Source organism: Arachis hypogaea, chromosome 4 (assembly GCF_003086295.3).
Source record: "Arachis hypogaea cultivar Tifrunner chromosome 4, arahy.Tifrunner.gnm2.J5K5, whole genome shotgun sequence".
Lineage (NCBI taxonomy): Eukaryota > Viridiplantae > Streptophyta > Magnoliopsida > Fabales > Fabaceae > Arachis > Arachis hypogaea.
The window spans coordinates 90,062,234-90,134,322 of record NC_092039.1 but is presented as its reverse complement, the minus strand read 5'-3'; the positions used below and the strand labels follow the sequence as shown (position 1 = coordinate 90,134,322).

The window sequence follows — 72,089 nt, the reverse complement described above, 5'->3', positions numbered from 1 at the left end:
AGGCATGAAAGATAAATGGCAAGAAAGTAAACTAATGGCTAAAAAGGTCTTGGCAAGGGTTGGTAGTCAAGGATCTCTATCCTAATCACTAACCATAATATGAGAATTGGCAAGGATTAATCTCACTAAATCATCCTTTAACTAATAGTAAAGGAAAGTCAAATGAGCTATATCAATCCAAGTCCATAAGTCTTAATTCTCTACTAATCCAATTAGTGAGAACTAGAGTCACTGGCTCCCAATCATCAATCACTTGGACATTAGTAACTCAAGAGTTCCTAAGTTACCTCTCCAAGCCAAGAGCATAAAATTCTATTCTAAAATCCAACCAAGCATTTCATCAAACACTTGGAAGGCATAAAAGGAAAGCATAGTAAAATTGCAAGAAAAGTAAATCTACACTACTCAATTGTAAGGAATTAAACAACAACAAATCAAATGAACAATAAAGAAACATTAATCATGAATTGCATTAAAGGAAAATAGAAGAACAAAAGTGCATCAACATAAAAGTAAAGAATTACAAGAATTAAATGCTAAATTAGAGAGAAGAGATGTAGAAGAAGAAGAATTACAAAAGAAAAAGTAAATCAAAGTATGAAATTAACCTAGATCTAAGAGATCCTAATCTACCTCTAACCTAATCCTAGAGAGAAGTGAGAGCTTCTCTCTCTAAAACTAACTTTCCCTCCAAAACTAATCTAAACTAAACTAATGGTAACTAGATTCTAAAGTATGTTGATTCTCCTTTAATCCCTGGCTTAAATAGCATCAGAAATGAGTTGGATTGGGCCCACAAGGCTTTAGAATTCGCTGGCCACGTATTGATTTAAGTTGATCATATGGCAGCAACGACACATGCGTGTATAGTGCGCGTACGCGTCACCATACGTGTAGCAACTATGTCAAATCTTATATCGTTTCAAAGCCCCAGATGTTAGCTTTCCAACCCAACTGGAACCGCATCATTTGGACCTTTGTAGCTCAAGTTATGGTCAATTAAGTGCGAAGAGGTCGGCTTGACAGCTTTTGCAATTCCTACATTTCTTCATGAGTTCTACATTTTTACATGCTTTTCCATCATTCCCTTGATCCAATCCTTGCCTCCTACATCTGAAATCACTTAACAAACATATCAAGGCATCTAATGGAATCAAGGTGAATTAGATTTAGCTATTTTAAGTCCTAAAAAGCATGTTTTCACTCTTAAGCACAATTAAAGGAGAAGTTATAAAACCATGCTATTTCAATGGATAAATGTGGGTAAAAGGTTATAAAATCCCCTAAATCAAGCACAAGATAAACCCTACAAATGGGGTTTATCAGTGATCATCTTATTTTGAGCTAACAATGCATCCATGTGGTTAAGCTCCATTACTCCTCTAGTGTTACTTCTTTCGGAAGCATAGAAGTAGTCATTTTCAGCAACTGTTTCAATGACATCTATGGCTTCTTCAATGGTTTTCTTCTTGTTTAGAGATCCTCCTGATGAATGATCCACAGTCTTCTTTGACTCATAGGAAAGACCTTCATAGAAGATGTGAAGTTGGACCTACTCATTGAACATCTCTGGTGGGCATCTTCTTGTTAGGTCTTTGAATCTCTCCCATGCTTCATAAAGTGTCTCACCATCTTGTTGCCTGAAAGTTTGCACCTCAGTTCTCAGCCTGTTGATCCTTTGAGGAGGATAAAATCTTGCAAAAAACTTGTTCACCACTTCTTCCCAATTTGTTAAGCTCTCATTTGAGAAGGATTCAAGCCATTTGGATGCCTTGTCCCTGAGTGAAAAAGGGAACAAGAGCAACCTATAGACATCTGGATGGACTCCATTGGACTTCACAGTGTCACAAATCCTCAGGAAGGTGGTTAAATGTTGATTAGGATCCTCTTGAGCACTTCCTCCAAAGGAACAATTGTTCTAGACAAGAGTGATGAGCTGGGGTTTTAGTTCGAAATTGTTGGCATGTATAGTGGGCTTCTGAATGCTGCTCCCATAGTTTCCTGGATTAGGATTGATATAGAAGCCTAGAACTCTCCTTTCTTGCCCAGCTCGGTTTGCATGGCCTTTTCTGGCATGATTATGAGCTTCTTCTTCATGGTTGTTCTCCAAATTCTCTTCCATGTTGGGTTCAAAATACTCTTCCTCTTCTTCCTCAGCACCAATAATTCTTTTCCCTCTTGCTTCCCTTCTTAGTCTCCAAAGGATCCTTTCAGGTTCTGAATCAAAGGATGTTGAAACTCCTTCTCTTCTCCCTGTCATACAACAGACAGATTGCATAACAGGAGATAAAATGAAGAAACTATTCTTGTTAGAGTAATTGTTAGTGTGAGTGATGCAAATTATCAAACTGTTAGTGGGTTAGTGAGCAGAATTGTAATCAACAAAGAAAGAAAGAACGAAAAATTAAAAGGGTGCAAGGGGTGAGGAAGAAATTAAAACAAACTAAAAGTAATTGACTGAATCAAATAAACAAAAAGAAAAATGCTCAATCTAGTGATCTTCAAACTTAATCACTGTTGATTCAAAATCAATCCCTGGCAACAGCGCCATAAACTTGATGCATGAAAACTTGTCTCTCAACAAATTTTCCTTCGGCAAGTATACCGAATTGTCGTAAAGTAAAACTCACAATAGAGTGAGGTCGAATCCCACAAGGATTGATTGTTCAAGCAACTTTAGTTAGAAGAATATGCTAGTTGAGCTAAACAGAATTTAGATTGAGATGCAGAAATTTAAATGACTGGAAAGTAAATAATAGAAATTAAAGTGCAGAATCTTAAATGGGAATTTGGGGTAATGAGCATGAAATTAAATGGCAGAAAGTAAAGAGAATAGGTAAGATCAAAAATGGGGTAATCATTGGGTTCAGGAGATGTTGCATTCTCCAGATCAAGTTCATTCTCATCTCTTCCTCAATCAATGCATTCATTGATCTCCTTGGCAATCTTAGGTGATTGGATCCCAATTCCTTGGCAATCCAATCTCTCTAAGCTTGAATAATTGCCCAATTCCATGATTTAATTGCTCATGGGAAGAGATGAAGTGTGGTCACTGATTATTCCACATGTATTTTCAAATCAAAGTGTTGGGAGGATTACATATCACTATATCCGTCCAGACCCCAATTTGGTCCAACATGAGAAAGTATTTCTAGTATGATCTCCTCATCCCTTTTCCAAGGCTCAAAGGAGATCCAAGTATGGAGAGTTTCTTTTCCAAGACAACTAATCAATTGAATTAAGATCGAAAGCTTTCTAGTAAGATCAAGAGAAAAGAAAGAAGAAGAAGAATGAAAACTATAATTGATCCATCAAATTACAACAGAGCTCCTTAACCCAATGAAAGGGGTTTAGTTGTTCATAGCTTTAGAAATGAAAAATGGCAGAAAAGAAGAATTCATGCTAAAAGTGCAGAAAAGTAAATCTATAGAGAGTAGTTCCCAAAAGTGCTACACTTCTCTATAGTTCAAAACTACTCCTATATATACTACTCCTCTTGATCTTCTAGTGAGTTCTTCAAGTTTTGGATGTGGGCTTTGGATCTTGAGTTGAAGCAGTTCTCATCTTTAGTGGGCCCAGCTTGCAGAAAAATATGAATTAGGCTTGGATATTTAGTGAGATTAACGTTGAGTGCCATTGTGGGTTTGAGAACGTTAGTGGCATTCACTTTTTCCACTAACGTTCCAACCTTATATACCCACGTTAACTCTAACGTTAGTGGTCTTAACGTGACCACTAACGTTGCCTTTTAAATTTTTGGCCAACATTATTGGGACTCACTTTTCCCAATAATGTTGGCTTATACCCCTTCGCGAACGTTAATGGGAATCACTTTTTCCATTAATGTTGCTTAGTGCCCTTTGTTCCTACGTTAGAGTCCATGTTAGTATAGCTAACGTGACTCTTAACGTAGGTGTGATTCACGTTCGAGAGCGTTAGTGACACTCACCTTTGTCACTAACGCTCCAAATGCCAAATTCTCTACGTTGGAACTCACGTTAACTAAGTTAACGTGGCTCTTAACGTAGTAGTGATGCCATCTTCCAACGTTAGTGACAAAATTGAGTGTCACTAACGTTGGCTCTTTGATCTCAACTCCACGTTAACTTTCACGTTAATGGTCTTAACGTGAACGTTAACGTAGGCAATGCTAGTTGGTCCAACGTTAGTGACAAAGGTGAGTGCCACTTACGTTGGCTTTTGTTTTCCTCTTCCACGTTAGAGTTCACGTTAACTAAGTTAACGTGGATCATTGCCAAGTTCTCCAACGTTAGTGGTGTTCACTTTTACCACTAATGTTGGAGTTCCCTTTTTCTTCTATGTTAACTACCACGTTAACTTAGTTAACGTGGCAAGTAACGTGAGCTTTGGATGGCTTTGCAGGCGTTATTGGTGATCACTTTTCTCATTAACGTTGCAAGCTTTACCATTCCACGTTAGTGTTCACGTTAACTATTAACGTGAATACTAACGTAGTTCTTCCTTGCTTCTTTTACCCTGAAATCAAACAATTAAAGTGCATCAAAGCTCTAGCCAAAGTCATGAGATTATGCATCATCAATTTATCATTCAATTCTAGCAAAATACTCATGAAATTATGCAAAGTTCACAAAAGTTGCTTGAATCAAGGTGTAAGTGTAATTTCATCCAAAACTTGCCTTATTCACTAAGAAAATGCATGAAACTACCCTAAAACAGTAAAGAAAAGGTCAGTGAAACTGGCCTAGATGCCCTGGCATCAATCAATGAATGCATTGATTGAGGAAGAGATGAGAATGAACTTGATCCGGAGGATTGCAATATCTCTTGATCCCAATGTTCATTTTATTTCTTACATTTACTTTTCTGGCCATTTTACTTTTCTGCACTTTATTTTGCTTTCTTTACTTTTATGCCATTTACATTTCCTTGTTACTTATCACTCCAATATGATTCGTCTAACTAGGATAATCAACTAACCATTGATTGCTTAATCCGTTAATCCCTGTGAATACTAAGATGAAGCAAAATCATGATGAAGACCTGAAAACCAGTAAAGGAATGAACCTAAGTTGCTATGCATGAAACCCCATAAACCAAGAACTTGACTTCTATAATAAGGACTTGTTTCTCTTGTTCTTTCATTCATTATTCTTATGCTTCAGTACTTGCTTAGGGACAAGCAAGCTTTAAGTTTGGTGTTGTGATGCCAGGGCATCTTGGCCAGTTTCACTGACCTTTTCTTTACTATTTTAGGGTATTTTCATGCATTTTCTTAGTAAATAAGCATGTTTTGGGTAAAAATACACTTACATCTTGATTCAAGCAAACATTGTGAACTTTACATGATTTCATGAGAATTATGCATGAATCGAATGATAAAATGGATGATGCATGATCTCATGACTTGGAACAAAGCTTTGATGCACCCTGTGTGTTTGATTTCATGACGAAGGAAGCAAAGAAGAGCCACGTTAGCCGTCACGTTAGTCTCACTAACGTGACCACTAACGTGGAATGGGAGCAAGCTTGCAGCGTTAGTGGAAAAGTCATCACCAATAATGCCTTTGAAAGCCATCATAGCCCACGTTAGTTGCCACGTTAGTTACATTAACGTGGGAACTAACGTGGAAGGAAAGAGAAGCTCCAACGTTAGTGGTAAAAGTAAACACCACTAACGTTCCAAAAGGCCACAGTTAGCCACGTTAAGAGTCACGTTAATTCAATTAACGTGAACTCTAACGTGGAATAAAAAAGAGATAGCCAACGTTAGTGACACTCACCTTTGTCATTAACGCTGGATCAGGCCAAGATTGCCTACGTTATTGGTCACGTTAAGACCACTAATGTGAATGGTAACATGGAGCAATGAATGATGGGCCAACGTTAGTGACACTAACCTTTGTCACTAACATTTGAGATGGCAAGCACAACCAAGTTAGTGGTCACGTTAATGCCATTAACGTGAGGCACTAACATGGAAAGAAGGGGCGTTTTGAAGCGTTAGTGACAAAGGTGAGTGTCATTAATGCCCTCAAACTTGGGCATGCCCACGTTAAGAGCCATGTTAGTTAAACTAACGTGGATCATTAACATGGAAAGAGGGACAAGGAGTACCGTTATTGGTAAAAGTGAGTGTCAATAACGCTTGCGAAGGGCTAAGAGGCTACGTTAGTGGTCACGTTAGTACCACTAACGTTGAAGTTAACGTGGACCAACTGGTTTGGAACGTTAGTGACAAAGTTATCGTCACTAACGCTTTCGAACCCAAGTTTACACCTAACGTTAACGCCACTAACGTCCTAACTAACGTCCTACCATGCTTGACTCACATTCTTTTTGCAAGCAAAGCTGAGCCCACTGAAGACTGTAACTGCTTCAACTAAAGATCAAGGCACCCTTCTGCATGTTTCCAGCGCAACTCTCGGGACATTTTTCACTTTTTCGCACTTACGCATGACGCGTACGCGTCATAGACGCTTGTGCATCATATGCCCCTTTTTTTAATATAAAAATATAGGAAATTAAACGTAAACATACAGAACTGGAAATTAACACTAATATAAATAAAATAAAACTAATAAAAAGGGAAGATCATACCATGGTGGGTTGTCTCCCACCTAGCACTTTTCTTTAACGTCCTTAAGTTGGACGGTCCATAAGCTCAGTCCTATTCCGTTGCTGGATCCTTCAAAAGAAAGATCTCCAGCTCCTTATTGTTCTTCATCTTCTCACCATGATATAGCTTCAACCGGTGACCATTGACTTTGAAGAAGATGGGGCTTGAAGGGTGACTCAGGTGGAAGACCCCATATGGCTCAGCCATTTCCACCCTATAGGGTCCTTCCCACCTTGATCTCAACTTGTCTGGCATTAGTCTCAACCTTGAGTTATAGAGGAGGAGTAAATCCCCATCTCTAAATTCTCTTCTCTTGATGTTCTTGTCATGCACCGCCTTCACCTTTTTCTTGTAGAGCCTTGAGTTTTCATACGCCTCCAGTCGGAGGCACTCCAATTCCTGTAATTGCATCTTCCTTTCAATTCCGGCTCCTCCAAATCCTGAGTTACATTTCTTCACAGCCCAGTAAGCTTTGTATTCCACCTCTACCGGAAGGTGACAAGACTTTTCGTAGATGAGGCAGAATGGACTCATTCCAATGGGTGTCTTGTACACAGTTCGATAAGTCTATACCGCATCTGCAAGTCTAGCACTCCAATCCTTTCGATAAGGCTTCACAATCTTCTCTAGTATGCACTTGATCTCCCTATTGGAACCTCGCCTTATCCATTGGTCTGGGGATGGTAAGTGATGAGCGGATAATTTATACGCTATTTGGCATTGTTTTTAGTATGTTTTTAGTATATTTTAATTAGTTTTTAGTATACTTTTAGTAGTTTTTAGTTAAAATTCACTTTTCTGGACTTTACTATGAGTTTTTGTGTTTTTCTGTGATTTCAGGTATTTTCTGGCTGAAATTGAGGGTCCTGAGCAAAAATCTAATTCAGAGGCTAAAAAGGACTGCAGATGCTGTTGGATTCTGACCTCCCTGCACTCGAAGTGGATTTTCTGGAGCTACAGAAGCCCAATTTGGCGTACTCTCAACGGCATTGGAAAGTAGACATCCTGGGCTTTCCAGCAATGTATAATAGTCCATACTTTGCCCGAGATTTGATGGCCCAAACCGGCATTGCAAATCAGCTTCAGAATTCCCAGCGTTTAACGCTAGAACTGGCATAAAAATTGGAGTTAAACGCCCAAACTGGCATAAAAGCTGGCGTTTAACTCCAGAAAAAGTCTCTACACATGAAAGCTTCAATGCTCAGCCCAAGCACACACTAAGTGGACCCAGAAGTGGATTTTTACGTCATTTACTCATTTCTGTATACCCTAGGTTACTAGTTCACTATTAATAGGATCTTTTGACATTGTATCAGTACCTCATGACACTTTACACGTTTCTCATTGTATCTTCTACAGCATGAGTCTCTAAACCCCATGGTTGGGGGTGAGGAGCTCTGCTGTGTCTTGATGGATTAATGCAATTACTACTGTTTTTCATTCAATCATGCTTGCTTCCATTCTAAGATATCACTTGTTCTTAAATCTGATGAATGTGATGATCCGTGACACTCATCATCATTCTCAACTATGAACGTGTGCCTGACAACCACCTCTGTTCTACTTTAGATTGAGTAGATATCTCTTGGATTCCTTAATCAGAATCTTCGTGGTATAAGCTAGAATTGATGGCGGCATTCAAGAGAATCCGGAAGGTCTAAACCTTGTCTGTGGTATTCTGAGTAGGATTCAAGGATTGAATGACTGTCACGAGCTTCAAACTCCTGAAGGCTGGGCGTTAGTGACAGACGCAAAAGAATCACTGGATTCTATTCCAACCTGATTGAGAACCGACAGATGATTAGCCGTGCCGTGACAGGGTGCGTTGAACATTTTCACTGAGAGGATGGGAGGTAGCCATTGACAACGGTGAAACCCTACATATAGCTTGCCATGGAAGGAGCCTTGCGTGCTTGAAGAAGAAGACAGTAGGAAAGCAGAGATTCAGAAGATAGAGCATCTCCAAAACCTCAACCTGTTCTCCATTACTGCAAAACAAGTACTTATTTCATGTTCTTTTACTTTTCACAATCAACTCTGATAATTATTGATATCCTGACTAAGAGTTACAAGATAACCATAGCTTGCTTCAAGCCGACAATCTCCGTGGGATCGACCCTTACTCACGTAAGGTATTACTTGGACGACCCAGTGCACTTGCTGGTTAGTTGTGCGGAATTGCAAAAGTGTGATTGCAATTTCGTGCACCAAGTTTTTGGCGCCGTTGCCGGGGATTGTTCGAGTTTGGACAACTGACAGGTTATCTTGTTGCTTAGATTAGAACTGTTTTAATTTTGTTGGTTTAGAGTCTTTTAGTTGAGTCTAGTTTTATATTTTAAGTTTGGTGCCAATTGCATGCTTTTATTTTTCTTCTAATTTTCGAATTTGCATGTCCTTAGTTCCTTTTTGATCCTTAAAAATTCTAAGTTTGGTGTCCTGTTTGTGTTTTTCCCTTAAAAATTTTCGAAAATTAGTGTTTGATTTTCTAAAAATTTTAAGTTTGGTGTCATTTTGTTGTTTTTCTCTTTCCTTTTTTTAAAAAAAAATCAAATCTCTTTCAAAATAATTTTCAATCATATCTTTTTTTTATTGCTAATTTCAAAATCTTTTTAATTAACTAATTGATCCAGTTTTCAATTTGCTTTGATCTTATTTTCTTTTAATTTTCGAAATTTTATTTTATCTTCTAATTATTTTATTTTATTTTTTTCGATCACCTTAAAAAAAAATATACTTTGCTTGTGAATTCATATCATATTCCCTTCCTCCATCATGGACCTAAGTGGAATTGAGCAATCCAGAAGGACTCTGGGGTCATATGCTAACCCCATTACAGCTGCATATGGGAGTAGCATCTGTACACCTCCCATCAAAGCAAGCAGCTTTGAGCTAAATCCTCAACTCATTATCATAGTGCAGCAAAATTGCCAGTATTCCGGTCTTCCACAGGAAGAACCTACTGAGTTTCTGGCACAGTTCTTACAAATTGCTGACACAGTACGTGATAAAGAGGTGGATCAGGATGTCTACAGACTATTACTGTTTCCATTTGCTGTAAAAGATCAAGCTAAGAGGTGGTTGAATAACCAACCTACAGCAAGCATAAAGACATGGAAACAGTTATCAGACAAATTCCTGAATCACTTTTACCCTCCAAAGAGGATGACACAGCTAAGGTTGGACATCCAAGGCTTTAAACAAGAGGATAATGAATCCCTTTATAATGCCTGGGAGAGGTATAGAGGTATGCTAAGAAAATGCCCCTCTGAAATGTTTTTAGAGTGGGTGCAGTTAGACATCTTCTACTATGGGCTTACAGAAAAAGCTCAGATGTCTTTAGACCACTCAGCTGGTGGATCTATACACATGAGGAAGACAATTGAAGAGGCTCAAGAGCTTATAGACACTGTTGCTAGAAATCAACATTTATACTCTAACAGTGAGTTATCTACAAAAGAGGAAGTCATGGCAGTAGCCACTGATCCTAATCCTCAAGAACAGATGATTGAGCTTAATCGACAATTGCACTTGATGACAAAACAATTAGCAGAATTTAAAGAGATGCTCCAAGAAACTAAAATTGCTAACAAGAACATAGAACTACAATTGAATCAGGCAAAACAGCAGATATCTAAACAGATAACAGAGGAATGCCAAGCAGTTCAACTGAGGAGTGGGAAGACATTGAATAACACTGCTCAAAGTAGCAAAAAGCCAAACAAGGAACAATTGACAGAGGATAACCAAACCACTGTTCAGAATCCCTCTGAGGACAGTAAGAGCCCAGAGAGGAGCACTTTTGGCGTTCAAACGCCAGAAAAGGGAGGAGAGCTGGCGTTAAACGCCCATTCCCTGCCCAATTCTGGCGTTCAAACGCCAGAGAAGGGAGAGAAGTTGGCGTTAAACGCCCAATCTTCACCCAATCCTGGCGTTCAGACGCTAAGGGAGGATCAGACACCTGAGAGTGCTGACAGTAATCCCTCTAAAAAGGCTTCTTCAACCACTTCTGTAAGGAATAAACCTGCAGCAACTAAGGTTGAAGAATATAAAGCCAAGATGCCTTATCCTCAGAAACTCCGCCAAGCGAAACAGGATAAGCAATTTGCCCGCTTTGCAGACTATCTAAGGACTCTTGAAATAAAGATTCCGTTTGCAGAGGCACTTGAGCAAATACCTTCTTATGCTAAGTTCATGAAAGAGATCTTAAGTCATAAGAAAGATTGGAGAGAAACTGAAAAAGTATTTCTCACTGAAGAATGCAGTGCAGTCATTCTAAAAAGCTTACCAGAAAAGCTTCAAGATCCAGGAAGCTTTATGATACCATGCACATTAGAAGGAGCTTGCACCAAGACAGCCCTATGTGATCTTGGAGCAAGTATCAATCTAATACCTGCATCCACTATCAGAAAGCTTGGGTTGACTGAAGAAGTCAAACCAACCCGGATATGCCTCCAACTTGCTGATGGCTCCATTAAATATCCATCAGGCATAATAGAGGACATGATTGTCAAGGTTGGGCCATTCACCTTTCCAACTGACTTTGTGGTGCTGGAAATGGAGGAGCACAAGAGTGCAACTCTCATTCTAGGAAGACCTTTCCTAGCAACTGGACGAACCCTCATTGATGTACAAAAAGGGGAAGTAACCCTGAGAGTCAATGAGGATGAGTTCAAGTTGAATGCTGTAAAAGCTATGCAGCATCCAGACACACTAAATGACTGCATGGGCGCTGACATTATTGACTCTTTGGTGGAAGAGATCAATATGACTGAAAGTCTAGAATTAGAGCTTGAGGACATCTTCAAGGATGCTCAGCCTGATCAAGAAGAACCAAAGGAAACAAAGGAATTTTCGAAAATTCCTCAGGAGGAGGATAAGCCTCCCAAACCTGAACTCAAGCCACTACCACCATCCCTGAAGTATGCATTTCTGGGAGAGGGTGACACTTTTCCAGTGATTATAAGCTCTGCTTTAAATCCACAGGAAGAGGAAGCACTGATTCAAGTGCTAAGGACACACAAGACAGCTCTTGGGTGGTCCATAAGTGATCTTAAGGGCATTAGCCCAGCCAGATGCATGCACAAGATCCTGTTAGAGGATAATGCCAAACCAGTGGTCCAACCACAGAGAAGGCTAAATCCAGCCATGAAGGAGGTGGTGCAGAAAGAGGTCACTAAATTACTAGAGGCTGGGATTATTTATCCTATTTCTAATAGCCCCTGGGTGAGCCCTGTCCAAGTTGTCCCCAAAAAGGGAGGCATGACAGTGGTTCATAATGAAAAAAATGAACTGGTTCCTACAAGAACAGTCACAGGGTGGCGTATGTGTATTGACTACAGAAGGCTCAATGCAGCCACCAGAAAGGATCATTTTCCTTTACCATTCATAGACCAAATGCTAGAAAGACTAGCTGGTCATGATTATTACTGCTTTTTGGATGGCTATTCAGGTTACAACCAAATTACAGTAGATCCTCAGGACCAAGAGAAAATAGCATTTACTTGCCCTTCTGGCGTGTTTGCCTACAGGAGGATGCCTTTTGGTCTGTGTAATGCTCCTGCAACCTTTCAGAGATGCATGTTATCCATCTTCTCTGATATGGTGGAGAAATTCCTGGAAGTCTTCATGGATGACTTCTCAGTATATGGAGACTCATTCAGCTCCTGTCTTGACCACCTAGCACTTGTCCTGAAAAGGTGCCAAGAGACTAACCTAGTTTTAAACTGGGAGAAATGTCACTTTATGGTGACTGAGGGAATTGTCCTTGGGCACAAAATTTCAAGCAGGGGAATAGAGGTGGATAAGGCAAAGGTAGAGGTAATTGAAAAATTACCACCACCTGCCAATGTTAAGGCAATCAGAAGCTTTCTGGGGCATGCAGGATTCTATAGAAGGTTTATAAAGGATTTTTCGAAAATTGCAAAACCTTTGAGCAACCTGCTAGCTGCGGACACACCATTTGTGTTTGACACACAGTGTCTGCAGGCATTTGAGACCCTGAAAGCCAAGCTGGTCACAGCACCAGTCATTTCTGCATCAGACTGGACATTGCCATTTGAACTAATGTGTGATGCCAGTGACCATGCCATTGGTGCAGTGTTGGGACAGAGGCATAACAAGCTTCTGCACGTCATTTATTATGCCAGCCGTGTTCTAAATGATGCACAGAAGAATTACACAACCACAGAAAAAGAGTTACTTGCAGTGGTCTATGCCATTGACAAGTTTAGATCCTATCTAGTGGGATCCAAAGTGATTGTGTACACTGACCATGCTGCTCTTAAATACTTACTCACAAAGCAGGATTCAAAACCCAGGCTTATAAGATGGGTGTTGCTTCTGCAAGAGTTTGATATAGAAATAAGAGACAGAAAAGGGACAGAGAACCAAGTAGCTGATCATCTATCCCGAATAGAACCAGTAGCTGGGGCGTCCCTCCCTTCTACTGAGATCTCTGAGACTTTCCCAGATGAGCAACTCTTTGCCATTCAGGAAGCTCCATGGTTTGCATATATTGCAAACTATAAAGCTGTGAGGTTCATACCCCAGGCGTACAGCAGAGTGCAAAGAAAGAAATTAATTTCAGATGCCAAGTACTACCTATGGGATGAGCCGTATCTCTTTAAGAGATGTGCAGACGGAATGATCCGCAGATGTGTACCTAGAGAAGAAGCACAAAGGATCCTATGGCACTGCCATGGATCACAGTATGGAGGACATTTTGGAAGTGAGCGAACAGCCACTAAAGTCCTCCAATGTGGCTTCTACTGGCCTACTCTCTATAGAGATGCCCGAGAGTTTGTGCGTAACTGTGACAGTTGCCAAAGAGCTGGTAACTTGCCTCACGGATATGCCATGCCTCAACAAGGGATATTAGAGATTGAATTGTTTGATGTATGGGGGATTGACTTCATGGGTCCATTCCCACCATCATACTCAAACACTTACATTCTGGTGGCAGTGGACTATGTATCTAAGTGGGTAGAAGCAATTGCTACACCCACTAATGATACCAAGACCGTGCTGAAATTCCTCCAGAAACACATCTTCAGCAGGTTTGGTGTTCCCAAAGTACTAATCAGTGACGGGGGCACTCATTTCTGCAATAAACAGCTATACTCTGCTATGGTCAGATATGGAATTAGCCACAAAGTGGCAACTCCGTATCACCCACAGACAAATGGGCAAGCTGAAGTCTCTAACAGAGAGCTAAAAAGAATCCTAGAATGGACTGTGATAGCCCGAAGAAAGGATTGGGCAAAGAGTTTGGATGATGCTCTGTGGGCATACAGAACAGCATTCAAGACTCCTATAGGAACCTCTCCATACCAACTGGTGTATGGGAAAGCCTGTCATCTGCCCGTGGAACTGGAACATAAAGCTTACTGGGCAACCAGGTTCCTAAACATGGATGCTCAGTTAGCTGGTGAAAAAAGATTGCTCCAACTAAATGAGCTAGAGGAGTTCAGACTCAATGCCTTTGAAAATGCAAAAATTTATAAGGAAAAGGCAAAGAAGTGGCATGACAAGAAGTTGTCATCCAGAGTCTTTGAGCCAGGACAAAAAGTTCTGCTATTCAACTCTAGGCTCAGATTGTTCCCAGGAAAGCTTAAATCTCGTTGGAGGGGTCCGTATGTGATTACAGGAGTATCTCCATATGGATATGTTGAGCTCTAGGATGCTGAGTCTGACAAAAAGTTCATTGTTAATGGACAGAGGATCAAGCATTATCTTGAAAACAATTTTGAGCAAGAATGCTCAAAACTGAGACTTGAGTGATTCTCAGTGAAGGTCCAGCTAAAGACAGTAAAGAAGCGCTTGCTGGGAGGCAACCCAGTCATTAGCAGGTTATATGTTTTGTTTCTACAAGGGCAAGTATCAAAAATGAAGGAATTCACAGAGTTGCAGAAGGATTCAGTGCAAAAAGCAGAGAAAAAGAGCTTACTGGCGAAAAAATGCCAGTAAGGGGTACTTTGGGCGTTAAACGCCAGAATGGGCACCATTCTGGGCGTTTAACGCCAGGTGTGCAGCATCCTGGGCGTTTAGCAAAACGCCCAGTGACAAAGGGAATTCTGGCATTTAACGCCAGCCAGGGCACCTGGCTGGGCGTTAAACGCCCACAATGGCTAGCAAATGGGCGTTAAACGCCAGAATGGATGCCATTCTGGGCGTTTAACGCTAGAAAGGTGGGGGACTGAGATTTTGCTTTCCGATTAAATTTTTTTAAACTTTCTTTTTTTTGACCCATACTTTTCTACATAAACACATTTCAACCTTTCATCATTCACCTTCAAATCTTCAAAAAGCAAAATCATTCTTCAAATCTCTCTCAAATCAATCTTCAAAAAACCCACCCTTCTCTCAAATTCTCTCCATATCTTCTCAAATCTCCTTCCAATTTTTCGAAATCTCTTCCCCCCTTATAAAAACACGTTCGGCCTCCTTATTCCCCCACACCATTCGAATTTGCTCTTCTCCTCTCTCTCTCTTCTTTCCTTTCTTTTGCTTGAGGACAAGCAAACCTCTAAGTTTGGTGTGCTTTTTCGTGATCACTAAGCCAAGATTCATCAAGATCATGGCTCCTAAGGGAAAACAAACCAATTTAAGAGGAAAGAAAGAGAATAATCCAAAGAATCTTTGGAATCAAGAGAAGTTCTTAACCAAAGAACATGAAGACCATTATCACAAAATAATGGGTCTGAGGTCAGTGATCCCGGAAGTTAAATTTGATCTGAAAGAAGATGAATATCCGGGGATCCAAGAGCAAATTCGAAACAGAGGATGGGAAGTTCTAACCAATCCTGAGATAAAGGTTGGAAGAAATATGGTTCAGGAATTCTACTCAAATCTGTGGCTGACAGATAAGCAGAGAATGACTGGAACTGCTTTCCATACTTACAGAACCATGGTCAGAGGGAAAGTTATCTACTTCCATCTGGACAAAATAAGAGAAATCTTCAAATTGCCTCAACTGCAAGATGATCCTGAATCCTTTAATAGGAGAATGGTGAGAGCAGATAAAGGGTTGGATCAAGTTCTAGAGGACATATGCCTCCCTGGAACTAAGTGGATAACCAATTCAAAAGGTGTCCCAAACAAACTCAAGAGGGGAGACCTCAAACCAATTGCAAGAGGTTGGCTAGACTTTATTGGGCGTTCCATATTGCCCACTAGCAACCGTTCTGAGGTCACCATCAAGAGAGCAGTGATGATTCATTGCATTATGCTTGGAAAAGAAGTGGAGGTTCATCATCTGATTGCTTGTGAGATCTACACAATTGTAAATAAGAATTCCATTGAAGCCAAACTGGCTTACCTAAGCTTGATCTCCTTGCTCTGTAAAGAGGCTGGGGTAAAGATGGGAGTAGATGAATTCATACCCATTGAACATCCAATCACCAAGAAGTCAATGGAAGGACAAATGCAAGACAACTCTATCAAAAGGAGGGCGCAGGAGTTCCTCCCTGAATTTCCTGAAATTGGCTACTGGGCCAGCCTAGAAGCATCTATCACCAAGTTGCAAGAAACTATGGAGCAACTTAAGGAAGAACAGCAGAATCAGAACTGCATGCTCTGCAAATTGCTGAAGGAACAAGAGAAGCAGGGGCGTGAACTTCAAGAACTGAAACGCCAAAAATTCTCCCCTCAATTTGAGGGAGCATCCACTTCTCAAAATCAAGGTTGTTGAGTCCTAACTCTGTGAAAACCTCTATCATTAGGAGCCTATTTAAATTTTTGTTTTCTATTTTTTTAGTCTCATCTTATATCTATTTTTGAGTCTTGTTCTTAAAGCTATGAATGTCCTATGAATCCATCACCTCTCTTAAATGAAAAATGCTTTAATCACAAAAGAACAAGAAGTACAGGATTTCGAATTTATCCTTGAAACTAGTTGAATTAGTTTGATGTGGTGACAATACTTTTTGTTTTCCGAATGAATGCTTGAACAGTGCATATGTCTTTTGAATTTGTTGTTTTGAGAATGTTAAAATTGTAGGCTCTTGAAAGAATGAGGGAAAAAGAGAACTGTTATTGAGGATCTGAAAAATCATCAAATTGATTCTTGAAGCAAGAAAAAGCAGTGATTCAAAATCAAAAAAAAAGAGAAAAAAAAAGAAGAGAAGAAAAAGAAAGAAATAAAGTTGTGATCCAAGGCAAAAAGAGTGTGCTTAAGAACCCTGGACACCTCTAATTGGGGACTCTAGCAAAGCTGGGTCATAATCTGAAAAGGTTCACCCAAGTATGTGTCTGTGGCATGTATGTATCCGGTGGTAATACTGGATGACAGAGTGCTTTGGGCCACAGCCAAGACTCATGACATAGCTATGTTCAAGAATCATTATACTTAACTAGGAGAATCAATAACACTATTTGAGTTCTGAGTTCCTATAGATGCCAATCATTCTGAACTTCAAAGGATAAAGTGAGATGCCAAAACTGTTCGGAAGCAAAAAGCTACTAGTCCCGCTCATCTAATTGGAGCTGAGTTTTCTTGATATTTTGGAGTCTATAGTATATTCTCTTCTTTTTATCCTACTTTGATTTCAGTTGCTTGGGGACAAGCAACAATTTAAGTTTGGTGTTGTGATGAGCGGATAATTTATACGCTTTTTGGCATTGTTTTTAGTATATTTTAATTAGTTTTTAGTATACTTTTAGTAGTTTTTAGTTAAAATTCACTTTTCTGGACTTTACTATGATTTTTTGTATTTTTCTATGATTTCAGGTATTTTCTGGCTGAAATTGAGGGTCTTGAGCAAAAATCTGATTCAGAGGCTAAAAAGGACTGCAGATGCTGTTGGATTCTGACCTCCCTGCACTCGAAGTGGATTTTCTGGAGTTACAGAAGCCCAATTGGCGCACTCTTAACGGCGTTTGAAAGTAGACATCCTGGGGTTTCCAGCAATGTATAATAGTCCATACTTTGCCCGAGATTTGATGGCCCAAACGGGCGTTGCAAATTAGCTTCAGAATTCCCAGCGTTTAACGCTGGAACTGGCATAAAAATTGGAGTTAAACGCCCAAACTGGCATAAAAGCTGGCGTTTAACTCCAGAAAAAGTCTCTACACATGAAAGCTTCAATGCTCAGCCCAAGCACACACTAAGTGGACCCAGAAGTGGATTTTTACGTCATTTACTCATTTCTGTATACCCTAGGTTACTAGTTCACTATTAATAGGATCTTTTGACATTGTATCAGTACCTCATGACACTTTACATGTTTCTCATTGTATCTTCTACAGCATGAGTCTCTAAACCCCATGGTTGGGGGTGAGGAGCTCTGCTGTGTCTTGATGGATTAATGCAATTACTACTGTTTTTCATTCAATCATGCTTGCTTCCATTCTAAGATATCACTTGTTCTTAAATCTGATGAATGTGATGATCTGTGACACTCATCATCATTCTCAACTATGAACGTGTGCCTGACAACCACCTCCGTTCTACTTTAGATTGAGTAGATATCTCTTGGATTCCTTAATCAGAATCTTCATCGTATAAGCTAGAATTGATGGCGGCATTCAAGAGAATCCGGAAGGTCTAAACCTTGTCTGTGGTATTCTGAGTAGGATTCAAGGATTGAATGACTGTGACGAGCTTCAAACTCCTGAAGGCTTGGCATTAATGACAGACGCAAAAGAATCACTGGATTCTATTCCAACCTGATTGGGAACCGACAGATGATTAGCCGTGCCGTGACAGGGTGCGTTGAACATTTTCACTGAGAGGATGGGAGGTAGCCATTGACAACGGTGAAACCCTACATATAGCTTGCTATGGAAGGAGCCTTGCGTGCTTGAAGAAGAAGACAGTAGGAAAGCAGAGATTCAGAAGATAGAGCATCTCCAAAACCTCAACCTATTCTCCATTACTGCAAAACAAGTACTTATTTCATGCTCTTTTACTTTTCACAATCAACTCTGATAATTATTGATATCCTGACTAAGAGTTACAAGATAACCATAGCTTGCTTCACGCCGACAATCTCCGTGGGATCGACCCTTACTCACGTAAGGTATTACTTGGACGACCCAGTGCACTTGCTGGTTAGTTGTGCGGAATTGCAGAAGTGTGATTGCAATTTCGTGCACCAGTAAGCCATCGCCACCTTGTGAATGATTCGATGTTTCTTCAGTAAACATGTCATTCTTCTGTTACAAAGTGAGAGCCTTGATCACTCACGATTGCTCATGGTGATCCAAAGCGACAAATAATATTATTCCTAACAAAAGAAACAACAACGTTAGCATCATCAGTACGGGTAGGAATTGCTTCCACCCATTTAGAAACATAATCAACAGCTAACAAAATGTACAAGAAACCATTCGAGTTTGGAAATGGACCCATGAAGTCAATACCCCAAACATAAAAAATTTCACAAAACAATATAAGTTGTTGGGGCATCTCATCCCTCTTGGAAATATTTCCAAACCTTTGGCATTAGCGGCAAGAGTCACAGAAAATTTTAGCATCCTTAAAAAGTGTGGGCCACTAAAATTCACAGTCTAAAATTTTCTAGCAGTTCTTTGAGGGACAAAGTGTCCACCACTCTCAGAAGAGTGGCAGTCCTCCAAAATTGATTGGATTTTAGATTGTGGCACACACCTTCTAATTATTTGGTCAGCACCACATCTCCACAAATATGATCATCCCATATGTAATACTTGGACTCGCCTTTCAGCTTGTACTTTTGATGCTTAGTAAAATTAGAAGGAAAGGTATGACTAACCAAATAATTAGCTATAGGTGCATACCAAGGAACCACCTCAGATATTGCTTGCAAGCTATCTAATGGAAATACATCATTGATAGAAGTGGAGTCACTTTTAATATGTTCTAGGCGACTCAAGTGGTCCGCCACTAAATTCTCAGAACCACTTCTATCTTTGATTTCTAAGTTAAATTCTTGCAATAACAATATCCAACGGATGAACCTTGGTTTTGACTCTTTCTTAGCTAACAAATACTTTAAGGCCGCATGGTTTGAATATACTACTGTCTTAGTTCCAAGTAAATAATCTCAGACTTTATCCAGAGCAAAAACAATAGCTAACAATTATTTTTCAGTAGTAGTATAATTAGACTATGCACCATCTAGAGTTTTAGAAGCATAAGCAATAATATATGGATCTTTACCTTCGCGCTGAGGCAGCGCCGCTCCTACCGCATAGTTTGATGTGTCCCACATGATCTCGAATGGCCTACTCCAGTCAGGCCCTCTCACAATAGGAGCTTGGGTCAAGGCAATCTTCAGCTTGTCAAATGCCTCCATGCAATCTTCACTCAACTCAAACTCTACATCCTTCTGCAGCAGTCGGGACAAAGGCAGTGCAACCTTACTGAAGTCCTTGATAAAATGCCGGTAGAAACCTGTATGACCAAGAAAGGAACGGACTTTTCTCACAGAAGAGGGGTAAGGTAAACTAGAAATAACATCTACCTTTGCAGAATCAACAGATATACCAGTATTAGAAATAACATGGCCTAGAACAATACCTTATTTTACCATAAAATGACATTTTTCAAAATTAAGTACAAGGTTTGAACTAACAGATCTTTCTAATACTCTAACCAGACTATCCAAATAAAGGTCAAACGAATCACCATAGACACTAAAGTCATCCATAAAAACTTTCATACAATTCTCAAGAAGATCTGAGAAAATACTCATCATGCATCTTTGAAACGTAGCCGGTGCATTACATAAGCCAAAAGGCATTCTCTTATATGCATACGTTCCAAAGGGGCATGTAAAAGTAATTTTCTCCTGGTCTTCTGGAGCAATATGGATTTGAAAATATCCAGTATAACCATCTAGAAAACAGTAGTGGGATTTACCTGACAGGCGATAAGTATTTGATCGATGAAAGGTAACGGGTAGTGATCCTTGCGAATAGCCTGGTTCAAGCGCCTATAGTCAATGCACACTCTCCAGGAATTCTGCACTCTAGTCGCCATGAGCTTCCTATGCTCATTCTTCACTGTTGTGATGCCAGACTTCTTCGGAACCACCTAGACTGGGCTAAACCATTCACGATCCGAGATAGGATAGATGATGTCAGCTTCAAGCAATCAGGTCACTTCCTTCTTGACAACTTCCAAAATGGTGGGGTTCAACCGCCTTTGAGATTGACGGATAGGCCTTGCTCCCTCCTCTAGAAAAATCCGATGTTCACAGACTTGAGGGCTTATACCTACTATGTCCGCCAAACTCCACCTAATAGCTTTCTTATGTCTTCTAAGCACACTAAGCAAACGCTCCTCTTGTTGGGAAGTAAGTTCTTTTTCAATTATGACCGGGAGCTTCAGATTATCCTCAAGATAGGCATACTTGAGGTGAGGTGGAAGGGGCTTCAACTCCATTTTCTACTCATGGCTTGGCACTTGATCATCCAGAACCATTAGAGGTAGCAAGGTGTCTTCAACATACTTAGAGGACTTTCCCACACTTGCACCTTGCTCCATGTTCTTCGCTTCTACTGCCTCTTGGTGAACTTCAGCCACAGTCTCATCAATAATATCACACTGCAAGATGGAGTGGTCTTCCGGTTGGTGCTTCATAGCCTCTTCAAGGTTGAAGCTCACTGCTCTTCCATCAATATCAAAAGAATAGGTACCTGAGAAGGCATCCAATTTAAACCGCGAAGTCTTCGAAAATGGCTTTCCAAGCAGGATGGATGAAGGTCTTTCTGAGTCACTAGGGGGCATCTCTAGGATGTAGAAATCAATAGGAAATGTCAGCCTTTCCAGGACGTCTTCCGTAATGCCAACCACCAAGATTATGTTCTTATCTGCCAAAACAAAATGTGCTGCCGACCTTTCAAGGGTGGGAGCCTCAGAGCATCATATACAGATAATGGCATAATACTAACACATACACCTAAATCACATATACAGTCAACAATTGAACACCCCCTATAGTACAGGTAACCATGCATAGACCGGGATCACCACATTTCTCCGGTATAGCACCCATAAGAGCAGAAATTGAGCTACCGAAAGGAATAGTTTCTAAATCATGTATCTTATCCTTATTCTGTATAAATCTTTTAGAAACTTAACATATTTAGGCACTTGTCAAATAGTATCAAAAAGGGAAATAGTTACCTCAAACTTTTTGAAGATCTCACCATCTTGGGATCTAGCTCCACTTGCTTCTTAGTCCTCTTAGCAAGGTGTGAAAAAGGAATGGGAATGGCTTCTCTCACAGCATCGTCTTCCTTAGGTACTCCATTCCTTAGTTGAGCAATTTCTTCTTCAACTGCATCTTGTACCTCGTCCCCTTCTTCAACATCTTCTACCTCAACAATGTCTTCAACTTGAATATCTTCTCTTGAGCTTGGATCCTCGGGACTCCTCTCTTGCAATATAGTTCCAGACCTCAAAGTGATGGCATTGATTCTACCCTTGGGGTTGGGTAAAGGTTGAGAGGGAAGTGCACTAGAGCTTGAAGGTTGATTATTGGAGGTAGATGGTGGTTTCATTCGGGATATAAGATCTTGTAGAGTGGAAGTAAGACCGGTAAGACTAGAAGTAAGTGAATTTTGAAGCTCTTTTTGTCCTTGAAGGATAGAACGGAGTGTTTCATCTTGGTTGGAGGAAGAAGGAGGGTAGGTAATTTGAGGGGCTTGTTGTTGGTTGAATTGAGGTACATGGGCTTGCCTTTGGTGTGGTGCTCGGTATGGACAATTTTGTTGATATCAGTTCTATTGATAGTTGTTGTTATTCCACCTTTGATTTCCACCGTTGTCTCTGCCTCCTTAGTTGTAATTGTCCCTCCATCTTGGGTTAGAATTATCTCTCCATCCTTGGTTGGAATTATCTTGCCAACATTGATTGTAGTTACCACCTTGATTATAATTACCGTCTTGTTGATAGTTCCCTTGATTCTAACGGTTGTAATAGGCATTGGTGGCCGCCAAGGTGTTGTCTTCTTGGAGTTGTGGACAATCATCAGTGTAGTGAGAGTAACAAGCACAAAATCCACAAACCCTCTGAGGGACTAACTATTGACGTTGCTGCTGTGGAGGAGGAGGAGGTTGTTGTTGATTTAGCTGGAGCTGCTTGAGTATATTGTTCATCTCTCCCAGAGTCTTGGTGAGAACAACGGTCTCACTACTAGAAGAAACCTTTGCAATAGCCTTGGGATGATTAGTCCTTTGCCTTACATTGCAGGTAGATTCAGCTTGATCGGTGATCAGTTGTCATGCTTCTGTCGCCGTCTTGTACTTCGTCAGAGAGCCATTACTCACAGCATCTAATAGGGTCTTCTCTTGAGGCTTCATGCCTTGGTAGAAATAGCTAATAAACACCAACTGGTCAATCTTGTGGTGGGGACATGAGCCTAGGAGATTCCTGAAGCATTCCCAGTACTCGTAAAGGGTCTCTGATTCTCCATGAATGACACAAGAAATCTCCTTCCTCAATCTATATGTAACTTCTGCTGGAAAGAACTTGTCCAGGAACTCCCTTCTGAGCGAGTCCCAATTAGTAACAACAGCTTCCAGTTGAGTGTAGAACCATTCCTTAGCCTTTTCCTCCAGATAAAATGGGAATGCATATAGCCAGACAGCAGTCTCATTAGCGCCATGCCGCCTAGTAGTTGAGCAAGCTGTCTGAAAATCCCTAAGGTGCTTGATAGGCTCTTGAGTAGGTAAGCCATGGAACTTAGGCAGCAGATTGATCAGTGCAGTCTTCAGTTCAAAATCTGTAGTCAAATTTGGATGACGCACTCGATATGGTTGCAGTGTAAAATCTAGAGCTCCCGCTTTCTTGAGAGTGATCCGTCTAGGCTCTACCATAGTATCTGCACTTAAATCAACAGAAGAGGCGTCAATAGAATTAATAGGTGAGGAACTAGTTTCTTCCTAAGATGGCGCTTCAGATTCCACCTCAGATAAGACTAGTGAATTGGTAGAAACCCCTTTAGCACCCTTAGAGGCTAACTGACACTGAGCTCACCTAATACGTGAAATAGTTTTTTCAATCTAAGGATCAAATGCGGCTAAGCTTGGATCCAGTAACGAACGCGTCATTCAATGTAAGAAACATATAGCTCATGGTAATAAAATATATCGAGAAAATTAAATAATAAAAACTACTAATAAACAGAAAGCAGACAAATAAAATAAAATAAAAAAATACAATTATGTAAATATAAAAATATTTACACCAACTAATAAATTAGAACACTGTTGCAACTCCGCGGCAACGGCGCCAAAAATTGATGGGTGGAAAAATGCCGGTTAAGAAATTTTAATAAAAGCAACGTTGCAAGTACAGTCTTAACCGATGAAAATCCCAATATCAATTTAAAAGTGTGTGACAATTAAAATTAAATAACTGGGAGTAGAGTTCCCAGGTCATTTCCCAAAGAGTTGACACAAGGTGCAGTTAATTGGTTAGGAATTTTTTGAATAATTTTTTTGAAGTGGAGAATGGAAAAATAAATGGTGCGAACGTAAGGTAATAAAAATGACAAAAGGTTTTATATATTTGAAATAAAAGGCCTTGGCTAGGAGAAGGTTAATTGGAATTTCTATCCTTGTCATTTTTCCAAGTATAATAGTAAAAGGTTGTTGCTTCCACTTATTTATCCCTTAGCTAATAAGGGAAGGTCAAGTAAGTAATACTAATTCTGATTCACAAGTCCCAATCACTCCCAGGGAGGGATTAGAGTTAGTGAAAATTGAGTTTGCCAGCAATTCCCAATTATAGATTAATACTTGAGTATTCCAATTCAAAGGTTTCCTATTAATCAACTCCAAAGCCAAGTTGGGAGCTCTACTCCATTAACATGAATGCCATTTTCACAGACATGTCAAGGGAGTAGATAGGAGAATGGTAATTAAAATTAAATGAATAAAATTAAAATTGGTACTGATAATTATTAAAAGAAATTCAACAAGTAATGGAATTAAATATAAAAATAGTTCTTTGCATTAATAAATTCAAAACTGACAAAATACAAACATGAGTACCAATAACTAAATGGAAAACAAATGAGTAGAGTGATAGAAAGGCAAACTATAATGATGAAAACTTCAATCGAAGGTAGTAGCAACTCTCTCCAAATCCAATCCAAAAGCAAACCTAAAAATTACTAAGAACCCTAGGAGACGTAGTGTTTCTTTCTCTCTAGAACTCCCCAAAAACTAAAAAAAAAAACTAAAATTCAAAATAAAGTGAAGTGTCCTTAGTCTCAGCTACACCCTGCCTCTAGTTTGTGTTTTTAGGCTTAAAACTGGGTCCAAATCAGCCCAGAAATCGCCCCCTGCGAGTCCTGATAATGCGGCACGTGACGCTCTGTCACGCGTACGCGTCGGTCACGCGTACCCGTCGCTGGTCATTTGCGCTTGTCACGCGTACGCGTCGCTGTGAAATGCGCACGCATGCATCAGCCATGCGTGTGCGTCGCTGCTTGCTTCCGATCTCTTTAGTTTCTTATGTTCCTTCCATTTTGAGATGCATCTTCTTCATCCTTTAAGCCATTCATGCCCTGTAAACCTGAAAACACTTGACAAATACATCATGGCATCGAATGGTAATAAAGAATAATTAAAAATTAAGAATTTAAAGGCTTAGGAAACAAGTTTTCAATCATGGAACAAAATTAGGAAGATTTGTAAAACCATGCATTTTGTATGAATAAGTGTGTGAAGAATTGATAAAATCTACTCAATTTAGTACAAGATAAACCACAAAATAGTGGTTTATCAGTGGCATGCCACTCAATTTCTGCATGATGAGGCTCAATTGTTGGGATAAGAGCTTAATTGCATCTACAGTGTCCACCTCCGTGCCTCTTTTCTTCCATGAAGTCCTCTTAGAAGAGTATAAGTACTGAGTATTAGCAACCATCTCAATTAGCTCATTGGCCTTTTCAGGCATTTTCTTCATGTGCAAAGAACTACATGCAGAGTTGTCTAGAGACATTTTGGCCATGTTAGAGAGTCCTTCATAGAAAATATGCACCCTGATCCAATCCGAGAACATGTCAGGAGAACACTTCCTAAGCATCAACTTATACCTCTCCCAAGCTTCATAGAGGGACCCATTATCTCCCTGCATAAAGGTCTGAACATCTGTCCTTAGCTTAGTCAGCCTCTGAGGAGGGAAGAACTTATTCAGAAACTTGTTAACTACCTTATCCCAAGTGTCCAAGCTCTTCTTGGGCAGATTATGAAGACACTGCTTTGCTCTATCCCTCACAGCAAATGGGAAGGGCATTAGCTTATAAACTTTAGGATTCACTCCATTCGTCTTCACAATGTCACAGATCTGCAGGAAGTGGAGATGAACAAGTTTGGATCTTCTTGTGGGAGTCCATGAAATTGACAATTTTGTTGTACCAAAGTGATCAGCTGTGGCTTTAGCTTAAAATTGTTTGCTCCAATGGGAGGCACAACAATACTTTTACCATAGAAATTAGGAGAGGGAGCAGTGTATGAGCCTAGGGTCCTTCTAGGTTGCTCATTCCCATTTGAATCCATAGTGAACTTCTTCCTGTTCTTGCTCACACAAAAACAAAACTGGAAAAAGTGGGAATCTTTATGTTAGAGTGTAGAGAATTCCTAGTGAGGTATCCTGTGTAAAAGAAATAAAATAAATAACACAAGTAGTAATTCAAAAAAAATTTCAAAAAATATTTAGGAAAAATTAAACTATCAATTCGAAAATTAAACTAAGAGAAACACTAATATTTTTGAAAATTTAAAAAAAGAATAAAATTAATTAACATAAGAAATATAGTTAAAAAATTCAAAAATAAATAGGAAAATAAATTAATAAAGGTTTGAAAATTGGATAAAGGAAATCAGCTAGTGTTTTCGACAAATAAAAAAGAGAAAAAAATTAAAAGAAAAATAGAAGACAAACAAATAAAGAGACACCAAACTTAATTTCAGAAATTAAGGAAAAACAAATCAAACCTAATTCAAAAATTAAAAGAAAAATAAACTAACAAAACTAAGAAAAATACCTAATCTAAACAATTAGACAACTGGTAGTTGTCAATCACCGTCAGTCCCCAACAACGGAGCCAAAAACTTGGTGCAGATTTTAGAATGTCCACAACTGAACCGGAATGTGCATTGGGTCATCCAAGTAATACCTCGGGTGAGTGAGGGTCGATCCCACGAGGACCGAGGAACTAAGCAACAACGGTCAACTGATTGGCTTAGTTAGGCGAACAGAAAAGTTGATTGTGTGGGTTTTCAAAAGCACTAAACAATAAAACAAGAGTAAAGAAAGCAAATAGTGAGTTTGGTGTGGAGATAAATGAGAGAAATAGTTAAGGTATCAGAGATGTTTACTTTTCCAGATTAAGGTTTCTTATCAACTATTTTAATCATGCAAGATTCATTTCATGGCAAACTGTAATTACTAAACCCTAATCTCTTAGTGATTTAGTCTCCTCTAACCTTCATCAACCGCCAATCTCTTGGTCACTTGATTTCGATTAGAGGGTTAAGTGCAAAGCTAGTTATGGCCACAAATACCCTAATTCCCCAAAGCTAAATGGATTATATGTCACGTATCCAGATTAGTTCAAGTAATTAGCAATTTAGGAGGAATTTACTTTCAAGCTGTTGTTCATGTGAGAGACCTCTCGAGGATCATAAGAACTCATCTAGAATAAGGGTCAACTCTCGTTCCACCTAGATTCATAAAATTAAGAACGAAAGTAATCCTTGAAATTGAATCAGTAGATTAATTATGTAACACCCTACCATACAGAGTCTTATGCTTAAGTCATAATTCAGAGATGGCAAGGTATTACGACCTCTAAAATAAAAATTTAGTACGTATAGTAGTATGAATGATTGATTATAACTAGGAGCCTTTGTAGAAAAAGGGGTAAACAAAAACGCAACTCAAAAGCGCAACACTCCGATCGATAACGTGACGAACAAGGATAACCAACGCGAGATTATATATATACAAAGGAGTGTCAAAAACAGGAATATCAAGACTCAAGATCCGGCTGCGAAGATAACCGGTCCAAGCATAACATTATATACATATGATATAATAAGGAAAACCCCAAGGAAACCCAAAGGGACACAAATACATAAAACCTATTCTCCAAAATCTCCCATAAGAGGAGTCATCACAGTTTGTATTATTTAATGGAGATAAAAGTATCTAAGCAAAACATATAAACCAAAACATAGCCCCGAGAACAAAGGATCTTCGCAAATCTAGAAGTCTCCAGCATGCCTCAGCGAGAAACCTCACGTCCTGCATCTGAAAACCACAAAATCCGCATGGGTGAGAACCAGAGGTCCCCAGCATGGTAACAGCTTCCACATATATAATACATAATAATAGCGGAAAGCTGAAGGCAATCCTAGAACTTCCTCCAGATAATATCAAAGCTTATAAACAAGCTAAACCATAAAGGGCATCTGACTAAGGATTCTTCAGTCTAACTAACGCTTCCCTTTCCAATTCCTTCAGACCTCCCAACCACCAGCAGGAGTATAAAATAGCAAACACAGTTATATCAAGCAAAGAATATACAAATAGGATCAGTTAAGGCATTTAGACAATTAGCAAGTAATATGCAGTCAAATAGGCAATCTCAAACAATTCACATAGTATGCATATGATGAATGCCTGTCCCTAGTGGCTGATGATATCATCTTGTCGATTATAGAGCCAACCCGACAAGTCCTGGTCGCTAACCATTGGACTGTCCCTCTGTCACGCATCCCCAACTCGAGTTATACTCGTCATAAACTTGATCATAATCATGATCTATATCCATCACCCTCACTGGTGAATATTTACGGGGGCGAGCTCATCCGGGTCTTTCACAGTGCCCGGCCACACTTATGACATAGGGTCAACAGAGTATCAAGTCTCAACCTGGAGCACGTGGTGGCTAGCCACTGCTACTACCCAGGGAAACTCGTATCTCAGATAGTGGAAGTGCAAATCACAATTATCAATAATTCAGCATAAACATGCATGAATTCTCATCCATGGATCAACATCCATATCAGCCATTCCGGCTCACGGTTCAATCCAGAACCAGCTAATATTCATAGCATCACAGCTATTCCGGCTCACGGTTCAATCCAAAACCAGCTAATATTCATAGCATCACAGCTATTCCGGCTCACGGTTCAATCCAGAACCAGCCAATTCATAAACAATTATAGCCCTTCGGCCAATGGCATAACAAGCACTTCCACCACCATCCTCCACATCTCACTTAATCCTCAATGATCCTCATTGATTATTCATTTTCCCTTGCTTCACTCGCAAGTTACCACATCCACTAGCTCCTTCTCTCATAGCTAGGCATATCATAATGATTTAAGATATAAGTGGTGAGATCGGAGGCTTAGAAGTATGAAATTTGGCTTTTAAAACTCAAAAATCAACTTTGGGATGAAAACAGGTCCACGCGTACGCGCACTCCACGCGCACGCGTGAATGGCCTCAAAACTTCATCGACGCGCAAGCGTCATGCACGCTAACGCGTGAATTAAACATTTTGCCAATCGACGCATACGCGTCAACCACGCGTACGTGTGGGCGTTCTCGTGCCCCAGGCACAACACTGGCACAGTTCTGGCATGACTCTCTGGAAAATGGCTGGGCATTGGGTGCAGCACAATCGGCGCGCCCGCGCACATCACGCTCACGCGTGGATGGCATTTTCGGGAAGAACGGCGCGCACGCGCCAAGTGCGCCCACGCGCAAGGGGTCATTCTGCTAAAAATTTTCTAAGTTAAAAGCTGCAGAATTCACCAATTTAAACCCCAATCTTCCAACGGACATAACTTTCTCATTTTAAATCGTTTTTCACCCGTTCTTCAAACGGCATGGACATCCCGGATCCAATTTCATTTCTAAACAGATTTGGCACAAAACAGAGATCCGTAGTCCAAGTTATGTCCCACCAAAGTATGCCCAAAAATCATATTTTTCATAAAAACCACAAAGTGCCATTTTCAAACAAGCCATTTCCAACTCTTTTCAAAATCAATCAAAACATGCCATTTTCATCCCTTTTCTTTGAAATCAATCAAAATACATCAATTTCAACATCAAGCCTCCTCAACTCACACATTGAGACTTTACCACATATTACAAAATCACTATCTCATCATTTTAACCCACTTCACCCAAGTGGCTCAAACTCAAACATATTGACATATCATACACTCTTTCTCATGCCAATTATCAACAACACCAATTCCTCTAAATCATCATTGTACACAATCAATATCATACTCACCATAAACATGGTTCAACCCACAATTCAACCATAACCAATCATCAAGCATATATCACAACATGCATATTTCTCATACATCATACCACCAAGGCATCAATAATCATCATCACATATATGACCACATCATATATCTCAATCATTCAACAACATCAACCAGCATTCAATGCCTATCTTAGGGCCTCTAGCCTAAGTATTTCCTACCACATTACATATTAGTTACGGGAAACCGAAACCATACCTTAGCCGACTTTCCCAAGCTCCACCGGAGCACTTCCAAATCACTTATCCACAAGCTCTCAAGGCCTCAACACCTCCAAGAACAGATTTTTCACCACCAAACCCTTTCCAAGCTTTTCAAAATCACCAATCAAGCTCCAATATCCACACATACACAACCTAAGCCACAACCATCATACCCGTACACAACATCTCAAAACCCAAACATCATAAAATCACAAATCACACTAGGGTTGAGAATCTTACCACACCCAAGGTCCAAGGAGACAAGATTAACCTTCTCCTTCAAGAGAGTTGGGTCCTATAACATCAAAGAACCCAAAATCTCAACATTTCACCCATGAAACTCGAAAATAAGGGCTGGGATTTCGAACAGAAACTTGTGGCTTACCTCAAGATTGATTGTATGGGTTTTGTAGAGCTCTCCGCGGTGAACGCGTGGCCGCAAACGGGGCGGCAATCGGAGCTCTAGATCAAAAGTTATGGTGGTTTGAAGATCAACCAAGGGAGAGAACTTGAGAGAGTATTCTTCCTCCCTTTCTCTCTAATTTCAGCTTGTGTGTGTAACAAATGAGGAGAGAGAGTGCTGAAAACTAGGGTTTTGGTTAAGTTATGTTGGACCAAGGGCCCACTTTGGGTCCAATTGGCCCGGTTTGGCCCGTTCGGTCCAATCTTGGTCCGAATTCTATAAAATTGGTACCAAAATTCTCGTCTCAATCTCCTCTATCACATTTAGCCACAAAAATCACATTTTGGGCTTTCTAGAATAAATTCTCATTTATGGGTTAATTAGCCGTTAATTAACCGGGTTTTACATTCTACCTACCTAATTGGGAATTTTGCCCACAAAATTCAAATGCAATTACCTGAGAATAAATGCGGATAGTCCTTTCGCATCTCCGACTCAAGTTCCCAAGTGTGTTCCTCAACACCGCCTCGACTCCAAGCCACTTTGACTAATGAAACCTCTTTTCCACGCAACCGTTTGATACTAGTATCATCGATTCTGATTGGAGCCACTGGAAGCGTCAAATCTTCCCTTAACTGAACCGACTCAGGTTCTAACACATGGCTAGCATCAGGGGTGTACTTCCGAAGCTGCGACACGTGAAACACGTCGTGCAGGTTCGAAAGATGAGGTGGTAGAGCCATCCGATACGCCACCGGTCCAATCCTCTCCAGGATTTGAAATGGACCAATGTATCGAGAATTCAACTTCTTTGTCTTAATCGCCCTACCTACTCCCGTGGTCGGAGTAACCTTAAGGAAAACATGATCTCCTTCCTCAAATTCTAAGGGCTTTCGCCTCTGATCGGCGTAACTCTTTTGACGACTCTGCGCCGTAAGCATCCTATCACGGATTTTCTTGACTTGTTCAGTAGTCTCAGCTATCATTTCCGGCCCCAACAAGCTTTTCTCTCCAGTTTCATACCAACATAGCGGAGATTGACATTTCCTCCCATACAAGGCCTCATACGGAGCCATTCCGATGCTCGCATGATAACTATTATTGTATGCAAACTCCACTAATGGCATATACCGATCCCAACTCGCCGGTTGGTCCAAAACACAAGCTCTCAACATATCCTCTAATGTTTGGATTGTCCTCTCAGATTGACCATCTGTTTGAGGATGGTAAGCCGTGCTCAAGCTTAATCGGGTTCCAAAAGCTTTCTGAAATGCACCCCAAAACCTTGAAGTGAAACGAGGATCTCTATCAGAGATTATAGTAGCAGGTACACCATGAAGTCTCACAATCTCCTTTATGTATAACCGTGCTAGCTCCTCAAGGGTGTAAGTCATCCAAATGGGCAAAAAGTGAGCTGACTTCGTCAGTCGGTCCACAATCACCCAAATAGCATCAAAACCAGCCCTAGTCCTTGGCAATCCCGACACAAAGTCCATTGCAATACTTTCCCACTTCCATTGTGGAATCTCTAAAGGTTGCAACATCCCGGAAGGTCTTTGATGTTCAATCTTTACCTTTTGACAAGTTAAGCACTTTGAAACATATTCCGCCACATCATTCTTCATACCCGGCCACCAGAACATTGCCTTTAAATCATGGTACATCTTAGTACTTCCCGGGTGAATGGAGAATCCGCTTTTGTGTACCTCCTTTAAAATATCTTGCCTCAAAGTGCCAACATCCGGCACAATGATCCTACCCTTGAATCTCCATAACCCATCTTTTTCTTCCGACACTCTCCACCGTTTTCCTTGCTCAATAGCCGGTAATACCTTCCATAACGCTTCATCATTTTGATGAGCCTTTAGGAGTTCGGACTTAAAATCACTTGAGATCTCTAATCGGCTCAAACACAAAGTTCCGGATACTTCTCGAGCACCAATTTTCAGACTCTCGAATCCCTTGAGCAACTTCTCCTCTTGAAGCATCATCCAAGCCGCATATAACGACTTCCGACTTAACGCATCTGCCACTACATTCGCCTTTCCCGGATGGGAATGCAACTCAAAGTCGTAGTCCTTCAACAATTCTATCCACCTTCTCTGTCTCATATTAAGCTCTTTCTGATCAAAGAGGTACTTCAAGCTCTTATGATCAGAGAAAACTTGGAACTTAACCTCATAGAGATAATGCCTCCACACCTTCAAGGAAAACACAACCGCAGCGAGTTCCAAATCGTGCGTAGGGTAACTAACTTCATGAGGTCTCAACTGTCGTGAGGCATACGCCACCACATTACGATGCTGCATCAGCACGCACCCTAAACCCTTCAATGAGGCATCACAATACACCTCAAATGGCTCGTTTGGCTCAGGTAACACTAACACAGGTGCAGTAGTCAACTTTTTCTTCAATGTCTGAAAGCTCTCCTCGCATTCAGGAGTCCAGGAAAACGGAGTGTCTTTGCGGGTTAACTTTGTCATTGGCAAAGCTATCTGTGAAAAGCCCTTGATAAACCTTCGGTAATAGCCAGCTAAACCTAGAAAACTCCTTATCTCTGTTACGGTGGTTGGTTGCTTCCAATCCATCACAGCCTCCACCTTAGTTGGATCTACGGCTATTCCCTTCTTACTCACCACATGGCCCAAAAACTTCACCTCACTCTTCCAAAACTCACACTTAGACAGTTTTGCATAGAGTTTCTTCTTCTTTAGAATATGCAACATGGTCCTCAAGTGTTCCGCATGCTCTTCTTCAGTCTTGGAGTAAATTAGTATGTCATCAATGAAGACAACAACGAATTTATCCAGAAACGGACGGAAAACTCTATTCATGTAATCCATGAATACCGCAGGAGCATTCGTCAACCCAAAAGACATTACAGTGTACTCGTAATGACCATAACGAGTCCTGAAGGCGGTCTTAGGGATATCCTCATCCCTCACCCTTATCTGGTGATAACCGGATCGCAAATCGATCTTGGAGAAAACTCCAGCTCCTTGTAACTGATCCATGAGATCATCAATTCTCGGCAATGGGTACTTATTCTTTATTGTAACCTTGTTCAGCTGTCTGTAATCCACACAGAGTCGCATACTCCCATCCTTCTTCTTCACCAGTAACACTGGAGCACCCCACGGAGAGACACTTGGTCGTATAAAATTCTTTCCTAACAAATCCTCTAACTGAGACTTTAGCTCGTTCATCTCTAACGGTGACATCCTGTAAGGAGCACTTGAGATTGGCCCCGCTCCGGGCACCAATTCAATAGCAAACTCAACCTCTCGGTTAGGTGGAAACTCATCAATATCATCAGGAAACACTTCCGGAAACTCACACACAACCGGAATCTGCTCCAACCTTTGATCATCACCCGAAACACCCGCGGCTAACAACATGATACCCTGACATTCGATTCCGGAACAATTCACCATCATCGAATTCAAATAGTAATTATTCACCACAACCGGCCCTTCTGTATCTTCCGACATAAAGTACACCGACTTTGTAGAACAATCTATCAGAACATGGTTCTTAGATAACCAATCCAATCCCAAGATAAGATCAAGACCGATCATCGGCAAGCAGATTAAATTATGAACAAAATCACGCTGCTTGAACCTAAAGGAAACCTCCGGGCATCCTAGCCTAGTTACCATGGCTTCATGGGTAGCATTGTACACTCTTAGATCATAACCTAAAGTTACAATCTTCAACCCTAACTCATGGGCTTTCTCAAATGCAATGAATGAATGCGATGCTCCCGAATCAAATAAAGCATTTAAAGTTTGACCAGTCATTTCACAGTTACCTCGAATAAGTGTCTCGGATCCCTCAGCTCCTACAGCTGAAGTGGTGAACACCCGACCAGTCTGTTGTGCCTTCCCAGCACCTTGTTTCTGCCTCTCAGGACAATTTGCGGCTTTATGCCCCGCCTTTCCACAAGTGTAGCACAAACCCCATCCGGCCTTGCATGGTGCTCCCGGATGGTGACTCCCACATCTAGTACAAGCTTGATCATTCTGAGGCTGCTTCCCAAACTTCCTCCCTTGAGAGTTGTTGTTGTTGTTGGGCCTCCTAAAAGAGCTTCCCCTCTTGAAAGACGGACCTCTAGGTGCAAAACTCTTGCCTCGGTTCTGTGGGAATGATCCCTTTTGACTCCCTTTCTTAGCAGTTGCCCTTTTCACACACTCCTCAGCAACCCTACACTTGTTTACCAACTCGGAGAAGGTCCTAATCTCCATTGGTCCCACTGAACTGAAAATATCACTCCGGAGTCCTCCTTCATACTTAACACACTTCCATTCCTCATATTCCACCGGAGTCCCTTGGCACATTCGAGAGAACCTGAACAGCTCCTCAAACTTGTCAGTATACTCTGATATGGACATAGTACCCTGCTTCAGCTGCAATAACTCAAGTTCCTTAGCTGTCCTAGCAGAAGTCGGAAAGTACTTCTTATAGAACTCTTCTTGAAAAACATTCCAGGTGATATAGTCATCACCCTGCTGCAGAAGACGTCGGATACCTTGCCACCAATGGGACGCTTCACCGACAAGCATATAGGTAGCAAACTCGACACGCTGTCCTTCAGGCACCACTTGCGCTTGCAGCGCTCGCTCTATAGCCTGAAACCATGTATCAGCCTCAGTCGGACTAGTAGTCCCCTTGAACTTAGGCGGATTAACCTTCAAAAAGTTTGCCAGCGTCATCGGGCCATGAACTCCACCTCCATCATTACCATGGTTGTTCATCTGTTGACCAAGAGCCTCAGCAGTGGCTTGCATAGCAGCAGCCATATTCTCCAACGCAGTCATAAAGTTCACCGGGTCATTAGGGTTATTCTCCGGTGCACGAGCATTCGTACGACCTCTCGCACTACCTCTACCGCGTCCACGAGGCGCCATCTGGTTCCTTTACACACCAAACAATCGATATTAAGTTGATCAGTCTCAATATCGGAAGTCTACTGCTTCAAAGTCCCAAATGCATGCTCCTGAACGTTTATGCCAATTATATCAAGCAGATATACTAACAACACATAACACACACACAGAGAATGCACAGAAGCATAATCAGTCCATCCCTCAGGCTCTACAGGAACGAACTGCTCTGATACCATAATGTAACACCCTACCATACAGAGTCTTATGCTTAAGTCATAATTCAGAGATGGCAAGGTATTACGACCTCTAAAATAAAAATTTAGTACGTATAGTAGTATGAATGATTGATTATAACTAGGAGCCTTTGTAGAAAAAGGGGTAAACAAAAACGCAACTCAAAAGCGCAACACTCCGATCGATAACGTGACGAACAAGGATAACCAACGCGAGATTATATATATACAAAGGAGTGTCAAAAACAGGAATATCAAGACTCAAGATCCGGCTGCGAAGATAACCGGTCCGAGCATAACATTATATACATATGATATAATAAGGAAAACCCCAAGGAAACCCAAAGGGACACAAATACATAAAACCTATTCTCCAAAATCTCCCATAAGAGGAGTCATCACAGTTTGTATTATTTAATGGAGATAAAAGTATCTAAGCAAAACATATAAACCAAAACATAGCCCCGAGAACAAAGGATCTTCGCAAATCTAGAAGTCTCCAGCATGCCTCAGCGAGAAACCTCACGTCCTGCATCTGAAAACCACAACATCCGCATGGGTGAGAACCAGAGGTCCCCAGCATGGTAACAGCTTCCACATATATAATACATAATAATAGCTGAAAGCCGAAGGCAATCCTAGAACTTCCTCCAGATAATATCAAAGCTTATAAACAAGCTAAACCATAAAGGGCATCTGACTAAGGATTCTTCAGTCTAACTAACGCTTCCCTTTCCAATTCCTTCAGACCTCCCAACCACCAGCAGGAGTATAAAATAGCAAACACAGTTATATCAAGCAAGGAATATACAAATAGGAGCAGTTAAGGCATTTAGACAATTAGCAAGTAATATGCAGTCAAATAGGCAATCTCAAACAATTCACATAGTATGCATATGATGAATGCCTGTCCCTAGTGGCTGATGATATCATCTTGTCGGTTATAGAGCCAACCCGACAAGTCCTGGTCGCTAACCCAAGTGGCTCAAACTCAAACATATTGACATATCATACACTCTTTCTCATGCCAATTATCAACAACACCAATTCCACTAAATCATCATTGTACACAATCAATATCATACTCACCATAAACATGGTTCAACCCACAATTCAACCATAACCAATCATCAAGCATATATCACAACATGCATATTTCTCATACATCATACCACCAAGGCATCAATAATCATCATCACATATATGACCACATCATATATCTCAATCATTCAACAACATCAACCATTCAATGCCTATCTTAGGGCCTCTAGCCTAAGTATTTCCTACCACATTACATATTAGATACGGGAAACCGAAACCATACCTTAGCCGACTTTCCCAAGCTCCACCGGAGCACTTCCAAATCACTTATCCACAAGCTCTCAAGGCCTCAACACCTCCAAGAACAGATTTTTCACCACCAAACCCTTTCCAAGCTTTTCAAAATCACCAATCAAGCTCCAATATCCACACATACACAACCTAAGCCACAACCATCATACCCGTACACAACATCTCAAAATCCAAACATCATAAAATCACAAATCACACTAGGGTTGAGAATCTTACCACACCCAAGGTCCAAGGAGACAAGATTAACCTTCTCCTTCAAGAGAGTTGGGTCCTATAACATCAAAGAACCCAAAATCTCAACATTTCACCCATGAAACTCGAAAATAAGGGCTGGGATTTCGAACAGAAACTTGTGGCTTACCTCAAGATTGGTTGTATGGGTTTTGTAGAGCTCTCCGCGGTGAACGCGTGGCCGCAAACGGGGCGGCAATCGGAGCTCTAGATCAAAAGTTATGGTGGTTTGAAGATCAACCAAGGGAGAGAACTTGAGAGAGTGTTCTTCCTCCCTTTCTCTCTAATTTCAGCTTGTGTGTGTAACAAATGAGGAGAGAGAGTGCTGAAAACTAGGGTTTTGGTTAAGTTATGTTGGACCAAGGGCCCACTTTGGGTCCAATTGGCCCGGTTTGGCCCGTTCGGTCCAATCTTGGTCCGAATTCTATAAAATTGGTACCAAAATTCTTGTCTCAATCTCCTCTATCACATTTAGCCACAAAAATCACATTTTGGGCTTTCTAGAATAAATTCTCATTTATGGGTTAATTAGCCGTTAATTAACCGGGTTTTACAAATTAAAATAGAAAAGTAATATTCTCAATCCATAGAAATAAACAGACCTCCTAACCTTAACCAAAGAGGTTTAGTGGCTCATGACTTACGGAGAAAAACTAGGGTTCTAAAAATGTGCGAAAGAGAAAAGATTCTAAAGTCCCAAGATCCCCTAAAGGGTGTATCTTTTCCCTTTTATGTCTAACCTAATATGATTTGAAACTAAACTAAAATAATCAATTCTAAACCTAAAAGATTTTATTTGTAAAAATTACAAAAATATAAAATACTAATTAAAAGATAAATCTAGCTAAAGATTCTCCTTTGGGTGAGGTTGACCTGTATTACTAGCGTTTAGCGCCAGAATTGGCATTCAGCGCTAGAATTGGTAGTGTTTGGGTGCTGGTTCTGTCCTTGCTGTGGCTAAATGCCAGGCTCGGCATTTAGCGCCCTTCATTGTAGCAATTCCAGAAGAAAAGTATAAACTATTATATATCGTTGGAAAGCTCTAGAAGCTGGCTTTCCAACGCTATCAAAACCTCATCAATTGGACATGTGCAGCTCTAGTTATGTTCTTTGGAATGCAAAGAGATCGGGGTTGACAGTATCTACTTTCTTCCTTTATTTTTTGCACAAAACTCTGCCAAATTTCTCGAATTTCACCTAAAATAATAAAAACACTAAAACAAGTCAAAGTAGTATCTAAAGAGGATTTTTTCACTAAAATGTAATAAAACTTAATAAATTCTAACAAAAAATGACTAGAAAACAAGGGAAAATGGGTACAGGATGCTCACGCATCACTCGACACGTTCGGTAGCTAACCTGGACATTTTCCTGTCTACTGTTTACTCACTATATGGCATAGCCTCACAGAGTGAGTGCCCTGTACGCCTCACAATCAGAAGGAACCTCATAGAGTTAAGTGCTTTGTACGCCTCATAGACACACAGACCTGTATCTCTCGCAGGGTTAGTACCCTGTCATATCATTGTACAACCATTAATAATTTCACCATCACTTTCCTTATCTCATTGGAAAAACATCCTGTATGGTTTGGAAGAAAATACTATTATATAACATTGGAAAACTCTGAAAGTTAGCTTTTCAATGCCACTAGAACCGCATCAATTCGACCTCTGTAGCTTAAGTTATGCCTATTGGAGTGCAAGGAGGTCAGGGTTGACAACATCATCCACTTTCTTCCTTTTCTTCTACACGAACACTGTTAAATCCATCCGAATGCTACCTAAAATAAACCAAATTGCACATGACTCAAATTAGCATTCATAGTGGCTCAAAAATACTTAAATCTTGATTAAACTTAACAAATTCGAATTCAAATTCACTAGAAAAAGATAGAAAAGATGCTCACGCATCAATGAATATGATTAAATTGAAGTGTGGATGGCTGTGATAGGACATGGACTGTGTTGGAGGTGGTTGGTGTCATTTGAATGGTAAGAATTTGGATTTTGTAAAAGGAATTGGTGAAAATAGAGGTTTGAGAACTTTTGAGAAAAACTTAGTTTTGACCAAACTTTGGCATGCCATAACTTGACTTCCAGACCCCTAAACCTTTTTATGTTTGTTTCATATGAAAATTGGGTTCGTGAATTTTTCACCATTTGAAAAACAGTGTAAAATGATTTTTTACGAAAAAAGTTATGCACGTCGGAAGTTTGGGGTACGAAAGGCAACTCTGCAATACTTAAAAGCTTTTTAAGGAAAATGAAGGGGACATGTACGCGGACTTATGGCTGTGCACGTGGCCATTCACCTCTTTTCAGTGTACTCGCGTAGGCGGGCAAGTGCTGCATACGTGGCATGGGATAATGAGGCACTCGCGTACGTAGAAACACGACCGCTTACGCAGTCATTTGCCTCTGTCCAAAGTACTCACGTACGTGATCAAAGGTTACATACGCGAGTCAGGAAAAATCACACTGCTGCGTACGTGGGACATGGTTCGCATACGCGGGGCCCTATTTGTCAGTAACTTGAGTTTTATGATTTAAACATGATTTTGATCCTCTAAACCTCTAAACCTCTAAACATGAGTTTTATAATGCCTGTGAAGGGGGTTGAACTAGGAATGGGTGGTAACTTAGAAGAGAAGAAGGCTTGAGATATGATGAATTATGAATGAGAAGTGCAAAAATGTGATATATATGATGAATATGGCCATAATGAATGAATATGAATGATAATGTGGCTTATGCACTTCTTTTGTCTAAGATACGAGTTTCCCTTGGTATGATGCAGTAGCTTGCCACCACGTGCTCTAGGTCAAGACTCGATCCTCTGTTGGTCCTACGTCGCAAGATGTGGCTGGGCACTTTAATGCCCTAGAAATTCCCCCAATGAGTAGAATTTGACTATGATGGAGAAAAAGCTATGCATAGACTCTTGGGGATGTGCGCACGGGAGACTATCCAGGGTTTAGCAGCCGGACATGTCAGGTTGGCTTTATAACCGACAGATCTGACTCATCAACCATACGGTAGGTATGCATCATATGCATATGTTTATTTTATTTTTTTTGTGCATTTAACTGGGTTTGCCTTTGTGAATCAATATGCTATTTCTCACACTTGCTACTTGCAATAACTGTACTCTATTTGTGTTTGCCTTTGTCTGCTTTTATTTTTCTTTGAGGTTCTACCGTAGTTCGGAGGAAGGCGAAGAGTTGAGGGTTTTTAGTTAGAGTTTGATTAATATTTAGAACCTTAGATAACCTACCCTAATAATGGTCTTCAATTTATAAACTTTAAGATTTAAATCTGAGTGTTAGAGTTCTAGGATTGCCTCTGGCTTTTTCGGGACCTTATATGTAATATATGTGGCACCTTTACTATGCTGAGAATTCCCGGTTCTCTTTCCATACGGATATTTGTGTTTTTCAGATGCAGGTCGAGAGGCACCTTGTTAAGCGTCTGGAGTTTTTGTCACAACGTAGTGGGATATTACTTTTTGGGGTGTTTTGTGTATATGTATGTATAGACTTCTCCCATGTTATGTTTTGGTGCTATACCTCATAGAGGCTTTTGATGGAGAACTAGGGTTTATTTTGAGTTCTTTAGTCTTGGGATTATATGTATGTAAGTAAATATTCTTCGGCCAGCCTTAGGCTACGCAAGTTGAGCTTGGAGCTTGAATATTTTGTATTCTTGACTATCCACTCTTATATATATATATATATATATATATATATATATATATATGCTTTCTTCGTACGCAAGTAAACGTTATCTTGAGCGTTGCGCTTTTATGTTCACAACTTGGCTTTAACCAACCTTCAAGGCTCCTCGAATATTATATTCTTTCAATTATATTATGTATGTATGTTTTGTTTTCAAGGTCGTAATACCACACTACCTCTGTCTTATGGCTTAAGCGTAAAGCTCTGTGTGGTAGGGAGTTTGATAAGCGGATAATTTATACGCTTTTTGGCATTGTTTTTAGTATGTTTTTAGTATGTTTTAGTTAGTTTTTATTACATTTTTATTAGTTTTTAGTTAAAATTCACTTTTTTGGACTTTACTATGAGTTTGTGTATTTTTCTGTGATTTCAGGTATTTTCTGGATAAAATTGAGGGACCTGAGCAAAAATCTGATTCAGAGGCTGAAAAAGACTGCAGATGTTGTTGGATTCTGACCTCCCTGCACTCGAAGTGGATTTTCTGGAGCTACAGAAGCCCAATTGGCGCGCTCTTAACTGCGTTGAAATGTAGACATCCTGGGCTTTCCATCAATGTTTAATACTCTATACTTTGCCCGAGATTTGATGGCCCAAACAGGTGTTCCAAGTCAGCTCAAGAATTCTGGCGTAAAATGCCAGAACTGGCACAAGAATGGGAGTTAAACGCCCAAACTGGCACAAAAGCTGGCGTTTAACTCCAAGAAGAGTCTTTACATGAAAATGCTTCAATTCTCAGCCCAAGCACACACCAAGTGGTCCCGGAAGTGGATTTTTATGTCATTTACTCATCTTTGTAAACCCTAAGCTACTAGTTCTCTACAAATAGGACCTTTTGTTATTGTATTAGACATCTTGGTTCTTCTGGTTCCCTCTCTGGGGCCGAAGCCAATGATCACCATTATCACTTATGTATTTTCAATGGTGGAGTTTCTACACACCATAGATTAAGGTGTGGAGCTCTGCTGTACCTCGAGTATTAATGCAATTACTATTGTTCTTCTATTCAATTCGGCTTATTCTTGTTCTAAGATATCACTTGTTCCTTAACTTGATGAATGTGATGATCCGTGACACTCATCATCATTCTCACCTATGAACGTGTGCCTGACAACCACCTCCGTTCTACCTTAGATTGAGTGGATATCTCTTGGATCCCTTAATCGGAATATTCGTGGTATAAGCTAGAATTGATGGCGGCATTCAAGATAATCCGGAAGGTCTAAACCTTGTCTGTGGTATTCTGAGTAGGATTCGAGGATTGAATGACTGTGACAAGCTTCAAACTCGCGATTGTGGGGCGTTAGTGACAGACGCAAAAGAATCACTGGATTCTATTCCGACATGATCGAGAACCGACAGCTGAATAGCTGTGCTGTGACAGAGCGCGTTGAACATTTTCACTGAGAGGACGGGACTGTAGCCATTGACAACGGTGATGCCCAACATACAGCTTGCCATGGAAAGGAGTAAGAAGGATTGGATGAAGACAGTAGAAAAGCAGAGAGACGGAAGGGACAAAGCATCTCCATACGCTTATCTGAAATTCTCACCAATGAATTGCATAAGTATCTCTATCTTTATTTTATGCTTTATTCATAAATCATTCATAACCATTTGAATCTGCCTGACTGAGATTTACAAGATGACCATAGCTTGCTTCATACCAACAATCTCCGTGGGATCGACCCTTACTCGCGTAAGGTTTATTACTTGGACGACCCAGTGCACTTGCTGGTTAGTTGTGCGAAGTTGTGATAAAGAGTTGAGATTGCAATTGAGCGTACCATGTTGATGGCACCATTGATGATCACAATTTCTTGCACCAGAGTTACATAGAGTACTTTGGTGCTTAAGTTGGATATTGCTTTGTTCTTCTAGTTTGATAAATTTTGTAGAAAATAATAGAAAAAGAAGCAAAAAGCATAAAACAAGTTCAAAAGAAGAAAATAGAAAGTTTTGGGAACACTTTAAAGCTTAGGACATGCTTTGGAGCCTTAGGCCACCTATTAAAAGTGTGGCCCACAAAGAAAAGACCCCCTGGGAGTGCAATAAAGTGGTGTTTGGTTCGCCAGGTTGAATGGGCATGTAGAATGAAAATGCCTTTGATATGGGACTCATGCGTACGCATGCTGCATACATACGCGCGATTGAAGATTTTTTTCATAGTCATGCGTACACATGCCTCATGTGTACGCATGACCCAGTGAACAGTGGGCATTCGACACGCTAGGAAGAATAGGCGTTTGTGCCTTACACACCTTCGACACTTAAGTGAAGGCTTCTATTTGGCAATATATATGGGCGTTTAATGCTACACTTTGAGCATGTCACATGCCATATTTTACCTCCTAGGACGTTGTTTGATTGAGTGGCACTCCACACGCCGTAGCCCGGCGTTACATGCTGGGCCAAGTTTCCAAAAGACTATTTCAAAGACCCAATTTGGGCATTTTACACGCCACATCAAGGGCCTGTCACACACCAAAATAGAAGGAGCTCCAGGGACCACAAAAGAGTGACGTTTCACACACCACATGTTGGCGTTCCACATGCTGAACAAGGAAGACCTCCCAGGGAAGAGAAGATGGACGTTTTACACGCCCAAGGGTGGTGTTACACGCCAAAGGGACCAACTCCAGGAAAGCATAGCATTATGCATGCAAAACGTGGCATTTATATGCAAAGCCTGGCATACACATATGGGTGTTTCACTTGTTCCCTTTGGCCCAATTTCCATAAGCCTCGTTTGCAACACTTCAAGCCAATTTAGGATGCAAAAATTGGGACCACAAAAGATACAAAGTTGAAGAATTAATGCGGAAGATTGGATTTGATTTGTTTTATTTTTGAATTTAAGTTTGAATTTAATAGTTAGGTTTTGTTTTCTTTAGTATAAAAAGGTCCTAAAAACACTTTGAAAAAGGCATCAGGACCTTTTGCTATTTTTGATACCTTGTTTTCGTTTTCAAAGCATGAGCAACTAATCTCCTTAGATAAGTGGTGCGCGAAATTGTGAACAATACTTTTTCACAACTCTCATAATCCCCGGTCATGAGCCCCAAAAACTTGGTAGCTCAATACCATGGCATTACACAACTTCGCACAACTAACCAGCAAGTGCACTGGGTCGTCCAAGTAATAAACCTTACGCGAGTAAGGGTCGATCCCACGAAGATTGTTAGTATTGAAGCAAGCTATGGTCATCTTGTAAATCTTAGTCAGGCAAACTCAAATGGATATGGTGATGAACGAAAATAACAAAAAGGTAAAGATAGAGATACTTATGTAATTCATTGGTAGGAACTTCAGATAAGCGCATGAAGATGCCTTCCCTTCCGTCTCTCTGCTTTCCTACTGTCTTCATCCAATCCTTCTTATTCCTTTCCATGGCAAGCTTGTGTAGGGTTTCACCGTTGTCAATGGCTACCTCCCATCCTCTCAGTGAAAGCGATTGCATATGCTCTGTCACAGCATAGCGGAATTCAGCTGTCGGTTCTCGGTCAGGCCGGAATAGAATCCATCGATTCTTTTGCGTCTGTCACTAACGCCCCGCCTGCTAGGAGTTTGAAGCACGTCACAGTCATTCAATCATTGAATCCTACTCAGAATACCACAGACAAGGTTAGACCTTCCGGATTCTCTTGAATGCTGCCATCAGTTCTTGCCTATACCACGAAGACTCTGATCTCACGGAATGGTTGGCTCGTTTGTCAGGCGAGCACTCGGTTGTCAGGCGATCAACCATGCATCGTGCAATCAGGAATCCAAGAGATATTCACCCAATCGAAGGTAGAACGGAGGTGGTTGTCAGTCACACGTTCATAGGTGAGAATGATGATGAGTGTCACGGATCATCACATTCATCAAGTTGAAGAACAAGTGATATCTTAGAACAAGAACAAGCGGAATTGAATGGAAGAACAATAGTAATTGCATTAATACTCGAGGTACAGCAGAGCTCCACACCTTAATCTATGGTGTGTAGAAACTCCACCGTTGAAAATACATAAGCATAAGGTCTAGGCATGGCCGAATGGCCAGCCTCCCAATGAGGGTTCAATCATAAAAATGTATGATCAAAAAAGCTCTAGTGATCGAAAGACTCCCAATACAATAGTAAAAGGTCCTACTTATAGAAAACTAGTATCCTAAGGTTTACAGAAATGAGTAAATGACATAAAAATCCACTTCCGGGCCCACTTGGTGTGTGCTTGGGCTGAGCAATGAAGTATTTTCGTGTAGAGACTCTTCTTGGAGTTAAACGCCAGCTTTAGTGCCAGTTTGGGCGTTTAACTCCCATTTGGGTGCCAGTTCCGGCGTTTAACGCTGGAAATCTTGAAGGTGAATTTGAACGCCGGTTTGGGCCATCAAATCTTGGGCAAAGTATAGACTATCATATATTGCTGGAAAGCCCAGGATGTCTACTTTCCAACGCCGTTAAGAGCGCGCCAATTGGGCTTCTGTAGCTCCAGAAAATCCACTTCGAGTGCAGGGAGGTCAGAATCCAACAGCATCTGCAGTCCTTTTTGGTCTCTGAATCAGATTTTTGCTCAGGTCCCTCAATTTCAGCCAGAAAATACCTGAAATCACAGAAAAACACACAAACTCATAGTAAAGTCCAGAAAAGTGAATTTTAACTAAAAACTAATAAAAATATACTAAAAACTAACTATATCATACCAAAAACATACTAAAAACAATGCCAAAAAGCATACAAATTATCCGCTCATCAATAAGGTTAGGAGCTCTGTTGATTCCTATGGATTAATGTTATAGCTTTTCTATCTTGATTAATGCATTGATGTTTTCTTAAAAAAAAGTTTTCGTACTTCATTCCAAGGATTTGAATATGTTAGAAAACAATTATCTTCTAATTTGAATTCTTTTAATATCTTGGAAAAGTTGATTAATTGAATTAATCTTGAAAACTTCTTCTCATAATTCGTAAGTTTTGAATTTGGACTTCATAAGTGACATCAAATCAACCAAGTTTAGTTGTTGAGAATTGTGTGGTTTTAAAATCAGTGAACGTTCTTAACCTCTTGTCACAATTAATTAATCAAGAAATTGATAATTGATTAGGATTAGAGAAATTAAATTACCAAGAATTGGAGTTTAATTACTTATGATTTGCCATAGAAATATCATTGTTTAATGAAGGTGGAAAGTGAAAAGTGTTTTCCAGAAGTTTCAACATGTCTAAAACCTTAACTCTTTTGAATCGTATTTCTTCCTCAATTACTTATGACTTTCTTTCATTCAATTCTTTGTCTATTTATGCAATTGTCTTTCAAAACTTTATTCTTGATTGTCTGACTAGAGTGATTAATTGACCGTTGTTTGCTTAATCCGGTAATCCTCATGGGATCGACACTCACTCACCGTGAGTTATTACTTGATATGATCCGGTGCACTTGCTTGTATTTTGTGGGTTGTAAATCCGGTATTTTTGGCACCGTTGTTGGGGATTAATTATGGTTAACAAACTACCAATCAATTGATTACTTAGATTAGAAAATACCTGAAATCACAGAAAAATACACAAAATCATAGTAAAGTCCAGAAAAGTGAATTTTAACTAAAAACTAATAAAAATATACTAAAAACTAACTATATCATACCAAAAACATACTAAAAACAATGCCAAAAAGCATACAAATTATCCGCTCATCACAACACCAAACTTAAATTGTTGCTTGTCCTCAAGCAACTGAAAATCAAATAAGATAAAAAGAAGAGAATATGCAATGAATTCCAAAAACATCTATGAAGATCAGTATTAATTAGATGAGCGGGGCTTTTAGCTTTTTGCCTCTGAATAGTTTTGGCATCTCACTCTATCCTTTGAAATTCAGCAATGGTTGGCTTCTTTAGGAACTCAGAATCCAGATAGTGTTAATGATTCTCCTAGTTAAGTATGATGATTCTTGAACATAGCTACTTATTGAGTCTTGGCCGTGGCCCAAAGCACTCTGTCTTCCAGTATTACCACCGGATACCTACATGCCACAGACACATAATTGGGTGAACCTTTTCAGATTGTGACTCAGCTTTGCTAGAGTCCCCAATCAGAGATGTCCAAGGTTCTTAAGCACACTCTTATTGCCTTGGATCACAACTTTATTTCTTTCTTTCCTCTCTTTTTCGTTTTCTCTTTTTTTTTTCTTTTTTTTTCGATTTTTTTTTTCATAGCTTTTTCTTGCTTCAAGAATCATTTTTAATGATTTTTCAGATCCTCAGTAACATGTCTCCTTTTTCATCATTCTTTCAAGAGCCAACATTCATGAACCACAAATTCAAGATACATATGCACTGTTTAAGCATACATTCAGAGAACAAAAAATATTGCCACCACATCAAAATAATTAAACTGTTATAAAATTCAAAATTCATGCAATTCTTTCTTTTATCAATTAAGCACATTTTTATTTAAGAAAGGTGATGGATTCATAGGACATTCATAACTTTAAGGCATAGACACTAAGACACTAATGATCACAAGACACAAACATGTATAAACATAAGCATAAAATTCGAAAAACAGAAGAATAAAGAACAAGGAAATCAAGGAACGGGTCCACCTTAGTGATGGCGGCTCTTTCTTCCTCTTGAAGATCCTATGGAGTGCTTGAGCTCCTCAATGTCTCTTCCTTGTCTTTGTTGCTCCTCCCTCATGATTCTTTGATCTTCTCTAATTTCATGGAGGATGATGGAGTGTTCTTGATGCTCCACCCTTAGTTGTCCCATGTTGGAACTCAATTCTCCTAGGGAGGTGTTTAGTTGGTCCCAATAGTTTTGTGGAGGAAAGTGCATCCCTTGAGGAATCTCAGAGATCTCATGATGAGTGGGGTCTCTTGTGTGCTCCATCCTCTTCTTAGTGATGAGCTTGTCCTCCTCAATGGGGGTGTCTCCCTCTATGTCAACTCCAACTGAATAACAGAGGTGACAAATGAGATGAGGAAAGGCTAACCTTGCCAAGGTAGAGGACTTGTCCGCCACCTTATAGAGTTCTTGGGCTATAACCTCATGAACCTCTATTTCTTCTCCAATCATGATGCTATGGATCATGATAGCCCGGTCTATGGTAACTTCGGACCGGTTGCTAGTGGGAATGATTGAGCGTTGTATAAACTCTAACCATCCTCTAGCCACGGGCTTGAGGTCATGCCTTCTCAATTGAACCGGCTTTCCTCTTGAATCTCTCTTCCATTGGGCGCCCTCTTCACATATGACTGTGAGGACTTGGTCCAACCTTTGATCAAAGTTGACCCTTCTAGTGTAAGGATGTTCATCTCCTTGCATCATAGGCAAGTTGACTGCCAACCTTACACTTTCCGGACTGAAATCCAAGTATTTCCCCCGAACCATAGTAAGATAATTCTTTGGATCCGGGTTCACACTTTGATCATGGTTCTTGGTGATCCATGCATTGGCATAGAACTCTTGAACCATCAAGATTCCGACTTGTTGAATGGGGTTGGTAAGAACTTCCCAACCTCTTCTTCGGATCTCATGTCGGATCTCCGGATATTCACCCTTTTTGAGTGAAAAAGGGACCTCGGGGATCACCTTCTTCAAGGCCACAACTTCATAGAAGTGGTCTTGATGCACCCTTGAGATGAATCTCTCCATCTCCCATGACTCGGAGGTGGAAGCTTTTGCCTTCCCTTTCCTCTTTCTAGAGGTTTCTCCGGCCTTGGATGCCATAAATGGTTATGGAAAAACAAAAAGCAATACTTTTACCACACCAAACTTAAAATGTTTGCTCGTCCTCGAGCAAAAGAAGAAAGAAGAGAGTAGAAGAAGAAGAAATGAGGAGAAAGGGAATGGCTATGTGTTCGGCCAAAAGGGAGAAGAAGTAGTGTTTAAGGTGTGTGAAGATGAAGGAGTGAAGGAGTGTTTATATAGGAGAGGGGGAGAGAGAGGTTCGGCCATTTGAGGGTGGGATTGGGTGGGAAAGTGGTTTGAATTTGAATGGTGGGGTAGGTGGGGTTTTATGAAGGATGGATGTGAGTGGTGAAGAGAAAGATGGGATTTGATAGGTGAGGGGTTTTTGGGGAAGAGGTGTTGAGGTGATTGGTGAAGAAGAGAGAGAGTGGTAGGGTAGGTGGGGATCCTGTGGGGTCCACAGATCCTGAGGTGTCAAGGAAAAGTCATCCCTGCACCAAATGGCATTCAAAATCACGTTTTGAGCCATTTCTGGCGTTAAACGCCGGGCTGGTGCCCATTTCTGGCGTTTAACGCCAGCTTCTTGCCCTTCTCTGGCGTTTAACGCCAGTCTGGTGCCCCTTTCTGGCGTTAAACGCCCAGAATGGTGCCAGACTGTGCGTTAAACGCCCACCAGCTAACCTCACTGGCGTTTAAACGCCAGTGGGTGCGTCCTCCAGGGTGTGCTGTTTTTCTTCCTGTTTTTCATTCTGTTTTTGCTTTTTTTTTCATTGTTTTCGTGACTTCTTATGATCATCATCCGACAAAAGACATAAAATAACAAAAGGAAATAGTTAATTATAAAACATTGGGTTGCCTCCCAACAAGCGCTTCTTTAGTGTCATTAGCTTGACAGAGGACTCTCATGGAGCCTCAGAAATGCTCAGAGCCATGTTGAAACCTCCCAACACCAAACTTAGAGTTTGAATGTGGGGGTTCAACACCAAACTTAGAGTCTGGTTGTGGCCTCCCAACACCAAACTTAGAGTTTGACTGTGGGGGCTCTGTTTGGCTCTGCTTTGAGAGAAGCTCTTCATGCTTCCTCTCCATGATGACAGAGGGATATCCTTGGGCCTTAAATACCAAGGATTCTTCATTCACTTGAATGATCAACTCTCCTCTATCAACATCAATCACAGCCTTTGCTGTGGCTAGGAAAGGTCTGCCAAGGATGATGGATTCATCCATGCACTTCCCAGTCTCTAGGACTATGAAATCAGTAGGGATGTAATGGTCTTTAACCTTAACCAGAACATCCTCTACAAGTCCATGGGCTTGTTTTCTTGAATTGTCTGCCATCTCTAGTGAGATTTTTGCAGCTTGCACCTCAGAGATCCCTAACTTCTCCATTACAGAGAGAGGCATGAGGTTTACACTTGACCCCAAGTCACACAGGGCCTTCTTGAAGGTCATGGTGCCTATGGTACAAGGTATTGAAAACTTCCCAGGATCCTGTCTCTTTTGAGGCAGTTTCTGCCTAGACAAGTCATCCAGTTCTTTGGTGAGCAAAAGAGCTTCATCCTCCCAAGTCTCATTTCCAAATAACTTGTCATTTAACTTCATGATTGCTCCAAGGTATTTAGCAACTTGCTCTTCAGTGACATACTCATCCTCTTCAGAGGAAGAATACTCATCAGAGCTCATTGATGAGCGGATAATTTGTATGCTTTTTGGCATTGTTTTTAGTATGTTTTTAGCATGATTTAGTTAGTTTTTAGTATATTTTTATTAGTTTTTAGCTAAAATTCACTTTTCTGGACTTTACTATGAGTTTGTGTGTTTTTCTGTGATTTCAGGTATTTTCTGGCTGAAATTGAGGGTCCTGAGCAAAAATCTGATTCAGAGACTGAAAAAGACTGCAGATGCTGTTGGATTCTGACCTCCGTGCACTCCAATTGGCGCGCTCTCAACGGCATTGGAAAGTAGACATCCTGGGCTTTCCAGCAATATATGATAGTCCATACTTTGCCCAAGATTTGATGGCCCAAACCGGCACTCAAAGTCTCCCTCAGAAATTCCAGCGTTAAACGCCGGAACTGGCATAAAACTTGGAGTTAAACGCCTAAACTGGCATGAAAGCTGGCGTTTAACTCCAGAAAAGGTCTCTACACCAAAATGCTTCATTGCTCAACCCAAGCACACACCAAGTGGGCCCAGAAGTGGATTTTTACGTCATTTACTCATTTCTGTACACCCTAGGTTACTAGTTTACTATTAATAAGATCTTTTGACATTGTATCAGTACCTCATGACACTTTACACGTTTTCTTTGTGTATCTTCCACGGCATGAGTCTCTAAACCCCATGGTTGGGGGTGAGGACCTCTGCTGTGTCTTGATGGATTAATGCAATTACTACTGTTTCTTATTCAATCATGCTTGCTTCCATTCTAAGATAATACTTGTTCTTAATCCGGATGAATGTGATGATCCGTGACAATCATCATCATTCTCAACTATGAACGTGTGCCTGACAACCACCTCCGTTCTACCTTAGATTAAGTAGTCATCTCTTGGATTCTTTAATCGGAATCTTCGTGGTATAAGCTAGGACTGATGGCGGCATTCAAGAGAATCCGGAAGGTCTAAACCTTGTCTGTGGTATTCTGAGTAGGATTCAATGATTGAATGACTGTGACGAGCTTCAAACTCCTGAAGGCGGGGCGTTAGTGACAGACGCAAAAGAATCAATGGATTCTATTCCGGCCTGATCGAGAACCGACAGATGAATTCCGCTATGCTGTGACAAAGCATATGCAATCGTTTTCACTGAGAGGATGGGAGGTAGCCATTGACAACGGTGAAACCCTATACACAGCTTGCCATGGAAGGAGACTTGCGTGTTTGAAGAAGAAGACAGTAGGAAAGCAGAGATTCAGAAGATGGAGCATCTCCAAAACCTCAACCTATTCTCCATTACTGCAAAACAAGTAATCATTTCATGTTCTTTTGCTTTTCACAATCAATCCTGATAATTTCTGATATCCTGACTAAGATTTACAAGATAACCATAGCTTGCTTCAAGCCGACAATCTCTGTGGGATCGACCCTTGCTCACGCAAGGTATTACTTGGACGACCCAGTACACTTGCTGGTTAGTTGTGCGGAGTTGCAAAAGTGTGATTGCAATTTCGTGCACCAAGTTTTTGGCGCCGTTGCCGGGGATTGTTGAGTTTGGACAACTGACGGCTTATCTTGTTGCTTAGATTAGGACTGTTTTCTTTTTGTTGGTTTAGAGTCTTTTAGTTGAGTCTAGTTTCATATTCTAAGTTTGGTGTCTATTGCATGCTTTTGCTTTTCTTTTAATTTTCGATTTTTTTTGCATGTTCTTAGTCCCTTTTTGATTCATAAAAATTCTAAGTTTGGTGTCCTCTTTGTGTTTTTCCCTTAAAAATTTTCGAAAATTTGTGTTTGATTTTCTAAAAATTTTAAGTTTGGTGTCTTTTTGTGTTTTTCTCTTTCCTCTTTTTAAAAATCAGATCTTTTTCATAAAAATTTTTCAATCATATCTTTTTAATTGCTGTTTTCAAAATCTTTTTAATTAATTAATTGATTCAGTTTTCAATTTGCTTTGATTCTATTTTCTTTTTAATTTTTGAATTTTTATTTTTATTTTAATTTGTTTTATTTTAATTTTTTTCGTTAATTCAAAAAAAAAAAACAAAATTTATCTCTTTGCAATCATTATCATTTCCCTTTTGTCCATTATGGACTTAAGTGGGATTAATCAGTCCAAAAGGACTCTGGGGTCATATGCTAACCCCATTACAGCTGCATATGGGAGTAGCATCTGTACACCTCCCATCAAAGCAAGCAGCTTTGAATTAAATCCTCAACTCATTATCATAGTGCAGCAAAATTGCCAGTATTCCGGTCTTCCACAGGAAGAACCTACTGAGTTTCTGGCACAGTTTTTACAAATTGCTGACACAGTACATGATAAAGAGGTAGATCAGGATGTCTACAGACTATTACTGTTTCCATTTGCTGTAAAAGATCAAGCTAAAAGGTGGTTGAATAACCAACCTATAGCAAGCATAAAGACATGGAAACTGTTGTTAGACAAATTCCTGAATCATTTTTACCCTCCAAAGAGGATGACACAGCTAAGGCTGGACATCCAAGGCTTTAAACAAGAGGATAATGAATCCCTTTATAATGCCTGGGAGAGGTATAGAGGTATGCTAAGGAAATGTCCCTCTGAAATGTTTTCAGAGTGGGTACAGTTAGACATTTTCTACTATGGGCTTACGGAAAAAGCTCAGATGTCTTTAGACCACTCAGCTGGTGGATCTATACACATGAGGAAGACAATTGAAGAAGCTCAAGAGCTTATAGACACTGTTGCTAGAAACCAATATTTATACTCTAGCAATGAGTTCTCTCCAAAAGAGGAAGTCATGGCAGTAGTCAATGACCCTAGTCCTCAAGAACAGATAATTGAGCTTAATCAACAATTGCTCCTGATGACAGAACAGTTAGCAGACTTTAAAGAGATGCTCTATGAAACTAAAGTTGCTAACAAGAGCATAGAACTGCAGTTGAATCAAGCAAAACAGCAAATATCTAAACAGATAACAGAGGAATGTCAAGCAGTTCAATTGAGGAGTGGGAAGACCCTGAATAACACTGCTCAAAAGAGTAAAAAGCCAAACAAGGAACAATTGACAGAGGACAACCAAACCACTGTTCAAAATCCCTCTGAGGACAGTAAGAGCCCGGAGAGGAATGTTATTGGCGTTCAAACGCCAGAGAGGGAAGGAAAGCTGGCGTTAAACGCCCATTCCTTGCCCAGTTCTGGCGTTCAAACGCCAGAAAAGGGGGAAAAGTTGGCGTTAAACGCCCATTTTCCACCCAATCCTGGCGTTCATACGCCAAGGGATGAGCAGACACCTGAGAGTGCTGACAGTAATCCCTCTAACAAGGCTTCTTCAACCACTTCTGTAAGGAATAAACCTGCAGCATCTAAGGTTGAAGAATATAAAGCCAAGATGCCTTATCCTCAAAAACTCCGCCAAGCGGAGCAGGATAAGCAATTTGCCCGCTTTGCAGACTATCTAAGGACTCTTGAAATAAAGATTCCGTTTGCAGAGGCACTTGAGCAAATACCCTCTTATGCTAAGTTCATGAAAGAGATCTTAAGTCATAAGAAGGATTGGAGAGAAACTGAAAAAGTGTTTCTCACTGAAGAATGCAGTGCAGTCATATTAAAAAGCTTACCAGAAAAGCTTCAAGATCCAGGAAGCTTTATGATACCATGCACATTAGAAGGTGCTTGCACCAAGACAACTCTATGTGATCTTGGAGCAAGCATCAATCTAATACCTGCATCCACTATCAGAAAGCTTGGGTTGACTGGAGAAGTCAAACCAACCCGGATATGCCTCCAACTTGCTGATGGCTCCATTAAATATCCATCAGGCATAATAGAGGATATGATTGTCAAGGTTGGACCATTTGCCTTTCCAACTGACTTTGTGGTGCTGGAAATGGAGGAGCACAAGAGTGCAACTCTCATTCTAGGAAGACCTTTCCTAGCAACTGGACGAACTCTCATTGATGTACAAAAAGGGGAAGTAACCTTGAGAGTCAATGAGGATGAGTTCAAGTTGAATGCTGTAAAAGCCATGCAGCATCCAGACACACACAATGACTGCATAGGCGCTGACATTATTGACTCTCTGGTAGAAGAGATCAATATGGCTGAAAGCCTAGAATCAGAGCTTGAGGACATCTTCAAAGATGCTCAACCTGATCAAGAAGAACCAGAGGAAGTAAAGGAATTTTCGAAAATTCCTCAGGAGGAGGATAAACCTCCCAAGCCTGAACTCAAACCACTACCACCATCCCTGAAGTATGTATTTCTGGGAGAGGGTGACACTTTTCCAGTGATTATAAGCTCTGCTTTAAATTCACAGGAAGAGGAAGCACTGATTCAAGTGCTAAGGACACACAAGACAGCTCTTGGGTGGTCCATAAGTGATCTTAAGGGCATTAGCCCAGCTAGATGCATGCACAAGATCCTATTGGAGGATAATGCCAAACCAGTGGTCCAACCACAGAGGAGGCTAAATCCAGCCATGAAGGAGGTGGTGCAGAAAGAGGTCACTAAATTACTAGAGGCTGGGATTATTTATCCTATTTCTGATAGCCCCTGGGTGAGCCCTGTCCAAGTTGTCCCCAAAAAGGGAGGCATGACAGTGGTTCATAATGAAAAAAATGAACTGGTTCCTACAAGAACAGTCACAGGGTGGCGTATGTGTATTGACTATAGAAGGCTCAATACAGCCACCAGAAAGGATCATTTTCCTTTACCATTCATAGACCAAATGCTAGAGAGACTAGCTGGTCATGATTATTACTGCTTTTTGGATGGCTATTCAGGCTACAACCAAATTGCAGTAGACCCTCAGGACCAAGAGAAAACAGCATTTACTTGCCCTTCTGGCGTGTTTGCCTACAGAAGGATGCCTTTTGGTCTGTGCAATGCACCTGCAACCTTTCAGAGGTGCATGCTCTCTATCTTCTCAGATATGGTAGAGAAATTTCTGGAAGTCTTCATGGATGACTTTTCAGTATATGGAGACTCATTTAGCTCCTGTCTTAATCACCTAGCACTTGTCTTGAAAAGGTAACAAGAGACTAACCTGGTTTTAAACTGGGAGAAATGTCACTTTATGGTGACTGAAGGAATTGTACTTGGGCACAAAATTTCAAGCAGGGGAATAGAGGTGGATAAGGCAAAGGTGGAGGTAATTGAAAAATTACCACCACCTACCAATGTTAAGGCAATCAGAAGCTTTCTGGGGCATGCAGGATTCTACAGAAGGTTTATAAAGGATTTTTCAAAAATTGCAAAACCTCTGAGTAACCTGTTAGCTGCTGACACACCATTTGTGTTTGACACACAGTGTCTGCAGGCATTTGAGACCCTGAAAGCTAAGCTGGTCACAGCACCAGTCATCTCTGCACCAGATTGGACATTGCCATTTGAATTAATGTGTGATGCCAGTGACCATGCCATTGGTGCAGTGTTGGGACAGAGGCATAACAAACTTCTGCACGTCATTTATTATGCTAGCCGTGTTCTAAATGACGCACAGAAGAACTACACAACCACAGAAAAAGAGTTACTTGCAGTGGTTTATGCCATTGACAAGTTTAGATCATATTTAGTGGGATCCAAAGTGGTTGTGTACACTGACCATGCTGCTCTTAAATACTTACTCACAAAGCAGGATTCAAAACCCAGGCTTATAAGATGGGTGTTGCTTCTGCAAGAGTTTGATATAGAAATAAGAGACAGAAAAGGGACAGAGAACCAAGTAGCTGATCATCTGTCCCGAATAGAACCAGTAGCTGGGGCGTCCCTCCCTTCTACTGAGATCTCTGAGACTTTCCCAGATGAGCAACTCTTTGCCATTCAGGAAGCTCCATGGTTTGCAGATATTGCAAATTTTAAAGCTGTGAGGTTCATTCCCAAAGAGTACAGCTACGTGCAGAGAAAGAAATTAATTTCAGATGCCAAGTACTACCTTTGGGATGAACCATATCTCTTTAAGAGATGTGCTGACGGAGTGATCCGCAGATGTGTACCCAGAGAAGAAGCATAAAGGATCCTATGGCATTGCCATGGATCACAGTATGGAGGACATTTTGGAAGTGTGCGAACAGCCACTAAAGTCCTCCAATGTGGCTTCTACTGGCCTACTCTCTATAAAGATTCCCGAGAGTTTGTGCGTAACTATGACAGTTGCCAAAGAGCTGGTAACCTGCCTCATGGATATGCCATGCCTCAACAAGGGATATTAGAGATAGAATTGTTTGATGTATGGGGAATTGACTTCATGGGGCCATTCCCACCATCATACTCAAACACTTACATTCTGGTGGCAGTGGACTATGTATCTAAGTGGGTAGAAGCGATTGCTACACCCACTAATGATACCAAGACCGTACTAAAATTCCTCTAGAAAAATATTTTCAGCAGGTTTGGCGTTCCCAGAGTGTTAATCAGTGACGGGGGCACTCATTTCTGCAATAAACAGCTACACCTTGCTATGGTTAGATATGGAATTAGCCACAAAGTGGCAACTCCGTATCATCCACAGACAAATGGGCAAGCTGAGGTCTCTAACAGAGAGCTAAAAAGAATCCTGGAACGGACTGTGATAGCCCGAAGAAAGGATTGGGCAAAGAGCTTGGATGATGCTCTGTGGGCATACAGAACAGCATTCAAGACTCCTATAGGAACCTCCCCATACCAACTGGTGTATGGGAAGGCCTGTCATTTGCCTGTGGAACTGGAACATAAAGCCTACTGGGCAACCAGATTCCTAAACATGGATGCACAGTTAGCTGGTGAAAAAAGATTGCTCCAGCTAAATGAGCTAGAGGAGTTCAGACTCAATGCCTTTGAAAATGCAAAAATCTATAAGGAAAAGGCAAAGAAATGGCATGACAAGAAGTTGTCAACCAGAGTCTTTGAGCCAGGACAAAAAGTTCTGCTCTTAAACTCTAGGCTCAGACTGTTTCCAGGAAAACTCAAATCCCGGTGGAGGGGTCCGTATGTGATTACAGGAGTGTCACCATATGGATATGTTGAGCTTCAGGATATTGATTCTGACAAGAAGTTCATTGTTAATGGACAGAGAATCAAGCATTATCTTGAAGGAAATTTTGAGCAGGAATGCTCAAAACTGAGACTTGAGTAATTCTCAGTGAAGGTCCAGCTAAAGACAGTAAAGAAGCGCTTGCTGGGAGGCAACCCAGTCATTAGGAGGTTATATGATTTGTTCTTACAGAGGCAAGTATCAAAAATGAAAGGATTCACAGAGTTACAGAAGGATTCAGCTCAAAAAGCAGAGAAAAAGAACTTACTGGCGAAAAAAATGCCAGTAAGGGGCATTTTGGGCGTTAAACGCCAGAATGGGTACCATTCTGGGCGTTTAACGCCAGGAATGGTGCCATTTTGGGCGTTAAACGCCAGAATGGGCACCATTCTGGGCGTTTAACGCCAGGTGTGCAGCATTCTGGGCGTTCAGAAAAACGCCCAGTGCTAAAGGATTTCTGGCGTTTAACGCCAGGCAGAGCACCTAGCTGGGCGTTAAACGCCCAAAAGGGGTGCCAATTGGGCGTTAAACGCCAGAATGGGTACCATTCTGGGCGTTTAACGCCAGAAAGGTGGGGGGACCACAATTTTGTTTTCAACTCAGATTTTTTCAAACTTTCCTTTTCTCACCCATATTTTTCTACAAAAACACATTTCAATCTCTCATCATTCACTTTCAAATTTTCAAGAATTTTAAATCATTCTTCAAATCTTCCAAATCATTCCCAAATTTTGTTCAAAAACTCACCCTTCTTTCAATTTCTTTCCATATCTCCTCAAATCCCCTTTCAAATTTCTCTTTTTTTTGAAAATCTCTCCCCCCACTCTATAAATAAACGTTTTCCACCCCTCTTTCCACCACACCATTCGAATTTCCTCTTCCTCTCTCTCTCTTCTTTCCTTTCTTTTGCTTGAGGACAAGCAAACCTCTAAGTTTGGTGTGCTTTTCTGTGATCACTAAGCCAAGATTCATCAAGATCATGGCTCCTAAGGGAAAACAAACCAATTTAAGAGGAAAGAAAGAGAATAATCCAAAGAATCTTTGGAATCAAGAGAAGTTCTTAACCAAAGAACATGAAGACCATTATCACAAAATAATGGGTCTGAGGTCAGTGATCCCGGAAGTTAAATTTGATCTGAAAGAAGATGAATATCCGGGGATCCAAGAGCAAATTCGAAACAGAGGATGGGAAGTTCTAACCAATCCTGAAATAAAGGTTGGAAGGAACATGGTTCAGGAATTCTACTCTAATCTGTGGCTAACAGATAAGCAAAGAATGACTGGAACTGCTTACCATACCTACAGAACCATGGTTAGAGGGAAAGTTATGTACTTCCATCTGGACAAAATAAGAGAAATCTTCAAACTACCTCAACTGCAAGATGATCCTGATTCCTTCAATAGGAGGATGGTGAAAGCAGATAAAGGGTTGGATCAAGTTCTAGAGGACATATGCCTCCCTAGGACTAAGTGGATAACCAATTCAAAGGGTGTCCCAAACCAACTCAAGAGGGGAGACCTCAAACCAATTGCAAGAGGTTGGCTAGATTTTATTGGGCGTTCCATATTGCCCACTAGCAACCGATCTGAGGTCACCATCAAGAGAGCAGTGATGATTCATTGCATTATGCTTGGAAAAGAAGTGGAGGTTCATCATGTGATTGCTTGTGAGATTTACACAATTGCAAATAAGAATTCCACTGAAGCCAAATTGGCTTACCCAAGCTTGATTTCCTTGCTCTGTAAAGAGGCTGGGGTGAAGATGGGAGTAGATGAGTTCATACCCATTGAACACCCGATCACCAAGAAGTCAATGGAAGGACAAATGCAAGACAACTCTATCAAGAGGAGGGCGCAGGAATTCCTCCCTGAATTCCCAAGAATTGACTACTGGACCAGCCTAGAAGCATCTATCACCAAGTTGCAAGAGACTATGGAGCAACTGAAGGAAGAACAGCAGAATCAGAACTGCATGCTCTGCAAATTGCTGAAGGAACAAGAGAAGCAGGGGCGTGAACTCCAAGAGTTGAAACGCCAAAAGCTCTCCTCTCAAGCTGAGGGAGCATCCACTTCTCAAAATCAAGGTTGTTGAGTCCTAACTCTGTGAAAACCTCTATCATTAGGAGCCTATTTTTTTTTTTTTGCGTTTTTGTTCTTTTGTTTTGTTTTCTATTTTTTTTTTAGTCTCATCTTATATCTATCTTTGAGTCTTGTTCTTAATTCATAATTAATAAAATTGAAATTTTATGCCTTAAGGCTATGAATGTCCTATGAATCCATCACCTCTCTTAAATGAAAAATGCTTTAATCACAAAAGAACAAGAAGTACAGGATTTCGAAATTTATCCTTGAAACTAGTTGAATTAGTTTGATGTGGTGACAAATACTTTTTGTTTTCTGAATGAATGCTTGAACAGTGCATATGTCTCTTGAATTTGTTGTTTTGAGAATGTTAAAAATTGTTGGCTCTTGAAAGAATGAGGAAGAAGAGAACTGTTATTGAGTATCTAAAAATCATTAGATTGATTCTTGAAGCAAGAAAAAGCAGTGGATACAAAAAAAATTTCGAAAAAAAAAGAGAAAAAGAAGAAAAAGAAAAAGAAAGAAATAAAGTTGTGATCCAAGGCAACAAGAGTGTGCTTAAGAACCCTGGGCACCTCTAATTGGGGACTTTAGCAAAGCTGAGTCACAATCTGAAAAGGTTCACCCAATTATGTGTCTGTGGCATGTATGTATCCGGTGGTAATACTGGAAGACAGAGTGCTTTGGGCCACAGCCAAGACTCATACACTAGCTATGTTCAAGAATCATTATGCTCAACTAAGAGAATCAATAACACTATCTGAGTTCTGAATTCTTATAGATGCCAATCATTCTGAACTTCAAGGGATAGAGTGAGATGCCAAAACTGTTCGGAGGCAAAAAGCTACTAGTCCCGCTCATCTAATTGGAGCTATGTTTCCTTGATATTTTGGAGTCTATAGTATATTCTCTTCTTTTTTATCCTATTTTGATTTTCAGTTGCTTGGGGACAAGCAACAATTTAAGTTTGGTGTTGTGATGAGCGGATAATTTGTATGCTTTTTGGCATTGTTTTTAGTATGTTTTTAGCATGATTTAGTTAGTTTTTAGTATATTTTTATTAGTTTTTAGCTAAAATTCACTTTTCTGGACTTTACTATGAGTTTGTGTGTTTTTCTGTGATTTCAGGTATTTTCTGGCTGAAATTGAGGGTCCTGAGCAAAAATCTGATTCAGAGACTGAAAAGGACTGCAGATGCTGTTGGATTCTGACCTCCCTGCACTCGAAGTGGATTTTCTGGAGCTACAGAAGCCCAATTGGCGCGCTCTCAACGGCATTGGAAAGTAGACATCCTGGGCTTTCCAGCAATATATGATAGTCCATACTTTGCCCAAGATTTGATGGCCCAAACCGGCGCTCAAAGTCTCCCTCAGAAATTCCAGCGTTAAACGCCGGAACTGGCATAAAACTTGGAGTTAAACGCCCAAACTGGCATGAAAGCTAGCGTTTAACTCCAGAAAAGGTCTCTACACGAAAATGCTTCATTGCTCATTGACAACGGTGAAACCCTATACACAGCTTGCCATGGAAGGAGACTTGCGTGTTTGAAGAAGAAGACAGTAGGAAAGCAGAGATTCAGAAGATGGAGCATCTCCAAAACCTCAACCTATTCTCCATTACTGCAAAACAAGTAATCATTTCATGTTCTTTTGCTTTTCACAATCAATCCTGATAATTTCTGATATCCTGACTAAGATTTACAAGATAACCATAGCTTGCTTCAAGCCGACAATCTCTGTGGGATCGACCTTTGCTCACGCAAGGTATTACTTGGACGACCCAGTACACTTGCTGGTTAGTTGTGCGGAGTTGCAAAAGTGTGATTGCAATTTCGTGCACCACTCATGAATGGCAGAAGTAAGTCCAATGGAATCTCTATGGTCTCATTTTGAGCCTCAGATTCCCATGGTTCCTCATTGGGGAACTCATTGGAGGCCAGTGGACGTCCATTGAGGTCTTCCTCAGTGGCGTTCACTGCCTCTCCTTCCTCCCAAAATTCGGCCATGTTGATGGCCTTGCACTGTCCCTTTGGATTTTCTTCTGTATTGCTTGGGAGAGTACTAGGAGGGAGTTCAGTAATTTTCTTGCTCAGCTGACCCACTTGTGCCTCCAAGTTTCTAATGGAGGACCTTGTTTTAGTCATGAAACTTTGAGTGGTTTTGATTAGATCAGAGACCATGGTTGCTAAGTCAGAGGTATTCTGCTTAGAACTCTCTGTCTGTTGCTGAGAAGATGATGGAAAAGGCTTGCTATTGCTAAACCTGTTTCTTCCACCATTATTATTGTTGAAACCTTGTTGAGGTCTCTGTTGATCCTTCCATGAGAGATTTGGATGATTTCTCCATGAAGGGTTGTAGGTGTTTCCATAAGGTTCTCCCATGTAATTCACCTCTTCCATTGAAGGGTTCTCAGGATCATAAGCTTCTTCCTCAGATGAAGCTTCCTTAGTACTGCTTGGTGCATTTTGCATTCCAGATAGACTTTGAGAAATCATATTGACTTGTTGAGTCAATATTTTGTTCTGAGCTAATATGGCATTCAGAGTGTCAATCTCAAGAGCTCCTTTCTTCTGACTAGTCCCATTGTTCACAGGATTTCTTTCAGAAGTGTACATGAATTGGTTATTTGCAACCATTTCAATCAGTTCTTGAGCCTCAGTAGGCGTCTTCTTCAGATGAAGAGATCCTCTAGAATAGCTATCCAAAGACATCTTGGACAGTTCAGAGAGACCATCATAGAAAATACCTATGATGCTCCATTCAGAAAGCATATCAGTGGGACACTTTCTGATCAATTGTTTGTATCTTTCCCAAGCTTCATAGAGGGATTCTCCTTCCTTCTGTTTGAAGTTTTGGACTTCCACTCTAAGCTTACTCAATTTTTGAGGTGGAAAGAACTTTGCCAAGAAGGCATTGACTAGCTTTTCCCAAGAGTCCAGGCTTTCTTTAGGTTGAGAGTCCAACCATGTTCTAGCTCTGTCTCTTACAGCAAAAGGGAATAGCATAAGTCTGTAGACCTCAGGGTCAACCCCATTAGTCTTGACAGTGTCACAGATTTGCAAGAACTCAGCTAAAAACTGATGAGGATCTTCTAGTGGAAGTCCATGGAACTTGCAATTCTGTTGCATTAGAGAAACTAATTGAGGCTTAAGCTCAAAGTTGTTTGCTCCAATGGCAGGGATAGAGATCATTCTCCCATAAAAGTTGGGAATAGGTGCAGTAAAGTCACCCAGCACCTTCCTTGCATTGTTGGCATTGTTGTTGTTTTCGGCTGCCATAGGTTCTTCTTCTTTGAAGAATTCGGTCAGGTCCTCTAAAGAGAGTTGTGCTTTGGTGATGAGCGGATAATTTGTATGCTTTTTGGCATTGTTTTTAGTATGTTTTTGATATGATATAGTTAGTTTTTAGTATATTTTTATTAGTTTTTAGTTAAAATTCACTTTTCTGGACTTTACTATGAGTTTGTGTGTTTTTCTGTGATTTCAGGTATTTTCTGGCTGAAATTGAGGGACCTGAGCAAAAATCTGATTCAGAGACCAAAAAGGACTGCAGATGCTGTTGGATTCTGACCTCCCTGCACTCAAAGTGGATTTTCTGGAGCTACAGAAGCCCAATTGGCGCGCTCTTAACGGCGTTGGAAAGTAGACATCCTGGGCTTTCCAGAAATATATGATAGTCCATACTTTGCCCAAGATTTGATGGCCCAAACTGGCGTTCAAAGTCACCCTCAGAATTCCCAGCGTTAAACGCCGGAACTGGCACAAGAATGGGAGTTAAACGCCCAAACTGGCACCAAAATGGGAGTTATACGCCAAGAAGAGTCTCTACAAGAAAAATGCTTCATTGCTCAGCCCAAGCACACACCAAGTGGGCCCGGAAGTGGATTTTTATGTCATTTACTCATCTTTGTACACCTTAGGCTACTAGTTCTCTACTAGTTCTTGAATCTTTGAGTCTTTGGATCTTTATATCTTTTGATCACTTTAGATCTCTAGATCATCTTTGGACATTTTAGTTCTTAGATCATTGGGAGGCTGGCCATTCGGCCATGCCTAGACCTTATGCTTATGTATTTTCAACGGTGGAGTTTCTACACACCATAGATTAAGGTGTGGAGCTCTGCTGTACCTCGAGTATTAATGCAATTACTATTGTTCTTCCATTCAATTCCGCTTGTTCTTTATCCAAGATATCACTTGTTCTTCAACTTGATGAAGGTGATGATTGACGCCCATCACCATTCTCACTCATGAACAAAGTGACTGACAACCACTCTTGTTCTACTAGCATTCGAGGCTCTAGTGAATATCTCTTGGATTCCTGATTGCACGATGCATGGTTGATCGCCTGACAACCGAGTGCTCGCCTGACAAACGAGCCAACCATTCCGTGAGATCAGAGTCTTCGTGGTATAGGCAAGAACTGATGGCGGCATTCAAGAGAAACCGGAAGGTCTAACCTTGTCTGTGGTATTCTGAGTAGGATTCAATGACTGAATGACTGTGACGTGCTTCAAACCTGTAACTTACTGGGCGTTAGTGACAGACGCAAAAGAATCACTGGATTCTATTCCAGTAGGGGAGGGAACCACACCGGTGATTGGCAGCACTGTGACAGAGTGTGTGCATTAGCTTTCACTGCGAGGATGGGAGGTAGCTGCTGACAACAGTGAGACCCTACACGAGTTTGCCATGGAAAGGAGTAAGAAGAATTGGATGAAGACTGTAGGAAAGCAGAGAGACGGAAGGGAAGGCATCTTCACACGCTTATCTGAAGTTCCTACCAATGAATTACATAAGTATCACTATCTTTATCTTTTATGTTATTTTCGTTCATCACCATATACATTTGAGTTTGCCTGACTAAGATTTACAAGATGACCATAGCTTGCTTCAATACTAACAATCTCCGTGGGATCGACCCTTACTCGCGTAAGGTTTATTACTTGGACGACCCAGTGCACTTGCTGGTTAGTTGTGCGAAGTTGTGTAATGCCATGGTATTGAGCTACCAAGTTTTTGGGGTTCATGACCGGGGATTATGAGAGTTGTGAAAAAGTATTGTTCACAATTTCGCGCACCAAGTTTTTGGCGCCGTTGCCGGGGATTGTTCAAGTTTTGAGCAAGCTTTTGGTAACATCAGTGCCAAGATCCGGCAACAACATCAAGTTTTTGGTGTTATTGCCCGGGATTGTTTAGGCTGGACAACTGACGGTTCATCTTGTTGCTTAGATTAGGTATTTTTTTTTCAGAGCTCTTAAGAATGAATTCTAGTGTTTCAAGGTGATGTTCTTATCATCACCAAAGCTGATTGATCTTCATCAATTTAGCTCTTGAATGCAATGTCCTGCTGAAGCTTGGCCGGCCATGTCTAATTTCTTTAGACTAAAGCTTTAGACTAACATTGCATGATTCCTGGAATTCTCATTAAGAATTTTGATACCTTTATTTTCTTTTTCTACATAATTTTCGAAAAATCCAAAAAAAATTATAAAATCATAAAATCCAAAAATATTTCTTTTTTGAGTCTAGAGTCTCATCTTAAGTTTAGTGTCAATTGCATGTTTCTGTTCTTATTGCATTCATGCATGTGTCCTCATTGATCTTCAAGTTGTTCTTGATGATTTCCTTGTTCTGATCTTTGAATTCTATCGACTTGAGTGTTTTGTGTGTCTCATATGCATTTTCGTTTTGTTAGTGTCAGTAGTATACAAACTGCTAAGTTTGGTGTCTTGCATGCATTGTCATTTGATTCTTGTTGCATTTTGGTTTGTCCTTATTATTAAAAATCCAAAAATATTTTTAATTTGTGTCTTTTCAAGTCAATAATACAGAGAATTGAAGATTCAGAACATACAGCAGAGGAATTGCACAGAAAAAGCTGGGCGTTCAAAACGCCCAGTGAAGAAGGACAGACTGGCGTTTAAACGCCAGCCAGGGTACCTGGTTGGGCGTTTAACGCCCAAAAGGGTAGCATTTTGGGCGTTAAACGCCAGAATGGATACCATTCTGGGCGTTTAACGCCAGGATGGCACAAGGGGGAAGATTTTGTTTTCAAAATCAATTTTTTTTTAAGTTTTCAAAGTTTTTCAAAATCAAATCTTTTTCAAATCAAATCTTTTCAATCAAATCTTTTTCAAAATCAATTTCTTTCCTTTTTCAAAAATACTTATTAACAATTAATGATTTGATTGAACATTTTTTGCCTTTTCTGTTGAGGAAGGTTTTATGTTTGATTCATATCTTTTCTTGTTAGGCAAGTCATTAATTTTTAAAATCATATCTTTTCAAATTGTTTTCAAATCATATCTTTTAAAATTGTTTTCAAATCATATCTTCTCAATCACATCTTTTTAAAACCAATCATATCTTCTTAACCACATCTTTTTCAAAATAGTTTTCAATCAAATGTTTCTGATTTCTAATTTCAAAATCTTTTTCAAAAATCATTTGATTTCTTTTCCCTTTTCATTTTCGAAAATTAAGTAATGTTTTTCAAAAATATTTTTTTAAATTTTCCACTTAATTTTCGAAAATTACTTCCCTCCTTCTCACATCCTTCTATTTATGGACTAACACTATCCCTTAATGCAAAATTCGAACTCCATCTTCTTTGATAAGTTCGAATTTTCCACTTCTGTCTTCTACTCTTCTTTTCCTCTGACACTTCAAGGAATCTCTATACTGTGACATAGAGGATTCCACATTTTCTTGTTTCCTTCTCTTTCTTATGAGCAGGAGCAAAGACAAAGGCATTCTTGTTGAGGCTGATCCTGAACCTGAAAGGACCTTGAAGAAAAAGCTAAGAGAAGCCAAAGCACAACTCTCTTTAGAGCACCTGGACGAACTCTTCAAGGAAGAAGAACAAATGGTAGCCGAAAACAACAACAATGCCAACAATGCAAGGAAGGTGCTTGGTGACTTTACTGCACCTACTCCCGACTTCTATGGGAGAAGCATCTCTATCCCTGCCATTGGAGCAAACAACTTTGAGCTTAAGCCTCAATTGGTTTCTCTAATGCAACAGAATTGCAAGTTCCATGGACTTCCATTGGAAGATCCTCATCAGTTTTTAGCTGAGTTCTTGCAAATCTGTGACACAGTCAAGACTAATGGGGTTGACCCTGAGGTCTACAGACTTATGCTATTCCCTTTTGCTGTAAGAGACAGAGCTAGGACATGGTTGGACTCTCAACCTAAAGAAAGCCTGGACTCTTGGGAAAAGCTAGTCAATGCCTTCTTGGCAAAGTTCTTTCCACCTCAAAAATTGAGTAAGCTTAGAGTGGAAGTCCAAACCTTCAGACAGAAGGAAGGAGAATCCCTCTATGAAGCTTGGGAAAGATACAAACAATTGATCAGAAAGTGTCCCACTGATATGCTTTCTTAATGGAGCATCATAGGTATTTTCTATGATGGTCTCTCTGAACTGTCCAAGATGTCCTTGGATAGCTCTTCTGGAGGATCTCTTCATCTGAAGAAGACGCCTACTGAAGCTCAAGAACTGATTGAAATGGTTGCAAATAACCAATTCATGTACACTTCTGAAAGGAATCCTGTGAACAATGGGACTAGTCAGAAGAAAGGAGTTCTTGAGATTGATACTCTGAATGCCATATTGGCTCAGAACAAAATATTGACTCAACAAGTCAATATGATTTCTCAAAGTTTGTCTGGAATGCAAAATGCACCAAGCAGTACTAAGAAAGCTTCATCTGAAGAAGAAGCTTATGATCCTGAGAACCCTTCAATAGAAGAGGTGAATTACATGGGAGAACCCTATGGAAACGCCTACAATCCTTCATGGAGGAATCATCCAAATCTTTCATGGAAGGATCAACAGAGACCTCAACAAGGTTTCAACAATAATAATGGTGGAAGAAACAGGTTTAGCAATGGCAAGCCTTTTCCATCATCTTCTCAGCAACAGACAGAGAACTCTAAGCAGAACCCCTCTGACTTAGCAACCATGGTCTCTGATCTAATTAAAACCACTCAAAGTTTCATGAATGAAACAAGGTCCTCCATTAGAAATTTGGAGGCACAAGTGGGACAACTGAGTAAGAAAATCACTGAACTCCCTCCAAGTACTCTCCCAAGCAATACAGAAGAAAATCCAAAAGGAGAGTGCAAAGCCATAAACATGGCCGAATTTGGAGAGGAAGGAGAGCAAGTGAACGCCACTGAGGAAGGCCTCAATGGGCGTGCACTGACCTCCACTGAGTTCCCTAATGAGGAACCATGGGAATCTGAGGCTCAAAATGAGACCATAGAGATTCCATTGGAATTACTTCTGCCATTCATAAGCTCTGACGAGTATTCTTCCTCTGAAGAGGATGAGTATGTCACTGAAGAGCAAGTTGCTAAATACCTTGGAGCAATCATGAAGCTAAATGACAAGTTATTTGGAAATGAGACTTGGGAGGATGAACCCCCCTTGCTCACCAAAGAGCTGGATGACTTGTCTAGGCAGAAATTACCTCAAAAGAGACAAGATCCTGGGAAATTTTCCATACCTTGTACCATAGGCACCATGACCTTCAAGAAGGCTCTGTGTGACTTAGGGTCAAGTGTAAACCTCATGCCTCTCTCTGTAATGGAGAAGCTAGGGATCTTTGAGGTACAAGCTGCAAGAATCTCACTAGAGATGGCAGACAATTCAAAAAAACAAGCTTATGGAATTGTAGAGAATGTTTTGGTGAAAATTGAAGACCATTACATCCCTACTGATTTCATAGTCCTAGAGACTGGGAAATGCATGGATGAATCCATCATCCTTGGCAGACCCTTCCTAGCCACAGCAAAGGCTGTGATTGATGTTGATAGAGGTGAGTTGATCATTCAAGTGAGTGAAGAATCCTTGGTGTTTAAAGCTCAAGGATATCCCTCTGTCATCATGGAGAGGAAGCATGAAGAGCTTCTCTCAAAACAGAGCCAAACAGAGCCCCCACAACCAAACTCTAAGTTTGGTGTTGGGAGGCCACAACCAAACTCTAAGTTTGGTGTTGAACCCCCGCATTCAAACTCTAAGTTTGGTGTTGGGAGGGTCCAACACGGTTCTGAGCACTTCTGAGGCTCCATGAGAGTCCTCTGTCAAGCTAATGACATTAAAGAAGCGCTTGTTGGGAGGCAACCCAATGTTTTATAATTAATTATTTTCTTTTGTTATTTTATCTTTTTTGTAGGTTGATGATCATGAGGAGTCACAAAATCAATGAAAAAAGCAAAAACAGAATGAAAAACAGGAAGAAAAACAGCACACCCTGGAGGAAGAACTCACTGGCGTTTAAACGCCAGTGAGGCTAGCAGTTGGGCGTTTAACGCCCAGTCTGGCACCATTCTGGGCGTTTAACGCCAGAAAGGGGCACCAGACTGGCGTTAAACGCCAGGAAAGGGGAAGAACCTGGCGTTAAACGCCAGAAAGGGGCACCAGCCCGGCGTTTAACGCCAGAATTGGCTCAAAACGTGTTTTTGAATGCCATTTGGTGCAGGGATGACTTTTCCTTGACACCTAAGGATCTGTGGACCCCACAGGATCCCCACCAAACCCTACCACACTCTCTTCTTCTTCACCCATTCCCCAATCACCTCTACCACTCTCCCTCTCCTCCATTTCTTCTTCTTCTACTCTCTTCTTTCTTCTTTTGCTCGAGGACGAGCAAACCTTTTAAGTTTGGTTTGGTAAAAGCATTGCTTTTTGTTTTTCCATAACCATTTATGACATCCAAGGCCGGAGAAACCTCTAGAAAGAGGAAAGGGAAGGCAAAAGCTTTCACCTCCGAGTCATGGGAGATGGAGAGATTCATCTCAAGGGATGCACTTTCCTCCACAAGACTATTGGGAGCAACTAAACACCTCCCTAGGAGAATTGAGTTCCAACATGGGACAACTAAGGGTGGAGCATCAAGAACACTCCATCATCCTTCATGAGATTAGAGAAGATCAAAGAATCATGAGGGAGGAGCAACAAAGACAAGGAAGAGACATTGAGAAGCTCAAGCACTCCAGAGGATCTTCAAGAGCAAGAAAGAGCCGCCATCACTAAGGTGGACCCGTTCCTTGATTTCCTTGTTATTTATTCTTCTGTTTTTCGAATTTTATGCTTATGTTTATCCATGTTTGTGTCTTGTGATCATTAGTGTCATAGTGTCTATGCCAAAAAGTTATATGAATCCATCACCTTTCTTAAATGAAAACTGTTTTTTATTACAAAAGAACAAGAAGTACAGGATTTCAAATTCATCTTTAAAACTAGCTTAATTAGATTGATGTGGTGACAATACTTTTTGTTTTCTGAATGTATGCTTAAACAGTGCATATGTCTTTTGAATTTGTGGTTCATGAATGTTAAAATTGTTGGCTCTTGAAAGAATGATGAAAAAGGAGACATGTTACTGAGGATCTGAAAAATCATTAAAATGATTCTTGAAGCAAGAAAAAGCAATGAATACACAAAAAAAAAGAGAGAAGGAGAAAAACGAAAAAAAAGGGGAGAAAAAGAAAGAAAAAGAAAGAAATAAAGTTGTGATCCGAGGCAATAAGAGTGTGCTTAAGAACCCTGGACACCTCTAATTGGGGACTTTAGCAAAGCTGAGTCACAATCTGAAAAGGTTCACCCAATTATGTGTCTGTGGCATGTATGTATCCGGTGGTAATACTGGAAGACAAAGTGCTTTGGGCCACAGCCAAGACTCAATAAGTAGCTATGTTCAAGAATCATCATACTTAACTAGGAGAATCAATAACACTATCTGGATTCTGAGTTCTTAAAGAAGCCAATCATTCTGAATTTCAAAGGATAAAGTGAGATGCCAAAACTGTTCGGAGGCAAAAAGCTACTAGTCCCGCTCATCTAATTTGGAGCTAAGTTTCATTGATAATTTGGAGTCTATAGTATATTCTCTTCTTTTTATCTTATTTGATTTTCAGTTGCTTGGGGACAAGCAACAATTTAAGTTTGGTGTTGTGATGAGCGGATAATTTGTATGCTTTTTGGCATTGTTTTTAGTATGTTTTTGATATGATATAGTTAGTTTTTAGTATATTTTTATTAGTTTTTAGTTAAAATTCACTTTTCTGGACTTTACTATGAGTTTGTGTGTTTTTCTGTGATTTCAGGTATTTTCTGGCTGAAATTAAGGGACCTGAGCAAAAATCTGATTCAGAGACCAAAAAGGACTGCAGATGCTGTTGGATTCTGACCTCCCTGCACTCAAAGTGGATTTTCTGGAGCTACAGAAGCCCAATTGGCGCGCTCTTAACGGCGTTGGAAAGTAGACATCCTGGGCTTTCCAGCAATATATGATAGTCCATACTTTGCCCAAGATTTGATGGCCCAAACTGGCGTTCAAAGTCACCCTCAGAATTCCCAGCGTTAAACGCCGGAACTGGCACAAGAATGGGAGTTAAACGCCCAAACTGGCACCAAAATGGGAGTTATACGCCAAGAAGAGTCTCTACACGAAAAATGCTTCATTGCTCAGCCCAAGCACACACCAAGTGGGCCCGGAAGTGGATTTTTATGTCATTTACTCATCTTTGTACACCTTAGGCTACTAGTTCTCTACTAGTTCTTGAATCTTTGAGTCTTTGGATCTTTATATCTTTTGATCACTTTAGATCTCTAGATCATCTTTGGACATTTTAGTTCTTAGATCATTGGGAGGCTGGCCATTCGGCCATGCCTAGACCTTATGCTTATGTATTTTCAACGGTGGAGTTTCTACACACCATAGATTAAGGTGTGGAGCTCTACTGTACCTCGAGTATTAATGCAATTACTATTGTTCTTCCATTCAATTCCGCTTGTTCTTTATCCAAGATATCACTTGTTCTTCAACTTGATGAAGGTGATGATTGACGCCCATCACCATTCTCACTCATGAACAAAGTGACTGACAACCACTCTTGTTCTACTAGCATTCGAGGCTCTAGTGAATATCTCTTGGATTCCTGATTGCACGATGCATGGTTGATCGCCTGACAACCGAGTGCTCGCCTGACAAACGAGCCAACCATTCCGTGAGATCAGAGTCTTCGTGGTATAGGCAAGAACTGATGGCGGCATTCAAGAGAAACCGGAAGGTCTAACCTTGTCTGTGGTATTCTGAGTAGGATTCAATGACTGAATGACTGTGACGTGCTTCAAACCTGTAACTTACTGGGCGTTAGTGACAGACGCAAAAGAATCACTGGATTCTATTCCAGTAGGGGAGGGAACCACACCGGTGATTGGCAGCACTGTGACAGAGTGTGTGCATTAGCTTTCACTGCGAGGATGGGAGGTAGCTGCTGACAACAGTGAGACCCTACACGAGTTTGCCATGGAAAGGAGTAAGAAGAATTGGATGAAGACTGTAGGAAAGCAGAGAGACGGAAGGGAAGGCATCTTCATACGCTTATCTGAAGTTCCTACCAATGAATTACATAAGTATCACTATCTTTATCTTTTATGTTATTTTCGTTCATCACCATATACATTTGAGTTTGCCTGACTAAGATTTACAAGATGACCATAGCTTGCTTCAATACTAACAATCTCCGTGGGATCGACCCTTACTCGCGTAAGGTTTATTACTTGGACGACCCAGTGCACTTGCTGGTTAGTTGTGCGAAGTTGTGTAATGCCATGGTATTGAGCTACCAAGTTTTTGGGGTTCATGACCGGGGATTATGAGAGTTGTGAAAAAGTATTGTTCACAATTTCGCGCACCATTTGGCTTCTCTGAGCTTTCTCTTCAAGGTCCTTTCAGGTTC

General features: G+C 40.5%; 2 protein-coding genes and 2 non-coding genes across 4 annotated transcripts; 1 reads left to right on the top strand and 3 right to left on the bottom strand.

Annotated features, from left to right (window-relative positions):
- Nucleotides 1–6,649: 6,649 nt before the first annotated feature.
- LOC112795020 (uncharacterized) lies at nt 6,650–7,132 on the bottom strand. Its single transcript, XM_025836974.1, has one exon. The coding sequence runs from the start codon at nt 7,130–7,132 to the stop codon at nt 6,650–6,652; it is 483 nt and encodes a 160-aa protein (XP_025692759.1).
- Nucleotides 7,133–20,966: 13,834 nt separating this feature from the next.
- LOC140184160 (uncharacterized) lies at nt 20,967–25,829 on the bottom strand. The gene is made up of 7 exons (XM_072234456.1): nt 25,328–25,829; nt 23,333–23,406; nt 22,974–23,137; nt 22,615–22,763; nt 21,731–21,960; nt 21,496–21,636; nt 20,967–21,434 (listed from the first exon to the last, which is right to left on the bottom strand). Exons 1-7 carry the CDS (start codon nt 25,827–25,829, stop codon nt 20,967–20,969), a joined length of 1,728 nt encoding a protein of 575 aa, XP_072090557.1.
- A 36,273-nt stretch (nt 25,830–62,102) lies between these two features.
- Nucleotides 62,103–62,210, top strand: LOC112799406 (small nucleolar RNA R71). Its single transcript, XR_003200987.1, has one exon. It is a non-coding gene; the product is annotated as a small nucleolar RNA R71 (small nucleolar RNA).
- A 4,399-nt stretch (nt 62,211–66,609) lies between these two features.
- Nucleotides 66,610–66,717, bottom strand: LOC112798994 (small nucleolar RNA R71). Its single transcript, XR_003200585.1, has one exon. It is a non-coding gene; the product is annotated as a small nucleolar RNA R71 (small nucleolar RNA).
- Nucleotides 66,718–72,089: the final 5,372 nt, after the last annotated feature.

Bases quoted from the DNA above. Each gene is read 5' to 3' on its own strand.
- LOC140184160 (XM_072234456.1), bottom strand. From the start codon at position 25,829: ATGCCCTTCCCATTTGCTGTGAGGGATAGAGCAAAGCAGTGTCTTCAT. The intron at 23,407-25,327 runs GCATGCCACTGA...ATTTAAGTGCAG, and splicing joins CATCATGCAGAAATTGAGTG to ATACTATGGTAGAGCCTAGA. The intron at 21,961-22,614 runs GTCAATAGTTAG...CTATATTGCAAG, and splicing joins TCCTCCTCCACAGCAGCAAC to AGAGGAGTCCCGAGGATCCA.
- LOC112795020 (XM_025836974.1), bottom strand. From the start codon at position 7,132: ATGAGTCCATTCTGCCTCATCTACGAAAAGTCTTGTCACCTTCCGGTA.